Source organism: Oncorhynchus mykiss, chromosome 12 (genome assembly GCF_013265735.2).
Source record: "Oncorhynchus mykiss isolate Arlee chromosome 12, USDA_OmykA_1.1, whole genome shotgun sequence".
NCBI classification, from domain to species: Eukaryota; Metazoa; Chordata; class Actinopteri; order Salmoniformes; family Salmonidae; genus Oncorhynchus; species Oncorhynchus mykiss.
In genome coordinates this window covers 12135451-12207279 of record NC_048576.1, presented here as the reverse complement: position 1 = coordinate 12207279, position 71829 = coordinate 12135451, and the positions used below count along the sequence as shown (strand labels likewise).

Below are 71829 nucleotides of genomic sequence, written 5' to 3'. Positions count from 1 at the left end.
CATGTCAACCCTGAAGAGGAGATGGAGGAACTGAAGGGGAGACGGGCAGAGTTAAACTCAGAGATTACACTGCTGGAGAAAGAGTGCGTACAAGCGGAGAATTAGTATAATAGAGTTGACATTAGATCATGGTCATTCATTCAGATATCCTTCACTATTACTGCTCTACTGAATGGTAGGACAATATTATACTTCTATCAAAGCTGATACAGATTTTGGCAGAGTAGTTAGTGTGTGAAGACGTATGTGTGTTTTATCTGATAGTGTCCAATATTATTGATAACATTAACACTTAGTTTTCATACTGTTATCTGTTATTACCAACCATATACTTGGCAGTATAGGTGAAACCATGTGTGAGGGAAGAACTGTCTGTATGTCTATAGTGGGATCACAGTTGTTGAGTTGGAGCAGCACATTGACCTGCTGCATGAGGACAACAACGTCACAGACATCGGACAGTCACTAGTAGACAGGATAGGTAAGGCCTACGCACGCACACACACACACACACACACACACACACACACACAGGCATTCACGATACACACACAAATCCCCATCTCGCTATCTTAATCTCTCTCACGCACATACACACTAGGTACTAACTACTCTGCCGTAATCTTATCAGCTTTGGTCAAAGTATATATCATTTCCATCTAGTAGATTAGCCACAGTCCTTAAAGAGCATGTAAATTAGCCAGTGATTGGGTTCTAATTTCAAATCATTCAAATCTATTCTACTCTAGTAAGTCCCCAGTGGATCTAATTTCAAATCATTCAACTCTATGCTACTTTAGTAATTCCCATGTAGATATCATTTTAAATCATTCAAATCTATTCTACTCTAGTAAGTCCCCAGTGGATCTAATTTCAAATCATTCAACTCTATGCTACTTTAGTAATTCCCATGTAGATATCATTTTAAATCATTCAACTCTATTCTACTCTAGTAAGTCCCCAGTGGATCTAATTTCAAATCATTCAACTCTATGCTACTTTAGTAATTCCCATGTAGATATAATTTTAAATCATTCAACTCTATTCTACTCTAGTAAGTCCCCAGTGGATCTAATTTCAAATCATTTAACTCTATGCTACTTTACTTATTCCGCAGTGGAGTCTTGTCTTATTCAGGGACAAGTATTTGACTGTTAGAAACTGTCTGCTGCCACTGAGGAAGTGTGTTAAGGTTCACATGGAGGGTGTTGTCATCACAGCAGATCTGTCACATCTATCTTTGTCTCAGGTTGGTTATTAGTTCATATTGAATATTAGAAGTCAACTGTTTTTCCCCAATTGATGTTACTGGTGAAAGAAAGTCAACCGTTTATTCCTATTAGTTTATACGTAATTGCTTCTTAAAGAGTCCACTGTCTTTCTTTCCCAGCTAGCCACTGCACAGTACCCCTCAGACAGACAGTACAGCAATGTCAAGGGTGTGATAATACCATCCTTCTACACCACACTGGGAAGCAGCAGTGGTGCCGTTTCCCTCTTCACAGAGAGAGCCTTTCAGAGTGTCCTAAGCTATTCTACTCTGCTCTTTGACTGTGGGCTGAATGAGCTGTCTGGGGGTTAGTGGTAGGGGTGGCCTGTTGGAGGCAGTCGTAGAGGTCATAGCGGACAGAGTTGACAGCGGATGTCGTTCTGGCCCTGGGTCGGTCGGTCAGTCTGGCTGGGAAGACAACTATGCCTCTGTGTGTGTTGCAGACTTGGGTTCAAATACTATTCGAAATCTTTCAAATACTTCAAGCATTTTATTTTTTCCTGCCTGGATTGTCATATGACAGGGTTTACGGACTATTCTGTTTGCCAGGCAAGCTCAATCAAGCACAGATAGAGTATTTAGAGTGCCTTCAGAACGTATTCGTACCCCTTGACTTATTCCACATTTTGTTGTTACAGCCTGAATTCAAAATGTATTAAATCAACAACAAAAATCTCACCCATCTACACACACAATACCCCATGACAAAAGTGAAAACATGTATTTTTAAAATGTTACAAAATGTATTGAAAATGAAATACAGAAATATCTAATTTACATACAGTACCAGTCAAAAGTTTGGACATGCCTACTCATTCCAGGGTGCTTCTTTCTTTTTACTATTTTCTACATTGGAGAATAATAGTGAAGACATCAAAACTATGAAATAACACGCATGGAATCATGTAGTAACCAAAAAAGTGTTAAACAAATCAAAATATATTTTAGATTCTTCAAAGTTGCCACCCTTTGCCTTGATGACAGCTTTTCACACTCTTGGCATTCTCTCAACCAGCTTCATGAGGTAGTCACCTGGAATGCATTTCATTTAACAGGTGTGCCTTGTTAAAAGTTCATTTGTGGTGTTTGAACCAATCAGTTGTGTTGTGACATGGTAGTTGTGACATGGTAAAAGACCAAGTCCATATTATGGCAAGAAAAGCTCAACTAAGCAAAGAGAAATTACAGTCCATCATTACTTTAACACATGGTCGGTCAATATTGAACATTTCAAGAACCTTTAAAGTTTCTTCAAGTGCAGTCGCAAAGCCATCAAGCGCTATGATGAAACTGGCTCTCATGAGGACAGCCACAGGAAAGGAAGACGCGGAGTAACCTCAGCTGGAGAGGATTCTGCAGTATGAACTCTAAAGAGTTACCAGCCTCAGAAATTGCACCCCAAATACAGTTGAAGTCGGAAGTTTACATACACTTAGGTTGGAGTCATTAAAACTCGTTTTTCAACCACTCCACAAATTTCTTGTTAACAAAACTATAGTTTTGGCAAGTCAGTTAGGACTATTAGGTTATTTAACTTATAATTCACTGTATCACAATTCCAGTGGGTCAGAAGTTTACATACATTAAGTTGACTGTGCCTTTAAACAGCTTGGAAAATTCCAGAAAATTATGTCATGGCTTTACAAGCTTCTGTTAGGCTAATTGGCATAATTTGAGTCAATTGGAGGTGTACCTATGGATGTATTTCAAGGCCTACCTTCACACTCAGTGCCTATTCGCTTGACATCATGGGAAAATCAAAAGAAATCAGCCAAGACCTCAGAAAATAAATTGTAGACCTCCACAATTCTGGTTCATTCTTGGGAGCAATTTCCAAATGCCTGAAGGTACCACGTTCATCTGTACAAACAATAGTATGCCAGTATAAACACCATGGGACCACGCAGCCGTCATACCGCTCAGGAAGGACACTCGTTCTGTCTCCTAGAGATGAACGTACTTTGGTGCGAAAAGTACAAATCAATCCCAGAACAACAGCAAAGGACCTTGTGCCGATGCTGGAGGAAGCAGGTACAAAAGTATCTATATCCACAGTAAAACAAGTCCTATATCGACATAACCTGAAAGGCCGCTCAGCAAAGAAGAAGCCACTGCTCCAAAACTGCCATAAAAAAGCCAGACTACGGTTTGCAACTGCACATGGGGACAAAGATCGTACTTTTTGGAGAAATGTCCTCTGGTCTGATGAAACACAAATAGAATTGTTTGGCCATAATGACCATCCTTATGTTTGGAGGAAAAAGGGGGAGGCCTGCAAGCCAAAGAACACCATCCCAACCGTGAAGCACGGGGGTGGCAGCATCATGTTGTGGGGGTGCTTTGCTGCAGGAGGGACTGGTGCACTTCATAACATAGATGGCCTCATGAGGTAGGAAAATGATGTGGATATATTGAAGCAACATCTCAAGACATCAGTCAGGAAGTTAAAGCTTGGTCGCAAATGGGTCTTCCAAATGGACAATGACCCCAAGCATACTTCCAAAGTTGTGGCAAAATGGCTTAAGGACAACAAAGTCAAGGTATTGGAGTGGCCATCACAGAGCCCTGACCTCAATCCCATAGAAAATGTTTGGGGCAGAACTGAAAAAGCGTGTGCGAGCAAGGAGGCCTACAAACCTGACTCAGTTACACCAGCTCTGTCAGGAGGAATGGGCCAAAATTCACCCAACTTATTGTGGGAAGCTTGTGGAAGGTTTCCCAAAATATTTGACCCAAGTTAAACCATTTAAAGGAAATGCTACCAAATACTAATTGAGTGTATGTAAACATCTGACCCACTGGGAATGTGAATAAATACATAAAAGCTTAAATAATTATTTCTCTCTACTATTATTCTGACATTTCACATTCTTAAAATAAAGTGGTGATCCTAACTGACCTAAGACAGGGATTTTTTTACAAGGATTAAATGTCAGGAATTGTGAAAAACTGAGCTTAAATGTAGTTGTCTAAGGTGTATGTAAACTTCTGACTTCAACTGTAAATGCTTCACAGTATGCTTCACAGTAACAGACACATCTCATCATCAACTGTTCAGAGCAGACTGTGTGAATCAGGCCTTCATGGTCGAATTGCTGCAAAGAAACCACTACTAAAGGACACCGATAAGAAGAAGAGACTTGCTTGGGCCAAGAAACATGAGCAATGGACATTAGACCGGTGGAAATGTGTTCTTTGGTCAGATTTTTGGTTCCAACTGCCGTGTCTTTGTGAGACGCGGTGTGGGTGAAAAGATGATCTCTGCATGTGTATTTCTCACTGTGAAGCATGGAGGAGGAGGTGTTAGAATGTGGGGGTGGTTTACTGGTGACACTGTGTTATTTATTTATAATTCAAGGCACACTTAACCATCATGGCTACCACAGCATTCTGCAGCGATACACCATCCCATCTGGTTTGGGCTTAGTGGGACTATCATTTGTTTTTCAACAGGACAATGACCTAACACACCTCCAGGCTGTGTAAGGGCTATTTGACCAATAAGGAGAGTGATGGTTGTTTTAGCAAGGCTACTTAAAAATCAAGAACCTTGACTTGTATATACATAACAAACATGATAATTTGTTACTGCATCAGATGACCTTGTCATGTACTGTCATGTTGTGTCTTGTCTCTGTCCTTTCCCTTCACCCTGTCTCCCTCTGCTGGTCGTTGTTAGGTTACCTTTTCTCCCCCGCTTTCCCCCAGCTGTTCCTTGTCTCCTCTAACTACCCATTCACCCCGTTTCCCACCTGTTCCCTTTTTCCCTCTGATTAGGTCCCTATATCTCTCTCTGTTTCTGTTCCTGTCCTTGTCGGATTCTTGTTTGTTGTGTTTCATGCCTGAGCCAGACTATCGTCATGTTTGCTGTAACCTTGTCCTGTCCTGTCGGAATCTGCCGGTCTATCTGAGCCTACCTATGTTTGGTTATTAAAGAAGCTCTGTTTAAGTTAGTTCGCTTTTGGGTCCTCATTCACTCACCATAACAGAAGAATCCGACCAAGAATGGACCCAGCGACTTCGGATCCTCTCCACTCAGCCGTCGGGATCCAGGGAGCGATGCTAGGCAGACACGAGCAGGAAGTGTCTGCTGCTCGACATGCCGTTGAGACCCTGGCCACCCAAGTCTCCAACCTCACAGAACAGGTTCACCATCTCCGCCTCGATCCACCGGCCACTTCCAGGGCTTTCGAATCTCCGGAGCCCAGAATCAATAACCCGCCGTGTTACTCTGGGGAGCCCACTGAATGCCGCTCGTTCCTCACCCAGTGTGATATTGTGTTTTCTCTCCAGCCCAACACTTACTCCAGGAGCACTGCTCGTGTCGCCTACGTCATATCTCTCCTTATTGGACGGGCTCGTGAGTGGGGCACGGCAATCTGGGAGGCAAGGGCTGAGTGTACTAACCAGTATCAAGACTTTAAGGAGGAGATGATACGGGTTTTTGATCGATCTGTTTTTGGGGAGGAGGCTTCCAGGGCCCTGTCTTCCCTATGTCAAGGCAATCGATCCATAACAGACTACTCTATTGAGTTTCGCACTCTTGCTGTCTCCAGTGGCTGGAACGAGCCGGCCTTGCTCGCTCGTCTTCTGGAGGGTTTCCGCGCAGAGGTAAAGGATGAGATTCTCTCCCGGGAGGTTCCTTCCAGCGTGGATTCCTTGATTGAACTCGCTATTCGCATTGAGCGACGGGTTGATCTTCGTCACCGAGCTCGTGGAAAGGAGCTCGCGCTCTCCGTCGCCTCCCTCTCCGCATCACTACCATCTTCCTCTGCCGGCTCGGGTGCTGAGCCCATGCAGCTGGGAGGTATCCGCATCTCGACTAAGGAGAGGGAACGGAGAATCACCAACCGCCTCTGTCTCTATTGCGGTTCAGCTGGTCATTTTGTCACTTCATGTCCAGTAAAAGGCCAGAGCTCGTCAGTAAGCGGAGGGCTACTGGTGAGCGCTACTACTCCTGTCTCTCCTTCAAGATCCTGCACTACCTTGTCGGTCCATCTACGCTGGACCGGTTCGTCAGCTTCCTGCAGTGCCTTAATAGACTCTGGGGCGGAGGGCTGTTTTATGGACGAGACCTGGGCTCGGGAACATGACATTCCTCTCAGACAGTTAAAGGAGCCCACGGCCTTGTTCGCTCTGGATGGTAGTCCTCTCCACAGGATTCAGCGTGAGACGCTACCTTTAACCCTCACTGTTTCTGGTAATCACAGTGAAACCATTTCTTTTTTAATTTTTCGTTCACCTTTTACACCTGTTGTTTTGGGCCATCCCTGGCTAGTTTGTCATAATCCTTCCATTAATTGGTCTAGTAATTCTATCCTCTCCTGGAACGTCTCTTGTCATGTGAAATGTTTAATGTCTGCTATCCCTCCTGTTTCCTCTGTCTCTTCTTCACAGGAGGAGCCTGGTGATTTGACAGGGGTGCCGGAGGAATATCACAATCTGCGCACGGTGTTCAGTCGGTCCAGGGCCACCTCTCTTCCTCCACACCGGTCGTATGATTGTAGTATTGATCTCCTTCCGGGAACCACCCCCCCCCCCCGGGGTAGACTATACTCTCTGTCGGCTCCCGAACGTAAGGCTCTCGAAGATTATTTGTCTGTAGCTCTTGACGCCGGTACCATAGTCCCCTCCTCCTCTCCCGCCGGAGCGGGGTTTTTTTTTGTCAAGAAGAAGGACGGGTCTCTGCGCCCCTGCATAGATTATCGAGGGCTGAATGACATAACAGTGAAGAATCGTTATCCGCTTCCTCTTATGTCTTCAGCCTTCGAGATCCTGCAGGGAGCCAGGTTTTTCACTAAGTTGGACCTTCGTAACGCTTACCATCTCGTGCGCATCAGGGAGGGGGACGAGTGGAAGACGGCGTTTAACACTCCGTTAGGGCACTTTGAATACCGGGTTCTTCCTTTCGGCCTCGCTAACGCTCCAGCTGTCTTTCAGGCATTAGTCAATGATGTCCTGAGAGACATGCTGAACATCTTTGTTTTCGTTTACCTTGACGATATCCTGATTTTTTCACCGTCACTCCAGATTCATGTTCAGCACGTTCGACGTGTCCTCCAGCGCCTTTTAGAGAATTGTCTTTTTGTGAAGGCTGAGAAGTGCACTTTTCATGCCTCCTCCGTCACATTTCTCGGTTCTGTTATTTCCGCTGAAGGCATTAAGATGGATCCCGCTAAGGTCCAAGCTGTCATTGATTGGCCCGTCCCTAAGTCACGCGTCGAGCTGCAGCGCTTTCTCGGCTTCGCGAACTTCTATCGTCGTTTCATCCGTAATTTCGGTCAGGTGGCAGCTCCTCTCACAGCCCTTACTTCTGTCAAGACGTGCTTTAAGTGGTCCGTTTCCGCCCAGGGAGCTTTTGATCTCCTCAAGAATCGTTTTACATCCGCTCCTATCCTTGTTACACCTGACGTCTCTAGACAGTTCGTTGTCGAGGTTGACGCGTCAGAGGTGGGCGTGGGAGCCATCCTTTCTCAGCGCTCCCTCTCTGACGACAAGGTCCACCCATGCGCGTATTTTTCTCATCGCCTGTCGCCGTCGGAACGTAACTATGATGTGGGTAACCGCGAACTGCTCGCCATCCGGTTAGCCCTAGGCGAATGGCGACAGTGGTTGGAGGGGGCGACCGTTCCTTTTGTCGTTTGGACTGACCATAGGAACCTTGAGTACATCCGTTCTGCCAAACGACTTAATGCGCGTCAGGCGCGTTGGGCGCTGTTTTTCGCTCGTTTCGAGTTCGTGATTTCTTATCGTCCGGGCTCTAAGAACACCAAGCCTGATGCTTTGTCTCGTCTCTTCAGTTCTTCAGTAGCCTCCACTGACCCCGAGGGGATTCTCCCTGAGGGGCGTGTTGTCGGGTTGACTGTCTGGGGAATTGAGAGGCAGGTAAAACAAGCGCTCACTCACACTCCGTCGCCGCGCGCTTGTCCTAGGAACCTTCTTTTCGTTCCCGTTCCTACTCGTCTGGCCGTTCTTCAGTGGGCTCACTCTGCCAAGTTAGCCGGCCACCCTGGCGTTCGGGGTACACTTGCTTCCATTCGCCAGCGTTTTTGGTGGCCCACCCGGGAGCATGACACGCGTCGTTTCGTGGCTGCTTGTTCGGTCTGCGCGCAGACTAAGTCCGGTAACTCTCCTCCTGCCGGCCGTCTCAGGCCGCTTCCTATTCCCTCTCGACCGTGGTCTCACATCGCCTTAGATTTTGTCACCGGACTGCCTTCGTCAGCGGGGAAGACTGTTATTCTTACGGTTGTCGATAGGTTCTCTAAGGCGGCTCATTTCATTCCCCTTGCTAAGCTTCCTTCTGCTAAAGAGACGGCACAAATCATCATCGAGAATGTTTTCAGAATTCATGGCCTTCCGTCGGACGTCGTTTCGGACAGAGGTCCGCAGTTCACGTCTCAATTTTGGAGGGAGTTTTGCCGTTTGATTGGGGCTTCCGTCAGTCTCTCTTCCGGCTTTCACCCCCAGTCTAACGGTCAAGCAGAACGGGCCAATCAGACTATTGGTCGCATCTTGCGCAGTCTTTCTTTTCGTAGCCCTGCGTCTTGGTCAGAACAGCTCCCCTGGGCAGAATACGCCCACAACTCGCTTCCTTCGTCTGCGACCGGGCTATCTCCTTTTCAGAGTAGCCTCGGGTACCAGCCTCCGCTGTTCTCATCTCAGTTCGCCGAGTCCAGCGTCCCCTCCGCTCAGGCTTTTGTCCAACGTTGCGAGCGCACCTGGAAGAGGGTCAGGTCTGCACTTTGCCGTTATAGGACGCAGACTGTGAGGGCTGCTAATAAGCGTAGAACTAAGAGTCCTAGATATTGTCGCGGTCAGAGAGTTTGGCTCTCCACTCAGAACCTTCCCCTTAAGACGGCTTCTCGCAAGTTGACCCCGCGGTTCATTGGTCCGTTCCGTATTTCTCGGGTCATTAATCCTGTCGCAGTTCGACTTCTTCTTCCGCGATACCTTCGTCGCGTCCACCCGGTCTTCCATGTCTCCTGCATCAAGCCCGTCCTTCGCGCCCCCGCTCGTCTCCCCCCCCCCCCCCCCCATCCTTGTCGAGGGCGCACCCATCTACAGGGTCCGTAGAATTTTGGACATGCGTCCTCGGGGCCGTGGTCACCAGTACCTCGTAGATTGGGAGGGGTACGGTCCTGAGGAGAGGAGTTGGGTTCCCTCTCGGGACGTGCTGGACCGTGCGCTGATCGAGGATTTCCTCCGTTGCCGCCAGGTTTCCTCCTCGAGTGCGCCAGGAGGCGCTCGGTGAGTGGGGGGGTACTGTCATGTACTGTCATGTTGTGTCTTGTCTCTGTCCTTTCCCTTCACCCTGTCTCCCTCTGCTGGTCGTTGTTAGGTTACCTTTTCTCCCCCGCTTTCCCCCAGCTGTTCCTTGTCTCCTCTAACTACCCATTCACCCCGTTTCCCACCTGTTCCCTTTTTCCCTCTGATTAGGTCCCTATATCTCTCTCTGTTTCTGTTCCTGTCCTTGTCGGATTCTTGTTTGTTGTGTTTCATGCCTGAGCCAGACTATCGTCATGTTTGCTGTAACCTTGTCCTGTCCTGTCGGAATCTGCCGGTCTATCTGAGCCTACCTATGTTTGGTTATTAAAGAAGCTCTGTTTAAGTTAGTTCGCTTTTGGGTCCTCATTCACTCACCATAACAGACCTGGCCTCCACAATCCCCCAACCTCAACCAAATTGAGATGGTTTGGGCTGAGTCGGACTGCAGAGTGAAGGAAAAACAGCCAACAAATGCTCAGCATATGTGGGAACTCCTTCAAGACTGTTGGAAAAGCATTCCAGGTGAAGCTGATTGAGAGAATGCCAAGAGTGTGCAACGCTGTCACCTAGGCAAAGGGTGGCTATTTGAAGAATCTCAAATATAAAATCTATTTTGATTTGTTGCACACTTTTTTTTTTGTTATTACATTATTACATATGTGTTATTTCATAGTTTTGATGTCTTCACTATTATTATACAATGTATCAAATAGTAAAAAATTAAGAAAAACCCTTCAATGTATATATGTATATAACACGTACTTATATAAGAAACCGCACCTGCTTTATGTCAGACTGGCAGTGTCTGGAGGAAGTGTTTATGCAGAATTAAGAGAACTTAATGGAGGAATCTTTGTTTTAAACTTGCTCTCCTACATGGCACTGATATAAGAGGGTTATGCATTTAATTCCTTTGTGTTTAGGTACGCCCACATTTAGTATGTAAATATAAAAACCTGCCTCTGAAGTGCCGGTGAAAATTTAGCTCTGCTCTGTTTCCAAGTTTAGTGCTAGAAAGTTTATGGGTCCAATATAAACATAGGCCTAATACAAAACATGTAATTTTAGTATAAAACAGCTTCATAAAAACATTATTTGAGTATAAAACAGTTTTATAAAAACATAATTTGAGTATAAATGTGTTATTTTCTAATTAAGTTATTCTTGAAGATTGAAAAATACAATAAAGAGATAATACTTTTGCAGTATAAATATTCCTACATTTGTATTATCAGATGCTTTTATTTTTGTCTGCAAATTATGTCATGGGTGCGTGTACAGAGAGAAAATGATATGTCCTCTTGTCTATCTACACACTCTTAGTAAAAAGGTGATATCTAGGACTTAAAAGGGTTCTTCGGCTGTCCACATAGGATAACTCTTTAAAGAACCCTTTTGGGTTCCATGTAGAACACTTTTTTCCATAGAGGGTTCTACATGGAACCCAAAAGGGTTCTTCCTAGACCAAAAAGGGTTCTACCTAGAACCAAAGAAGTTTATCCTATGGGGGCAGCCGAAGAGCCCTTTAGAAACCCGTTTTTCTAAGAGTGCAGTGTCTTTAGAGGTTGTCTACTTTATTGCTAGTCCGCAGTCACATTAGCTCCTATTGTAGGAGAACGTTGTGAAGGTCACCGAATGAGAATGAGGCGTTTCCCGTAATCTATGTGGAAAACACTGATAACACTGTCTTGGGCACTTGGTGACTGTTAGAAGTGCTGCTGCACCTCCCAGATGATTGAATGAGTCGTAGGCTTCTTCTCTTGTTATCTGATCTTCTGCATTTCCCAAAAAGAATAGTGTCCTCTGACCCTGCACTGTCCTGGACAGGTTTATATTGTACATTTTGTCGTGCTGTAGAAACAGGATATGGCAGGCAACAGCTAGGCACCCTCATTGAATAAGAATTGTATAATACTAGTCAAAGGGGCTTTCTGTAATGATCAAATGTGATTATTTTAGCAGTCTTTTTTTTCAGTTGTCTGCAGTGACTTACTGTACTGCAATAGAAGGATGTGGTTATGGTGTAAAAAATTATGCCTTTCTGAACTCTGCACCTCGGTCCATATCCGAGCATCCAAACTGTGCCAATGCTGCGTCGTTGCGCTCTAGTGGAGGCCTGTGTTTTATTATAGGACGAATAGAACTGCCGTTATGCGCAGGTCTGGTACAGTTCCAACGTTCACCAGCGGCTCCTCGAGTGGTGGTGGTATGACTGTATACGCAAGTCTCCCCCACCCATACGATTTGTAGCTATGTGGGTTTAATACGCGTCACACAGTCCCACAGCAAGCCCGTGTCGGTGTCACAACCGGCTGGAATGAGGCGTGCACTCACTCGTCGAAAGAAGGACCGCATTTCCTTGATTGTGAAAGTTATGCTGTAGCAGGCTCCACCTCTATGGGAAGCAATTATAAACTATGGGTAATTTGATTGGTCCTAGCGCTAGTCAATCTTCGCTGCTTACACATAATACCGGTGGATACGGAGGACGGCTCAACTAAGAAAATGATAAGGTCATTCGAATTACTGTGGCGAGCGAGTTTATTGCTACAATGAAACTGAAAAAAATTGTACTGGCGATAGGAATGAACGGATGATTTCTATAGAGGCAAAGTCGAACCAAGGGGGCAGGCAAATTTGATATAAATACTCCGGAGGGGGGGGGCAATGCGCTGTTATCTGAGACCCTTGTGTCTGTCAATGTGCAAGTAGACGCCAGAGCGGTGGAAGGTTTTGCTAAACCAATCAAGGTGGAATTGTACAAAACGAGTTCCACGTCCGGTGTAATACGCACATTACTGTGTTTGTGGGGGACGTGAAACAAGGTAGGCCTCACAACACTTGTAATTTCTATATCATTCAATGGTCTGGGTTTCCGGATCCATTATTAGCCTATTTAGTAGCCTAGCCCAGTGAAGTCTGAATAGCTCAGGCTTCACCCAACTGTCCTTTATCAACCTTGCCAGTGTATACATGGAAGGAAGCCTGTGTTTGAATGGACCAGGTTTGATTCTGTTGGACCATTTATCTTCGGTTATGGAGGCCTACCCTAATGTTATACAGCGATCAGCTCCAAGAGTGCAGTTTGCGAAACACGGGATACAGTCAGCAGCGTTGACACAATACATTTAGAGGCTACAGGATAGCCACCACACCAATCTAGTGTCCCGTTCGTTGCGCTCCACTTATCATCTTATCATAAACGGACAACGGGTACGTTCGATCGAATGGAGATGTAACGGTTCTGATTAGGTTCTATTTCGTAGGCTCGCGCACATGGCGTAGCTGCTGGTGATGGGCTCGAGCTTTTTTATTTGATGTAGCAGTGAGCACGCCTCTCTCTCCCCACTACCGCAGTACCGCTGCTTCTAGAACGCTACGGTGCGTTAAACCATATAGTTTATAGATCAGGTTATTAAACATTCACCTTTTTCTGATGTTGGATGATGATGATTTATAGCCAAGTAAATAGTAATATTATTTAATCGCAGCAATGTTTCACCCTCTATTGAGGGCCATAGCCTAAACTACATGATAAATGTATGTATTGCCATGTTGGCCAGAGCATGTAATATCCCTCGTGCCGCAGAGTGAGTCTTGATGATGAGCACTTTGACGCACGCGATCATAACTAATCCTGCTCCCCCTTCGTAACGGAAATATATATCTCGTAAACAAAAATGATGTGCTCTTGTTGACACAGGTACCAACTATTGTTACCGCATGTGTCCTCGTGATCTGTGCTGGCTCTAGTCTCTGTGTCCAACAGTAAATCATCAATTTTAATGTCATCTGTGAGCCCAAGCTTGTGCTGTAAATGGACAGGATGTCCAGACAAGAACCATAATAAACAACATTTATCTCCGGTGCTGCATACCGACATGACGCTATTGGTCCAAAGCCAATTTTATAATTCCTTGATACCAACATATACATGTACCTTTGGCCTAGTTTGTACATCGATTGTGGTGCTGGCCTTGTACATGGCCAGGAAGACTTCTTTGGTCAGGACAGTCACAAACTGGACCTTGCAGAGACAGACAAGCATAGGGCCTATCCATAATTGAATGTAGTGGTCTAAATCTGGAAGTGATAAATAAATAGGAACACCTTTTAAAGGGGGGGGGGGGGGTGAAGAGGGAACCACTGTAGAGATTTGGAACAGAGGCCTCTCTCCCCTGATGGAGAAAACCCTGGATGTACAGAACTAATCTTCCACAACTAGATGTGATTCCGGCTCAGGAAAGGCTTGGAGGTAGCAAAGGTTGTGTTTTTGGTCACCCTCTGTAGCCCTTTCCTGCAGTCAATGACCAATAGCACCCTCTCTGGCCTCTTGGGTGGAAAGTTATTCATATTTTTCATAATTACTTTTTTAATGAAAATCCTGTCTTTCTATGTCAAACAGTTTTGTTATATTTCAGTGTTCTGTGATGTATATAAAGTGTATAATTGGGATGGAAACTCAAAATGGAATACATTTAAACTATATATCTGACATGGTACAAGTGCCTTTTTTTAAAGCCCACAACAATGTGTGTGAGGTGGATACTTTTGTTTCAAAGTAGATTTGTTTTAAGACGACCAAGAATGACTCTGAATGGCCCTGATTTAGCCCACTGCAGTAAAAGGTTAAATTAATTACCGTACCTGGTGGTGACACTCATCTTGTGCAAAAAGGTCAGACTGTAGGCTGATTGTAAGGGTATATTTTCTATATTAGCTAGTAATTCAGTAGGCACTCCTATCCAGAGAGCACTGAGTGCTTTCAACTTAGGAAGTAGAGAAGACCACACACCACACACCACAGGTTCACTGTGAGTGCAACCTCTGTGCTAGAACAGAAGAGAGAGGAAAAAAAGTGAACGTGTTTTGTCAAATATAATTCTAGTTTTTCAAGCTTTAGAACAGCTTGTTAACGTTTGTTTTGTGGGAGGGAACCAAGGAAGCAAGGTGTCCTTTGCAAAAGCCAAAATGACTAACTCTTTTTCAGAAATATGGAACCATTGATCGAGACACTTGTTATTCTAAATCCAGAAAATGAATGTAACATGATGACATTAACGGTGACTTGTTTTCCTTTCTCTCCAGGATGATGCGCCTGGCTTGCTGCACCGTCCTCCTCTTCCTGCTCCGTCTCTTGGTGGGCCTGCCCTGGTTCCAGGTCCTCCCCTCCATCCTCATCTTCTACCTGGGCTCTGGAGGCTGGAAGTTCGTACTCATTTTCGCCAAAACCATCAGAAGAGATTTACAGTGAGTGGAAGTATAGTGTGGGATGTTGGGCGTGTGTCAGTGTGGACCTGTCTACACCTGTCTACACCTGTCTACACCTGTCTGCAAGTCAGAAGCACGTTTACAGAAACACAGGTTTTAATGGCGTTGAACAACCAATACATTTAGACAACAGATACCTTCACCATGGTTAGGACTATAGGAGTTTAATTGTCTACAACAAGAAAAGCAGCACATTCCTGTAAGACAAGGAGGAATGTGCCACAGAGGAGACAAGAGCTCATGTGTGTTACAGAAGGGAATGTTGAGTTAGTCATGTATGGAGGAATGTTCAAGGACGAACGAGAGACTAAACGTGGTGGAGAGAGAGTAAAGACAAAGCAGACAGATGAGAGAGAGAGAGAGGGAGAGGTTCCTCTGTATTACGAGTTCACATTCAAAGCTAGCTAGTGTTGTGATCTGTTCACCATGGTGACGGGTACTTCCCCTTGCACTTCAATGTTCTGATCCGAAAGGTCTGGATTGGTGTAGTAACACTTCAATGTTCTGATCCGAAAGGTCTGGATTGGTGTAGTAACACTTCAATGTTCTGATCCGAAAGGTCTGGATTGGTGTAGTAACACTTCAATGTTCTGATCCGAAAGGTCTGGATTGGTGTAGTAACACTTCAATGTTCTGATCCGAAAGGTCTGGATTGGTGTAGTAACACTTCAATGTTCTGATCCGAAAGGTCTGGATTGGTGTAGTAACACTTCAATGTTCTGAAGTGTCTGGATTGGGGAAGGGGAATCAGTTGTTACCAAAATACCAGAAAAACCCTTACTTGGAGTGAAGTTTGGTGTGTCGACCTGATTAGTCAGACAAGTAAAGTAATGTCCTATCTCACTTTCAATTAAAAAAAAAATATTATTTCACCTTTTATTTAACCAGGTAAATCAGTTAAGAACAAATTCTTATTTACAATGACAGCCAACACTGGCCAAACCTGGAAGACGCTGGGCCAATTGTGCGCCGCCCTATGGGACTCCCAATCACTTCCGGATGTGATACAGCCTGGTTTCAAACCAGGGACTGTAGTGACACCTCTTGCATTGAGATGCAGTGTCTTCGAGCGAGTGGCGCAGTGGTCAAAGACATGATAAGGTTTATTCCATTAGGGACAATTGTGTCGGCCACACGGGTTTCATCAGTGTCATAGATGACTCCCATAATAAACCAACCTATAAATGAATTAATTTATTATGTGATTCATCTATGGCCATGATGAAACCAATGTGGCCGACAAGGTTTATTCCATTAGGGGCTACTTTCAACTACTTGCACATTCATCTTCAGCACATCTATCACTCCAGTGTTTAATTCCTAAATTGTAATTATTTCACCACTACGGCCTATTTATTGCCTTACCTCCCTAATCTTACTACATTTACACACACTGTATATACACTTTTCTACTGTATTATTTACTATATGTTTGTTTATCCCATGTGTAACTCTGTGTTGTTGTTTGTGTCGAACTGCTTTGCTTTATCTTGGCCAGATCGCAGTTGTAAATGAGAACTTGTTCTCAACTGGCCTATCTGGTTAAATAAAAGGGTTCTGTTACCCTAGTCTGGTCAGCCGTCCACCATAGTGGCTGGAACCAGGCAGGATAGGACAATGAAAATCAAATATTTGAGCCAGCACAGTGCAGTTTGGATTCGCATGATAGTGTTAAAAGAGTAGTAGTGGTGATTGGCTGTTATTGTGAGACTCATGTGAGGGGCTCTGTTTCCCTTTACCCTACTGTACAGTTTAGTAATAAAACTAAAGAGGAACTAGTCACTGGTTGGAGAGACGCCTCGTACCCCTTGAGTGACACACCCCAAAGGAATGGTTTCAGTTAAACCTGCCCGTTCAGAGGGACAACCTTGATGGACCTGTATAGCTTATGAATAGAAAGAATACAACGGGTATAACGTTTAGATACGGTAAAATACAAAGAGTACTACTCCCACTCAAATCATACAGAACAATACTTGCAGGAGGCATGTATAGCTTTCTGAAAATGTCATCTATAGCCGATCCTCATGAATAGGATGTTTTTATTGCTTATTTAGACTTTGTCCTGGAGAGCGAAACAAACCTTGGTGTTACAATATTTTACAACTGAAAGACGCTGTTTCACTAACTAATGAGTCTTTAAATGGACACTGTCTGTTTGCTCAAGAATTGCCACAGTTATAAAATTATTATAAAAGTTATAAAGTTACACGCTACAGTTTTATCAGCGTATTTGTTTCTCAATGTAAATTGGAAGCCTTTTCTGGATTTGAACTTTGATCCCGGAAACAAAACATGTATTGATAGATCGCTTAATGTAGTTTATTGCTTCCTCAGTGTACTTCACAACAGCTGCTATTTAGTCAGGAAAACCATGCAGAACAACGTCAGGGTTGTGTTCATTAGGGCATGCAAGTCCGGCTAGTTTACCACCATGTCTCTACATTCAGATTAACGTTATGTTCTCTTTCGGCTCTTAGTTCTCTGAGTTGTTGTTTCTCAGCCCCTCTTTAACCTCCCTCTCCTCCACAGTGCGGCAGGCGTCCTCCTCAAGGTGAAGTCAAACGTCAATCGTCACCTGAAGGAACGAAACACCCTCCCTAAGATCTTCGCCGAGACGGTGCGTCGCCATGGGGACAAGACTGCGCTCATTTTCGAGGGCACAGGCGAGAAGTGGTCCTTCCGGCAGCTGGATGAGTACTCCAACCGTGTAGCCAACCTGCTGCTCCAGAGGGGCTTCGTGGAAGGGGATGTGGTGGCTCTCTTCATGGAGAACCGGTCCCAGTACGTGGGCCTCTGGCTGGGCATGGCCAAGATAGGAGTGGAGGCTGCTCTGATCAACTTTAACCTGCGGCTGGAGGCCCTGGTGCACTGCGTCACCATCTCAAACGCTAAGGCTGTGGTGTTCGGCAGCGAGCTGACCGAGGGTGAGGACCAGGGGAGTTAGTGGAAGGATGGGGGGAGGATGTGGGATGGAGGGAGGATGTGGGATGGAGGGAGGGAGGATGTGGGATAATTTATTATTATTTTTTTTGTACCTTTGTTTAACCAGGCAAGTCAGTTAAGAACAAATTCTTATTTTCAATGACAGCCTAGGAACAGTGGGTTAACTGCCTGTTCAGGGGCAGAACGACAGATTTGTACCTTGTCAGCTCGGGGGTTTGAACGTGCAACTTTCCGGTTACTAGTCCAACACTCTAACCACTAGGCTACCCTGGCTGAGTGACAGGTGGCTGGAGGGAGGGAGGGGGGGGCGGGAGGGAGTGGCTGAGTGACAGGTGGCTGGAGGGATTGTTTGAATGACGGATGGAGGGAGGAAGTGGATGGAGGGATGGACAGGGGGCTGTAAATCTTTATTTAAGTAAATTGTACATGCTAAAGGCCCATTCCTGGACATACTGTAGATTTGGACTAGTGCTGGACTACATTATTTTTAGTCTAGGACCAGGCTTAGTCTAGGACCAGGCTTAGTCTAGGACCAGGCTTAGTCTGAGTCTGGGAAACCAAGGGTTTTATTTGATTCTCTGTTTCTGTGACATTAACTTTAAGATTACTTTCCTGTCTTGTCTCGCTCTCCATCTCTCTCCCTATCGCCCCCTTTCTTTCTCTCTCTACCTCCCACTCCCTTTCTCTCCCTTGCTCTCTCTCTTCCCCGTCCTCCCTCCCTCTATCCTAAAGCTGTGTGTGAGGTCCACAGTTCCATGGGGAAGACAGTACAGATGCTGTGTTCAGGGGACTGGGACCCCAAACGTGTCCCTGCAGGGACAGAGTGCCTGGAGCCTCTACTGGATGCCGCCCCGACCCACCTGCCCATCCGCCCAGACCGCTGCTTCACTGGTCAGTCAATCAATCTGTCCAATCACACTCAGTCAGTTTATAAGGAGCCAAACCTGGACTTGGTTAGTATTTTTCTTTCCAAAATGTTTTAGTGTTTGATTGAACCTGTCTAAAGTGCAGTGTTTGATTGAACCTGTCTAAAGTGCAGTGTTTGATTGAACCTGTCTAAAGTGCAGTGTTTGATTGAACCTGTCTAAAGTGCAGTGTTTGATTGAACCTGTCTAAAGTGCAGTGTTTGATTGAACCTGTCTAAAGTGCAGTGTTTGATTGAACCTGTCTAAAGTGCAGTGTTTGATTGAACCTGTCTAAAGTGCAGTGTTTGATTGAACCTGTCTAAAGTGCAGTGTTTGATTGAACCTGTCTAAAGTGCAGTGTTTGATTGAACCTGTCTAAAGTGCAGTGTTTGATTGAACCTGTCTAAAGTGCAGTGTTTGATTGAACCTGTCTAAAGTGCAGTGTTTGATTGAACCTGTCTAAAGTGCAGTGTTTGATTGAACCTGTCTAAAGTGCAGTGTTTGATTGAACCTGTCTAAAGTGCAGTGTTTGATTGAACCTGTCTAAAGTGCAGTGTTTGATTGAACCTGTCTAAAGTGCAGTGTTTGATTGGACCTGTCTAAAGTGCAGTGTTTGATTGAACCTGTCTAAAGTGCAGTGTTTGATTGAACCTGTCTAAAGTGCAGTGTTTGATTGAACCTGTCTAAAGTGCAGTGTTTGATTGAACCTGTCTAAAGTGCAGTGTTTGATTGAACCTGTCTAAAGTGCAGTGTTTGATTGAACCTGTCTAAAGTGCAGTGTTTGATTGAACCTGTCTAAAGTGCAGCGTTTGATTGAACCTGTCTAAAGTGCAGCGTTTGATTGAACCTGTCTAAAGTGCAGCGTTTGATTGAACCTGTCTAAAGTGCAGCGTTTGATTGAACCTGTCTAAAGTGCAGCGTTTGATTGAACCTGTCTAAAGTGCAGCGTTTGATTGAACCTGTCTAAAGTGCAGTGTTTGATTGAACCTGTCTAAAGTGCAGTGTTTGATTGAACCTGTCTAAAGTGCAGTGTTTGATTGAACCTGTCTAAAGTGCAGTGTTTGATTGAACCTGTCTAAAGTGCAGTGTTTGATTGAACCTGTCTAAAGTGCAGTGTTTGATTGAACCTGTCTAAAGTGCAGTGTTTGATTGAACCTGTCTAAAGTGCAGTGTTTGATTGAACCTGTCTAAAGTGCAGTGTTTGATTGAACCTGTCTAAAGTGCAGTGTTTGATTGAACCTGTCTAAAGTGCAGTGTTTGATTGAACCTGTCTAAAGTGCAGTGTTTGATTGAACCTGTCTAAAGTGCAGTGTTTGATTGAACCTGTCTAAAGTGCAGTGTTTGATTGAACCTGTCTAAAGTGCAGTGTTTGATTGAACCTGTCTAAAGTGCAGTGTTTGATTGAACCTGTCTAAAGTGCAGTGTTTGATTGAACCTGTCTAAAGTGCAGTGTTTGATTGAACCTGTCTAAAGTGCAGTGTTTGATTGAACCTGTCTAAAGTGCAGTGTTTGATTGAACCTGTCTAAAGTGCAGTGTTTGATTGAACCTGTCTAAAGTGCAGTGTTTGATTGAACCTGTCTAAAGTGCAGCGTTTGATTGAACCTGTCTAAAGTGCAGCGTTTGATTGAACCTGTCTAAAGTGCAGCGTTTGATTGAACCTGTCTAAAGTGCAGCGTTTGATTGAACCTGTCTAAAGTGCAGCGTTTGATTGAACCTGTCTAAAGTGCAGCGTTTGATTGAACCTGTCTAAAGTGCAGCGTTTGATTGAACCTGTCTAAAGTGCAGTGTTTGATTGAACCTGTCTAAAGTGCAGTGTTTGATTGAACCTGTCTAAAGTGCAGTGTTTGATTGAACCTGTCTAAAGTGCAGTGTTTGATTGAACCTGTCTAAAGTGCAGTGTTTGATTGAACCTGTCTAAAGTGCAGTGTTTGATTGAACCTGTCTAAAGTGCAGTGTTTGATTGAACCTGTCTAAAGTGCAGTGTTTGATTGAACCTGTCTAAAGTGCAGTGTTTGATTGAACCTGTCTAAAGTGCAGTGTTTGATTGAACCTGTCTAAAGTGCAGTGTTTGATTGAACCTGTCTAAAGTGCAGTGTTTGATTGAACCTGTCTAAAGTGCAGTGTTTGATTGAACCTGTCTAAAGTGCAGTGTTTGATTGAACCTGTCTAAAGTGCAGTGTTTGATTGAACCTGTCTAAAGTGCAGTGTTTGATTGAACCTGTCTAAAGTGCAGCGTTTGATTGAACCTGTCTAAAGTGCAGCGTTTGATTGAACCTGTCTAAAGTGCAGCGTTTGATTGAACCTGTCTAAAGTGCAGCGTTTGATTGAACCTGTCTAAAGTGCAGCGTTTGATTGAACCTGTCTAAAGTGCAGCGTTTGATTGAACCTGTCTAAAGTGCAGCGTTTGATTGAACCTGTCTAAAGTGCAGCGTTTGATTGAACCTGTCTAAAGTGCAGCGTTTGATTGAACCTGTCTAAAGTGCAGCGTTTGATTGAACCTGTCTAAAGTGCAGCGTTTGATTGAACCTGTCTAAAGTGCAGCGTTTGATTGAACCTGTCTAAAGTGCAGCGTTTGATTGAACCTGTCTAAAGTGCAGCGTTTGATTGAACCTGTCTAAAGTGCAGCGTTTGATTGAACCTGTCTAAAGTGCAGCGTTTGATTGAACCTGTCTAAAGTGCAGTGTTTGATTGAACCTGTCTAAAGTGCAGTGTTTGATTGAACCTGTCTAAAGTGCAGTGTTTGATTGAACCTGTCTAAAGTGCAGTGTTTGATTGAACCTGTCTAAAGTGCAGTGTTTGATTGAACCTGTCTAAAGTGCAGTGTTTGATTGAACCTGTCTAAAGTGCAGTGTTTGATTGAACCTGTCTAAAGTGCAGTGTTTGATTGAACCTGTCTAAAGTGCAGTGTTTGATTGAACCTGTCTAAAGTGCAGTGTTTGATTGAACCTGTCTAAAGTGCAGTGTTTGATTGAACCTGTCTAAAGTGCAGTGTTTGATTGAACCTGTCTAAAGTGCAGTGTTTGATTGAACCTGTCTAAAGTGCAGTGTTTGATTGAACCTGTCTAAAGTGCAGTGTTTGATTGAACCTGTCTAAAGTGCAGCGTTTGATTGAACCTGTCTAAAGTGCAGCGTTTGATTGAACCTGTCTAAAGTGCAGCGTTTGATTGAACCTGTCTAAAGTGCAGCGTTTGATTGAACCTGTCTAAAGTGCAGCGTTTGATTGAACCTGTCTAAAGTGCAGCGTTTGATTGAACCTGTCTAAAGTGCAGCGTTTGATTGAACCTGTCTAAAGTGCAGCGTTTGATTGAACCTGTCTAAAGTGCAGCGTTTGATTGAACCTGTCTAAAGTGCAGCGTTTGATTGAACCTGTCTAAAGTGCAGCGTTTGATTGAACCTGTCTAAAGTGCAGCGTTTGATTGAACCTGTCTAAAGTGCAGTGTTTGATTGAACCTGTCTAAAGTGCAGTGTTTGATTGAACCTGTCTAAAGTGCAGTGTTTGATTGAACCTGTCTAAAGTGCAGTGTTTGATTGAACCTGTCTAAAGTGCAGTGTTTGATTGAACCTGTCTAAAGTGCAGTGTTTGATTGAACCTGTCTAAAGTGCAGTGTTTGATTGAACCTGTCTAAAGTGCAGTGTTTGATTGAACCTGTCTAAAGTGCAGTGTTTGCATTTTCTGGAGTATTCCAGGCAAGATCAATCAAGCCCCTAGTTTTACTGCTTTCTCCACTGTTTTCTATTGTAGTTCTGTTGTATGTTTTTATTGATTTCTCCCCATATGTCGGTCTTCCAGATCGTCTGTTCTACATCTACACATCTGGGACCACCGGGATGCCCAAAGCTGCCATCGTGGTGCACAGCAGGTAGGCACTCTGGATCTTATATATATATATCTCTCTCTCTGTATCTCTCTCTCTGTATCTCTCTCTCTGTATCTCTCTCTCTGTATCTCTCTCTCTGTATCTCTCTCTCTCTGTATCTCTCTCTCTGTATCTCTCTCTCTGTATCTCTCTCTCTGTATCTCTCTCTCTGTATCTCTCTCTCTCTGTATCTCTCTCTCTGTATCTCTCTCTCTGTATCTCTCTCTCTCTGTATCTCTCTCTCTCTGTATCTCTCTCTCTCTGTATCTCTCTCTCTGTATCTCTCGCTCTCTCGCTCTCTCTGTGTGTGTGTGTCTCGCTCTCTCTGTGTGTGTGTCTCGCTCGCTCTCTCTCGCTCTCTCTCTCTGTGTGTGGCTCGCTCGCTCTCTCTCGCTCTCTCTCTCTGTGTGTGTGTGTCTCGCTCGCTCTCTCTCGCTCTCTCTCTGTGTGTGTGTGTCTCGCTCGCTCTCTCTCTCTGTGTGTGTCTCACTCGCTCTCTCTCGCTCTCTCTCTCTGTGTGTGTGTCTCGCTCGCTCGCTCTCTCTCTCTCTCTCTCTCTGTGGAGCTTGCTCTCGCTCTCTCTGAGGAGCTCACAGAGGTGGTGCTCGCGCTCTCTGTGGCGCACGCTCTCTCGCTCTCTGTGGCGCTCGCTCTTTCTCGCTCTCTGTGGCGCTCGCTCTCTGTGGCGCACGCTCTCTCTTGCTCTCTGTGGCTCTCGCTCTCTGTGGCGCACGCTCTCTCTCTCGCTCTCTGTGGCGCGCTCTGTGGCTCTCTGTGGCGCTCTCTGTGGCGCACGCTCTCTCGCTCTCTGTGGCGCACGCGCTCTCGCTCTCTGTGTGTGTGTGTCTCGCTCGCTCTCTCTCGCTCTCTCGCTCTCTCTCTCTGTGTGTGTGTCTCGCTCGCTCTCTCTCTCTCTGTGGAGCTTGCTCTCGCTCCAGACCTCTCTCTCGCTCTCTGTGGCGCACGCTCTCTCTCTCGCTCTCTGTGGCGCACGCTCTCTCTCTCGCTCTCTGTGGCGCACGCTCTCTCTCTCGCTCTCTGTGGCGCACGCTCTCTCTCTCGCTCTCTGTGGCGCACGCTCTCTCGCTCTCTGTGGCGCTCGCTCTTTCTCGCTCTCTGTGGCGCTCGCTCTTTCTCGCTCTCTGTGGCGCTCGCTCTCTGTGGCGCACGCTCTCTCTTGCTCTCGCTCTCTCTGTGTGTGTGTCTCGCTCGCTCTCTCTCTCTCTCCCTGTGGAGCTTGCTCTCGCTCCAGACCTCTCTCTCGCTCTCTGTGGCGCACGCTCTCTCTCTAGCTCTCTGTGGCGCACGCTCTCTCTCTCGCTCTCTGTGGCGCACGCTCTCTCTCTCGCTCTCTGTGGCGCACGCTCTCTCTCTCGCTCTCTGTGGCGCACGCTCTCTCTCTCGCTCTCTGTGACGCACGCTCTCTCTCTCGCTCTCTGTGGCGCACGCTCTCTCTCTCGCTCTCTGTGGCGCACGCTCTCTCTCTCGCTCTCTGTGGCGCACGCTCTCTCTGTGGCGCATGCTCTCTCTCTCTCGCTCTCTGTGGCGCACGCTCTCTCTCTCGCTCTCTGTGGCGCACGCTCTCTCTCTCGCTCTCTGTGGCGCACGCTCTCTCTCTCGCTCTCTGTGGCGCACGCTCTCTCTCTCGCTCTCTGTGGCGCACGCTCTCTCTCTCGCTCTCTGTGGCGCACGCTCTCTCGCGCTCTCGCTCTCTGTGTGTGTCTCGCTCGCTCTCTCTCGCTCTCTGTGTGTGTGTCTCGCTCGCTCTCTCTCGCTCTCTCTCTCTGTGTGTGTCTCGCTCGCTCTCTCTCTCTCTCTGTGGAGCTTGCTCTCGCTCCTCTCTCTCTCGCTCTCTGTGGCGCACGCTCTCTCTCTCGCTCTCTGTGGCGCACGCTCTCTCTCTCGCTCTCTGTGGCGCACGCTCTCTCTCTCTCGCTCTCTGTGGCGCACGCTCTCTCTCTCGCTCTCTGTGGCGCACGCTCTCTCTCTCGCTCTCTGTGGCGCACGCTCTCTCTCTCGCTCTCTGTGGCGCACGCTCTCTCTCTCGCTCTCTGTGGCGCACGCTCTCTCTCTCGCTCTCTGTGGCGCACGCTCTCTCTCTCGCTCTCTGTGGCGCACGCTCTCTCTCTCTCGCTCTCTGTGGCGCACGCTCTCTCTCTCTCGCTCTCTGTGGCGCACGCTCTCTCTCTCGCTCTCTGTGGCGCACACTCTCTCTCTCGCTCTCTGTGGCGCACGCGCTCTCTGTGGCGCACGCTCTCTCTCTCGCTCTCTGTGGCGCACGCTCTCTCTCTCGCTCTCTGTGGCGCACGCTCTCTCTCTCGCTCTCTGTGGCGCACGCTCTCTCTCTCTCTCGCTCTCTGTGGCGCACGCTCTCTCTCTCTCTCGCTCTCTGTGGCGCACGCTCTCTCTCTCTCTCGCTCTCTGTGGCGCACGCTCTCTCTCTCTCTCTCTCGCTCTCTGTGGCGCACGCTCTCTCTCTCTCTCGCTCTCTGTGGCGCACGCTCTCTCTCTCTCTCTCGCTCTCTGTGGCGCACGCTCTCTCTCTCTCTCTCGCTCTCTGTGGCGCACGCTCTCTCTCTCTCTCGCTCTCTGTGGCGCACGCTCTCTCTCTCTCTCGCTGTCTGTGGCGCACGCTCTCTCTCTCTCTCGCTCTCTGTGGCGCACGCTCTCTCTCTCTCTCGCTCTCTGTGGCGCACGCTCTCGCTCTCTCGCTCTCGCTCTCACTCTCTCTCTCGCTCTCTCTGGAGCTCTCGCTCTCTCTGGAGCTGGAGCTCTCGCTCGCTCTGGAGCTCTCGCTCTCTCTCTCTGGAGCTCTCTCTCTCTCTCTCTCTGGAGCTCTCTCTCTCTCTCTGGAGCTCTCTCTCTCTCTCTCTCTCTCTCTCTCTCTCTCTCTCTCTCTGGAGCTCTCTCTCTCTCTGGAGCTCTCTCTGGAGCTCTCTCTCTCTCTGGAGCTCTCTCTCTCTCGCTCTCTCTCTCGCTCTCTCGCTCTCTCTGGAGCTCTCTCGCTCTCTCTCTCTCTGGAGCTCTCTCTCTCTCTCTAGAGCTCTCTCTCTCTCTCTCTCTCTCTCTCTCTCTCTCTCTCTCTCTCTCTGGAGCTCTCTGGAGCTCTCTGGAGCTCTCTCTCTTTCTGGAGCTCTCTGGAGCTCTCGCTCTCTCTCTCTCTCTCTCTCTCATCTTCTAATTCACTCTTTCTCTCACCTGTGTTTGACAGGTACTACCGCATGGCAGCCTTGGTATACTACGGTTTCGGTATGACGTCTGATGATGTGTTGTACGATTGCCTTCCACTCTACCACTCCGCAGGTAACGTGCGTGTGCGTGTGTGTGCGTGCATGTGTGTGTGTGTGGTCCGTCCATTGTAATTGTTTCTGAAACACGTGTGCATGTCTTCTCCAGGAAACATTGTTGGCGTGGGGCAGTGCCTGATCCACGGCATGACAGTGGTCATCAAGAAGAAGTTCTCTGCCTCCCGGTTCTGGGACGACTGTGCCAAGTACAACTGCACGGTGAGACAGAGACACGCTGCTAGCTGACTCCCAGCAGCTCAGAGACTGCATGACACATATGTACAGAATAGGAGACCAGTAGAGAGAAGATGCATGTTTTGGGTTACTGCTCTGTTCAACTGTGTTGATGTTTATCTACAGCGATAGCTCAAGGATATTCAGATTTACCATTAGGGTTCAGGGAAAGATCTGTTCAGGTGGTCAAAGTAGTAAAATGTAAATAAGCAGGAAGTCATGTGGGTAGACAGCATTATAAGACTACAGAAGTACCCAAAGACAACAAACTCAGAAGATTTGGGGAATAATAAAATAATATTTAGATCTGTAGATTGGTGTGGGTTCTTCACTTATCTGCACTCGTCTCATTGTGCTGGTGACTGACTGTTCGTCTCTCTGATCCCCAGATTGTCCAGTACATCGGGGAGATATGCCGGTACCTGTTGAACCAGCCGGTAAAGGACATAGAGGGTAAACACAAGGTCCGTATGGCGCTCGGTAACGGCCTGCGCCAGTCCATCTGGGAAGAGTTCACCTCTCGCTTCAACGTACCACAGATAGCAGAGTTCTACGGAGCCACAGAGTGCAACTGTAGCCTGGGAAACTTCGACAACATGGTGAGGCGCTAGGAGGACATTTTGGATCTCACAGCAAAGAGCTGGAAGCAAATGATGATGCTCTCATAGTTTATTTTATGGTATTGTCAGACATTTTGGCTCTGAAGGCCTGCTTTTTCTATAGTGTGTGGTCCCAGGGAATGAACATCTTCTGTGTGTTGATCTTTATTATGGCTCTCACTTCACATCTCAAAGCACATAAAAACAGGTATGGTATTTCATCCTCAAAGTAAAGATGAGGGTATTAGTGGTCAGTGATGGCCTCTGTCACTTTGTATTGAATTTGGACTGCATGTTGTCGGTCTCCATTCTCCCATTGATTTGCTGAATCATAGCTATGGTGTGTCGCAGTTGCTGTAAAGCTGAACAGAGTTTCAGTGGTTTTAGATGGGTTGACGTTAACAGTATGGCATTGTCTCTGTTACAGACAGGAGCATGTGGCTTCAACAGCCAGATCCTCCCCTTCATCTACCCCATCAGACTGGTGAAGGTAGATGAGGAGACCATGGAGCTCATCAGAGGCCCCGATGGCGTCTGCATCCCCTGTGGGCCTGGTACGTCACTACTAGTATAGCTATAGTATTACTCTCTCAGGCCTGGTTGGTTTTAGTATAGTATACCTTAACCCTGACATTCTGAATGCTGTGCAAGCCTGGTATGGGTGAGATGGGCAACTTTGATGGGGGTGGGGGCCGCCCCAAAACATCTGAACTCATCATGAGGGTCCGCAGTTTCTTGTGGGTCTGCCTACCCACATGCCTACCCACATGCCTACCCACATGCCTACCCACATGCCTACCCACCAGCCTACCCACCAGCCTACCCACCAGCCTACCCACCAGCCTACCCACCAGCCTACCCACCAGCCTACCCACATGCCTACCCACATGCCTACCCACATGCCTACCCACATCCCTACCCACATCCGTACCCACATGCCTACCCACAGCTGTACCCACATGCCTACCCACATCCGTACCCACATTCGTACCCACCAGCCTACCCACATCCGTACCCACACATGCAGTCAGAGCCGGGCCCAGTCTTTGGGGGCTCTAAGAAACATGTATGAACTCCAGGCTGAACTACAGGAGATCTCTGAGCAGTTGTGGGCCCCAGAGACGAGGTGTGCCGGCCCACCCTGGCACCCGTCAACCACTACCCCACCTATGGGTTAATTAACCCATAAGGCACAAGGGGGTGTGGTATATGGCCAATATACCATGGCTAAGGGCTGTTCTTAGGCACGACGCAAAGCGGCGTGCTTGGACCACAGGAAGAGTAGCTGCTGCTTTTAAAACAGCTAATGGGGATCATAATAAAATACACAAACTGCCTTGCTGTCCAGGGAACTGAGCAGATGTGAGATCAACATAGCAGCTCTGAGTGAAACGAGGTTAGCTGATGATGGCACCATCATTGAACCAGTAGGTGGCTATAGGTGGAAAGGGAAACAAACGACGAGGACAGAGTACATGGGGTAGACCAACCTTCACGCATCTGCATGACACCTTCTGGCAGAAATGAGCCTTGTGAAAATCAGGATTCCTCTCAACAAGACCAGGCATGCCACAATAATTAGTGCCTACGCACCTACATAACCAAGCCCTGACAATAACCAAGCCCTGACAATAACCAAGCCCTGACAATAACCAAGCCCTGACAATAACCAAGCCCTGACAATAACCAAGCCCTGACAATAACCAAGCCCTGACAATAACCAAGCCCTGACAATAACCAAGCCCTGACAATAACCAAGCCCTGACAATAACCAAGCCCTGACAATAACCAAGCCCTGACAATGTGAAAGAGCAGTTCTACTCAGAGCTAGACGACTAGTCATTCCTTGAGACTTCAATGCTAGGGTTTGATTAATGAATTCTTTAACATTTAAATACAGACATAAGGGCTCCAGCTGGTGTCGCCTCCACATACAATTTAAGACAGTCATCAAGGATAACAAAATAAATCTTAAAAGGTTATTTCCATTGTGGGCAAAGATGGAGTGGGACACTTAAAAAAATAAACAGTTTTTAGACTGTTTCTCCATGTAACCCACATACAAATGAGCATAGTTAGGAGCCATGGGGGATCCCATAGAAGTACCCTTTGTCTGAATAAAGAAAGCATTTAGAAACATGAAGTAGTTGTGTGCGAGTACTATTTCAGCCAATGTTATGCATGCACTGGAAGGTAGTTCATTAGGGTCACGTTGCAGAAGAAAATGTTCCATGGCTTCAATACCGCCCTCTTGTGGAATATTTGTGTATAACAACTCAACATCAAAAGTAACTAATAAAGTATTTTCGGGGAGAGGATCAAGAGATTCAATAATGGGGATAGTTTAAAGACCCTTGCTCCCTTCGGTCTCAACGTAGACGTTGATCTGAAGCCATTCTTGTGATGACTGTGATTGTGCCGTTGTAAATGTTTGTAGGCTTATGTGGCCTAATTGTATCTATGATCGTACGCTATCCGTTTTGTTTTTGAATGCTATTTTAATATGAGACCAATGACATTGTGTATATAGGTCTCATATATGTGATTTTCTGGATTATTGTTTTAGATTCCGTCTCACAGTTGAAGTGTACCTATGATAAAAATGTACAGACCTCTACATGCTTTGTAAGTAGGAAACTGACGATTTTGCAGGTTAATAAATACTTGTTCTCCCCACTGTAAGTAGCACACAGGAGGACATTTTTCTCTGTTAAGACCATTTCCTTTTGCATTTCTAGCCAAACATAAAATGTTCCTGTTTTGATTAATTTAATGGAGTGAGTTAGGTCTGCTCTATACTAAATTAGCATACCCCCTGAGTCCCTTCCCTGTTTCACACCTGGTAGTTTGGTGGATGAGACTACCAGGTCTCTGTAACCTAGAGGGCAACCAGTGGGTCCATCTCCTCTATACCATGTTTCTTGTAGGGTGACAATGTCTGTATTTCTGAGTTCTTTGGTGAAGTCCAGGCTCTTGCTCTTTAGGCCAAAGGCAGATGACCTCAGGCCTTGGATATTCCAGGATGAGATGGAAGGCTTTGTGTTCCATAAAGTGCCCAATGTTAATTGTGTGGTTTGGCCTCAGACCAGTAAGTGTGAGTATGTCTGATGAGTCTGATGAGCATCTGGTACATGCTAGTGTAAGAGTGGGCCTGTTTGCCTGCTCATGGCCTGGGCGTATGTGTGACTTTTCATATTGAGGCCCTCTTTGCGGGAGTGGGGGGTATGGGGTGGGCAAGTGGGGGCGTAGGTCTGATCTGAAGGGGCCTATATGGGGTGGGGGCATGGTTGTTTTTTTTTTTTTTTTTTTGGGGGGGGGGGGGGGGTATTGATTGGATGTGGTGCTGTGGCCTGGATTTAGGTCCTCTATATGTAGGTCCCGCAGGTCTGGGAGAGTGTCTCGCTGGTCTTGGCAGGTGGTCTGTTGATCTGTGGCTCCTGTGTGAGGTGTTGGGGCTGCGGTTGAGGGCAATGTCCTTTAGACTCCGTGCTAAGGTGGGCACTGCTGCCTTGTATATGTGGACCTGGTCATAAAGGCTGTTCAAGTCCAGGGGGGAGTGGTGGGCCAGGGGGGAGTGGTGGGCCAGGGTGGAGTGGTGGGCTAGGTAAACATTTGGTTTTGAGGCACAGTCATGGGAAATACTTGTGTTTGCCCGCCCTAATGTAGCAGGGTGGAGATAACCACTTGTGCATTGGGAAAAGTATAAGCTTTTTCAATCACTCCCTTGAGTGCTGTGGCCACCCTTTCCTGCTGGGCCCTCGGGTTGTTTGTGCATGTGTGTATTATGTGGCTGGGTGACCCTAGTTGGTCCTCAGACAGAAGGTCTAGTGCATGCTGGGTGTTTGGACACCACAGTTTATTTTCTTGTATATATTTCCCATTCGAGTCCATAAGGAACACAAGCCACAGAGTGTGTGTGTGTGTGTGTGTGTGTGTGTGTGTGTGTGTGTGTGTGTGTGTGTGTGTGTGCTTCTTCATTTGTCTATCCTGCTGTGATGTTGAGGCTATGGTCAGGGTCTGAGGTGGGCTGTTCTGCTGACTTCTCTGTGGGGGTGGCCTGTCTCTAATGGGTTGTTCTGTCACACGTCATCGTTCTCACCTTCTCCTCTAGTGTTCTGCTCTTTCTCCAGTTAATGTTGTCTCTCTGTTCTGGTTGAGGGGATGTTGTTGAGCTGGACAATTTTTTTTGGTGTTGGCTGGAGTGTTTTCACCTGCTGTTCCAGCTCCACCTGCTTTACTTCCAGCTGGGTGAATTTTATCCTTCATTTCAATGAGGGACTAGTGCTCTGTGCTGGGAGGTTGACTTTCCTCTTGGGGTTACTCATCTGTGGGGTTGAGTAAGGAAGAGGTCTGACACGCTCGGTATCTTTCTCAGGAGAGAGCTTCTCCTGCTGTGCTCCCTCTATGATTATGAGAAAGTCCAGCTGAAACTGTTTTGGGATTGCCCTGTACCAATACTGTTCCAGACTTGTACAGGTTGACATTGGCTGACTCGGTCATTGTTGAATATTATCCTGAGTTTCTACCCTTTGTGAACACCCCCCCCCTGTTAACAGAGGGGTAGTGTGTTAATATAGCTCTGTGCCATGCCAGGGGATGGTCTGTGTGGAAAATTAAGTTGCTTCAGGTCGGGGGACCATTTTTATAGCAGTCAGCAAAAGTGTATTTTTATTTTCCATAAGGAGCTTATTTTGTCCTCTTTCCATGGCTTCTCATTTTTTACATCCAGGGGGTACTGTATTGTAATGACCTCTGCACAGAGGGAGGGGGCGTCAAAGGCCTCTGCAATTGGGTGGGTGAAGCTGTGAAGCTTTGACACCTCTCACAAACCTCAGTGCTAATTGAAGTTGCAGACGGATCTGTTCAACTCCACATGACATCAACATGGTAGCAGCATAAAACATGGACAAACATTATTGGGCTAACAACAGTAGATGGGCCAATGTGTACATGCACATTTCCAGATATCATCAGCAGTAATACAGTTAGGGCACGGTAGAGGACCGGGAGCGCTCAAATTAAATACATATTTTTGTAATGTCTAGGCTTTAAAAGTAGCTTCAGACTAAAAATTAGTCACTCAGTTCCAGGTTGGATGGTGTTTTCAGGTTTCCGTTGTGCTTCTTTTCCTGGTTGTTGGGTTTTCAAGAGCACTTGCTGTATAGTCCTTGGGAATAAGAATCTTTGGTAGTAGGAATCCTTCCATGTAATTTTGTCCAAAATCATGTTGTAGGTTTGGAGTTTTGATTTGGAGTGAAAGTTGTGGAGGGGGTAGTATCCTGTATATGTCCTTGTGGAAAAATCCAAGTTTATCGATCTCTCTCGCTCTCTCTCTAGGTGAGCCCGGCCAGTTGGTAGGCAGGATCAATCAGAAAGACCCCCTGAGAAGGTTTGACGGCTACGTGAACGAAGGAGCCAACAGCAAGAAGACTGCTAACAGTGTCTTCAAGAAGGGAGACACTGCCTATCTCTCAGGTGAGAAGCTATTTAACTTTATAGACTGAGAGAGACTTTATTTGTCTGTCTTTCTCTCCCTCACACATTCTGACAGTGAGGTGTTGAGGTATCTACTACGGCGCTTTACCTTGGCCCAGTCAAAGATGACTGCATTTCACAAGTCTCTGTCTGGATAACAGTGGTATTTGTTACTGAGTGGACTGTCCTGGCTAAATAAAAATGGTGGTCCTCATCATGGACCCATATGGTGACATGTACTTTTACAAACGCACAGCTTTGTTACTGATCTGTTTGCTTTCTCTCTCCAGGCGACGTCCTAGTCATGGACCAGTATGGTTACATGTACTTTAAGGATCGTACAGGGGACACGTTCCGTTGGAAGGGAGAGAACGTGTCGACCACAGAGGTGGAGGGAACACTGAGCCGTCTGCTGGACATGATGGACGTGGTAGTCTACGGAGTGGAGGTGCCAGGTACAGTAACCACTCCAAACCACCACACAGCTCTTTTTTTCACCATTGTCTGTATTGATTTTCAATTTACAACAATGGGGACATTGTCTTTGTTATCCTGACACCAAAACCAATCATACAACTGGGCCTCCACTGCCCAAACTGGTACAACAGTTCTCATACACAGAGTATTATAGTTTCCCCAAAGAAAGGTTCTTAGCTAGCCTGTCACCTACTTTCTGTCTGACAACTCCGCTCCGACCATTGATGTTTCTTCTGTGTGAACAAGCGAAATGCGCAAAGTGAAGCGCTTTGCTGTTCTACGAGTGGTGTGGGACGGCGTGGTCGAGAGATAAAGTACCCTGTTAGCTACAAAGCTTAAGGGAAACTCACCCCAGATCCCCAGTTTTGGTGAAAGGAGGAGAAGAAAGTGCCTAAGAAGAACTATCCCACTGGGCACAAACGTCTATTCAACATCTGTTCCATGTTGGTTCAACATAATTTCATTGAAAGGACGTGAAAACAACGTTGATTCAACCAGTGTGTGTCCAGTGGGATAGTGCTCTGAATTTCAATGGATTATCAAGGGGGTGTGCTTTGCTTGCACTTTCTATTTGAAGGATGTTAACTGTGTAGCCTGCTGGTCGTAATGTGAAGAGCACTAAAGCAGCAGCGAACTGGGTTTGGGCTGTGTGGCCCATGACGTCATCACTACAGCATGTTTTCAAGGCAATTCCAACTGTCTCCTTGGTTCTTACAGCAGTTGTGAAATACTTGATGATGTAGATGCAGATGCCTGTTAGCATCAATTAATTGTCAGTGATAAAAAAAAAATCATCAGAAATAATCTTAACATGTTTTATAGTGCTGATGGGACTATACCACCTTCTTACACTGAACAAAAATATAAACGCAACATGTAAAGTGTTGGTCCCATGTTTCATGATCTGAAATAAAAGATCGCAGAAATTGTCCATATGCACAAAAAGCTTACTTCTCTCAAATTTTGTGCACACATTTGTTTACACCCCTGTTAGTGAGCATTTATTCTTTGCCAAGATAATCCATCCACCTGACAGGTGTGGCATATCAAGAAGCTAATTAAACACCATGATCATTACACAAGTGCACCTTGTGCTGGGGACAATAAAAGGCCACTCTAAAATGTGCAGTTTTGTCACACAACACAATGTCAAAGATGTCTCAAGTTGAGGGAGCCTGCAATTTGCATACCGACTGCAGCAATGTCAATCAGAGCTGTTGCCAGATCTTTTCATGTTAATTTGACTCTACCATAAAGCCATAAGTGATTTTAAAACAGAGTTTAATTGCTGTGATAGGAGATAACTGAGGATGGATCAACAACATTGTAGTTACTCTACAATGCTAACATAAATAACAGTGAAAAGAAAGCTTGTACAGAATACAAAATATTCCAAAACATGTGTCCTGTTGACAACAAGGCACTAAAGTAATACTGCAAAAAATGTGGCAAAGAAATAAACTTTTTGTTCTGAATACAACGCGTTATGTTTGGGGCAAACGCATCACTGAGTACCACTCTTCATATTTTCAAGCATGGTGGTGGTTGCATCATGTTATGGGTATGCTTGCCATCGGCAAGGAGTAGGGAGTTTAGGATAAAAAAATAAATGGAATAGAGCAAAGCACAGGCAAAATCCTATAGGTAAATCTGGTTCAGTCTGCTTTCCAATAGACACTGGGAGACCTTCACCTTTCAGTAGGACAATTACCTAAAACACAAGGCAAAATATACACTGAAGTTGCTTACCAAGATGACATTGAATGTTCCGGAGTGGCCTTGTTATAGTTTTCACTTAAATTGGCTTGAAAATCTATGGCAAGTCTGTTTAGCAATGATCAAAAACCAACTTGACAGAGCTTGAATATTTGGACCATCTACAGTGGGGAGAACAAGTATTTGATACACTGCCGATTTTGCAGGTTTTCCTACTTACAAAGCATGTAGAGGTCTGTCATTTTTATCATAGGTACACTTCAACTGTGAGAGATGGAATCTAAAACAAAAATCCAGAAAATCACATTGTATGATTTTTAAGTAATTCATTTGCATTTTATTGCATGACAAGTATTTGATCACCTACCAACCAGTAAGAATTCCGGCTCTCACAGACCTGTTAGTTTTACTTTAAGAAGCCCTCCTGTTCTCCACTCATTACCTGTATTAACTGCACCTGTTTGAACTCGTTACCTGTATAAAAGACACCTCTCCACACACTCAATCAAACAGACTCCAACCTCTCCACAATGGCCAAGATCAGAGCTGTGTAAGGACATCATGGATAAAATTGTAGACCTGCACAAGGCTGGGATGGGCTACAGGACAATAGGCAAGCAGCTTGGTGAGAAGGCAACAACTGTTGGTGCAATTATTAGAAAATGGAAGAAGTTCAAGCTGGATACTTATCTCCCTCACTAACTATAAGCATCAGCTGTCAGAGCAGCACTGCACCTGTACACAGCCCATCTGTAAATAGCCCACCCAACTACCTCATCCCCATATTGTTATTTTTTTTCTCTTTTGCACACCAGTATTTCTACTTGCACATCATCTGCACATCTATCACTCCAGTGTTTAATTGCTAAATTGTAATTATTTAGCCACTGTGGCCTATTTATCGCCTTAACTCCCTAATCTCACTACTTTTATACACACTGTATATAGATTTTTCTATTATGTTATTGACTGTGAGTTTGTTTATCCCATGTGTAACTGTGTTTTTGTCATTTTGCTTTATCTTGGCCAGGTCGCAGTTGTAAATGACAACTTGTTCTCAGCTGGCCTACCTGGTTAAATAAAGAGAGAGGACTAAATGTGTAAAAAGTTGGTGTGAATACTTTCTGAAATCACTGTTTTCTGATGCGTGTGTCTGGGGCAGAGGGGACTGTGTGACTTAACTCGAACCCCTGTAGCAAGCTGAGGGCTTTATACAATCATAAATGTTTCCTTTGCATGTCTCAGGGGCTGAGGGGAAGGCTGGGATGGCCGCCGTAGCAGATCCAGAGAGATCTACAGACCTGGAGAAGTTTGGGAAGGATCTAGAGAAAGCTCTGCCACCCTACGCACGACCCGTCTTCCTACGCTTCCTCAAAGAGGTCAACAAGACAGGTGGGTGCAGTTGGTCATGTATACAGTATCTGTTACTTATGTTATACACTGAGTATACAAAACATTCCGGAACACCTTCCTAATATTGAGTTGCACCCCCTCTTTTGCTCTCAGAAGAGCCTCAATTCGTCAGGTCATGGACTCTACAACGTGTTGAAAGCGTTCCACAGGGAAGCTGGCCCATGTTGACTCCAATGCTTCCCCCAGTTGTCAAGTTGGCTGGATGTCCTTTGGGTGGTGGACCGTCCTTAATACACAGGGGAAACTGTTGAACATGAGAAACCCAGCAGCGTTGTAGTTCTTGACACAAACCAGTGCGCCTGGTACCTACTACCATACCCTGTTAAAAGGCACTTAAATCATTTGTCTTGCCCATTCACCCTCAATGGCACACATACACAATCCATGTCTCAAGGCTTAAAAGTCCTTCTTTAACCTGTCTCCTCCCCTTCATCTACACTGATTTGAAGTGGATTTAACAAGTGACATCAATAAGGGATTATAGGGGGCCTCCCAAGTGGTGCAGCGGTCGCCATGCTAGAGGCATCACTACAGACCCGGGTTCGATCCCAGGCCGGGGTAGGGAAGGGTTTGGCCGGCCGGGATGTCCTTGTCCCATCGGGCTCTAGCGACTCCTGTGGCGCATGCAGGCTGACTACGGTCGCCAGTTGTACGGTGTTTCCTCCGTCACGTTGGTACGGCTGGCTTCCGGGTTAAGTGAGCAGTGTGGCTTGGCAGGGCCGTGTTTCAGAGGAGTTAAATTGGGGGTAAAAAAAAGTATAAATAATAAGGGATCATCGCTTTCACCTGGATTCACCTAGTCAGTTTGTCATGGAAAGAACAGGTGTTCCTAATGTTTTGTACACTCAGTGTATATTGTATCCTCTCCTCAGGGGGAGGTCAGGGACTGTATTCAAGAAGTGATGAAGTAGGACTGTGGATCTAGGATCAGGTCCCTTCTGTCCATATAATCTTATTCATATTGAACTAAAAATACAAAACTGATCCTGTATTAGCTGTTCTACTTGAGTCTAATTCAACCCCCCTCTTGCTCCTCCTCCAGGCACCTATAAGTTCCAGAAGACAGACATGCGGCAGGACGGTTTTGACCCCAGCATGGTATCAGACAAACTGTACTTCCTGGACCCCACCAGGGGGCGCTATGTAGAGCTGCATCAGGAGCTCTACAGCAGCATCATCTCAGGGAAGCAGAAACTGTAACTGTGAGATCTGATCACTCTTACCACCCCCCCCCAAAAAAAGAATTATCACCCCCATCCACCCACACACACACACACACACACACACACACACACACACACACACACACACACACACACCCTATTCCTGAAGTCACTCTCCCAACCCCAGAGAAACTCTTAACTCTTACAACCCACCTCTCTGCTCTCTCTAAGCCCACACCCCTCGTTACTTCAGTGACCACAGTGAGGGGCAGCTGGCTCATCCAGGTCACATGACAAGCCAATCTGACACCATATCCCACGATAGACCTAGAGCGACCTTTGACCTCTAAAGGCACCCAAGAGCTTGACCTTGAACTTGACCTGCCCTGGAGCTATAGGAACGCTCGCTGGAAGGACACAGCTCGCTGGCTGAGAGGGGTGTGTGGCATGTCCAGAATGCAAAAACATAGTAACTTACTCCAAATGTAAGAGTCCTAGCTATAGGAACTTGACACAGTGAAAGAACTTGAATTGATTGAAGGAAACAGTCCTGTTGGTCTGTCGGTTTGTCCGTCTCATGTTGAGGTCATTCCCTCATAGGTCCAACCTGCACACTGCCCAGTCAGTGACCAGTGGCTTCTGTTGTGACACAAAATGGCCGATTTTGGTTTTAGTGGTGTTGACTCGGCACATCCATGTTAGACATACAGTACAGCTAACCTGAAACTGATGGATTTAAGTGCAATAGGGCTCCAGCAGTGGCAGTTTACAGCTGTGAAGAAGCTCTCTATTATATTAAATGTCTGCATTATACCAAATATATTTAATTTGTAGAATAGTCTTTACACGTTTTAAAACAAAAGGATGATTGTATGTTCAAGTTCCTGATAATATTCAAATTCTAATCATGTTTTGCTATATCCACAATTGTGCTCGGCTTTCTCCTGACCTCACCCACTAGGGGTGCTCCTCCTAGTCTTCAACTATAGAATCTACAGACCAACTCCCAGCTGCTGGAGCACCAATAACTCTTACAGTTTCAAACCTGGTTCTGAATGTTCTGATTCTGGGTAGAAGATTCAGATTCTGAATGTTCTGATTCTGGGTAAATTCGTTTTTTTTTTGTCTGTGTCAACATTGTGCAGGTTGGGCCCAATGGATTGGCTTCGTCTTGTATGGCACAGTAGACATTTTAAAGCTTGCCGAAGAGCGTGCTGAAGTGAAAAGCACTAACCTCCTCTGTCTCTGAGGTGTTGTTGAGGATAATACTCTGGTGCTACTGACAGAAGGAGACTCTGACTCTGGTGCAGCAAGCCAAATGATCTAAACCAGGCCTTTCCAACCCTGTTCCTGGAGAGTTACCATCCTGTAGGGTTTCACTCCAACCATAATCTAGCACACCTGATTCTAATAATTGATAAGCTGAATCAGGTCAGTTAAAACTGGGGTTGGAACAAAAACCTACAGGAGGGTAGCTCTCCAGGAACAGGGTTGGAGAGATCTAATTTAAAGATGGTCCTTGCTCGAAGGGGGAAGAGGAGAGGAAAAGAGAAGAGAGAGAGAATATTATTTTTGTTATTGTTTGTTCTTCTACTTTCTTGTTTCATCTTCTCAGCAGCATGAATGATCAACATAGAGTACTGTGCCTTTACTGTGAGTTTACCCTCTCAGATTCACAGACCCTGTTCCCATCACCCCCTACCCTAACACTTCACTCCCTACAGTCCCCATCACCCCCTACCCTAACACTTCACTCCCTACAGTCCCTACCCTAACACTTCACTCCCTACAGTCCCATCACCCCCTACTGTCCCATAGCACCCTACTCCCTCACTCTCCTCACCCCCTACTGTCCCATAGCACCCTACTCCCTCACTCTCCTATCACTCCCTTGTCTGTCCTCTGTCCCTATCATCAGGTACTAACCCACATTTCCCATTCACTTTTATTCAGCACCCCAATTCTGTTGTACCCTAACCCATGATCACTCCTGTTAGGCATGTCTCCCAACCTCTCACCCAGTCTCCCAACCTCTCATCCAGTCTCTCACCCAGTCCCTCAAACGCTCACCCTTCCCAGGCACCTCTGTTTGATCCTTGCTTCTCTTGTTATGGCTAGACATTCCTCTCGGTCTGTCATGATGTTATTCCCTCAGCTCCGAGGACATGACGTGTGATTAACGACAGTCACCTCCCCAGCTCTCGTACCGTCGGCAGTACTCTACGTGATGGGTCACCATGTCCTCTCAAAACAAACAAATTATGAGCCGGTTTCGTCAACCAAATATCCTGTCTGTGTGAAATCGAAGGTGGAGACCGAGGCACAATGATTCTCCTTGTCTTCTGTCTGGTGTGTCTCTTGTCGTGTTACACGGGCACACCTCGCTGATGAGGAAGAGGAAGTGACAACATAGTTCTCCAGCTCCACCCATCAGTATCAGTGTATTTATTACTAGTGATGATCGTTTCATTTGTCAAATGTTTGAGGAAGAAAAATGTTTAATTAAGGGGGGGGGGGGGGGGGGGGGGTAAATGTTGGCAAAGAAGAGTATATACATTTTGGGGTTATATGAGAATGCTGCTTTGACTCTAGTGATCCTGGGGTGTCAAATGGTAGTATGACCACGAGGTGGCGCCTGACTGGGCAGCCCCAGAGGAGTCCAAATGGGCATTGGGCAATATTCTGAAGTGGCTTCCTTTCCTTGTCTCCTTTCCTCCATCTGCACTGATCTGAAAGGAGTGGAGGTGAAAAATAGCCATATTGTTTACACCTATGCTGTTGAAGCAGAGGAGACGAGGAGAGGAATCTGTTTTAGACTATTGAGATTCACCTCCTCTCTACCCTAGATGTTTCCATTCCCACTTTTTCTCATTTTAAATTATTATTTTATAAAGTATTAGTCATTCTTGATCTGATTGTGCATTGACTGTGTCGCGGCTATGCATTGCATTTGTTAGTTATTTTCTGTGTGTGAAATCAAAGCTTTGATGTCTCAGGGTTCTGGAAGTGAGTGAAGGGTTTCCGTTGGTTTATATGTCTACCTGTTTGACTGTAACCAGAACCCAAACCTATGACGGCACCAGCCCACTGTCTTATGACACTGAGTAGAGACAGACTGTCGTCTGTCACAGGCTCTTTGAGGTTATGTGTCTTTGGGACGGTTTCCTGGACACAGATTAAGCCTAGTCCTGGACTGAAACATGTCTCCATTGAATATGCTTTTTAGGGAAACCAACCCCCTATGTCTGTCAAACCAATGGGAGCTATAGTAGTGTGAGAGAGTGACAGGGTGTTGGTCACATCTTTAACCAGAGGGAGGCTGTGTTTCCCACAAAAATCCTCTTTGCTGCTGCCTACTGCTACCCATAGAGATGGATAAAGGACTCATCTTTGTATCTGCGCCATTATAATGCCTATGGCAGCATGGAGTAGTCTCCATTAGGAAGTAGTCAATTTTCTTATTCACGATTGGCCGATCCCTCCTGATGACCCGGTTGGACATGACTCCAACAGGGTCTCCAGGATGGCTCAGTCAATAAAGTTGGAAGTCCCACCCAGTTGACTACATTCAAATTGTGGAAGCCTTCAATGGCGCTGCCCATGCTAACATGGCCTTTTGGCCACTAGAGGCCTCTATCATTCTCTAGTACAGTGGTCACCAACCTTTTCTGAGTCAAGATCACTTTCTGATTCAAAATGCAAGCTGAGATTTACCACTCATATTTATTTTTTAAATGTAAGCCTATGCAACATTAACCAATTAAAAACTGTTCTGTAGTAATGAGGTTTGCAGTAGGTTATGGGCCGAAGACACTATCACTGTATATTGGCTACGCTTGACTTACCCTGCCAATGTTGTTCTTCTCAGACCATTTTGAAATTCTATATTTTTTAAATGTGGTATATGATAATTGGTCATTTGTAATTGTTGTATTCATTGTGAGGCACAGCTCAGGCTCATGGCCTGCATCTGATGGTCAGTCTGAGGTGAGAGTGACACAGTCCAGCTGAAACTCAAGTAGCACTGCATTATTTCTGTCTCATGCACCAATTTATGTTGTTACTCCTATGACCAGAGAAAGTGAAATATTCCTTGATATTAAAAAAGACAAGCTGCTAATAATAACAACGCAAGCTTATTGAAACACTTTGCTATGCTCATTCATTACAGCTGCAGTACAGCTGCATGTTTTGAAATCTCACAGATGGCTCAGATCACTGTGCAGTCATGGTGATCTCAGCTATCTGATTGGCCAGTGGTTGGCCTATAGGTGCCCTTGATTTGCTCTCTGGGCTGGCCGGGTAGGCGGAGTATTACCTTCAGACACATGAAATGGTTAAAAACACTTGGCCTTCCCAGCGCTAGGGCTGCTGAATCAAGTGCACCTCCCGCCAACAGCACTAAATAAAACCAAACAATAGGAACGCAAGGCTTTATCGTTGTTTTTTTTTAACCGAAATATTTGGTGATCGACTAGGAATGCCTTGGAGATCGAATTGTCCATCACGATCGACCGGTTGGTGACCACTGCTCTAGTGCTACCATACCAGTGAACCTTCATTCCATAAGAGTAACCATTATGTCCCTAAGTGTATTAAAGAATGTCTGATGTATTTATAAAATCAATGCATTGCTCTTCTATAGTACTGGGATTATGGCTAATGAATAAAACAGATTGATGAATGGAAACAGTCTGTTATCCACTGTGTTGTATTAAACAGTCTCAAAGGGCCATTAAGTAATGGGCTATACCATGCTTTTTCATCATCCTTCACATCAGTTATATGGTATGCTTGAGCCAATCGTGAGGCCTGATGCTATGAGAAACAGGAAGTAAGATATAGCACTAGAAGCCTGCATTGAATATATTTGTTTTTGTTTTTTTGTTTTTTTTTACACCTTTTTCTCAATGCACTCTAGCCCCTTGATCTGTCAAGAAAACTGCATCAGACACCTAAACCTATCATGGGGTAGTGTGCATTGTGTGGGCAACAAAACATCTTTCTCCTAACTGATGATTGATTGGGCCATAATTCTGTATCTCTGGTCAGAAAGAATCACTCCAGTTCAGAAATAATAATACCCTGTTCTTCTCACTGACCTGGCCTCATGATGCACATTTAATTTGTCTTGTTTTTCTGTTCTGTTGTGGTACTCAGGAACAATGAGCAATGGCAGAGAAGGGAAGGTGTGTGTTACTTTGTTGGACAGGCTGCCATGCTTAGTATGTCATACTGTGTGTGAGGTGTGTGTTGTCTGCAACACACTGACGTCATCTTGTATCTAAAAGACTAGCTGGCTGTAAATCATGCATTTAAAAAAAACATTGCCAACAGCAAATCCATATTAATAAAAAGTATTTAAATTGTTTGATTGTTAATTGTTGTATTGTTGAAGGCAGAAGGTTGAGAGACCAGACTCATACATGTCATCATGCCGCTTTCTCCATTCTTTCATCTGCTTGCTTTCATTACCCAGGGTGCATCAGTGAAGGGCCTGCTCTGCTTCAACAAGGCATTTCACATCACACCATCTGGGTAACTCCATCAGTGTGAACTCATCTTTGAGGGGAAACGATTAACTTCATTTTAAGAGGGCAATAGGGAACCCTCTTTGCCTGCCAGTCAGTCTGTTGTCAGCAGGTGGCGTGTAACTTTGACGGGGAACAGCAACCGCTGATTTGGCCTCATTTTTTTGGCTTGCTCCTCAAGAATTGCTGGTGACCATGACAGAAGCAAAACATGAGTTGGGTTGGGGGTGTGGTTTGATGTGGGTGTTTCTTGGGTATGTCCTTGCCACCACCAAGACACACCCATCTGTCAGAACCTTGTCTGCAGCTGTCCCCCTCACATACAACAGGGGTTCCCTGATCCTGGTGCAGAATACACAGGGTTTTCCCTCCTCATTTTGACTGATAACATTCAATTCAATAATACAAATAGACAATACAAGTCAAATTTGTGTCTAGTAACATTTTAATGCCGAGTACCAGGTCTCTCTCCATTCAGAGACGTCAGTATCAAGCCCGTCTGTCTCCATGTGCTGGCTCTATACATGTTTCTGTGAATGCATACACACAGAGTCACTGTTCTATTACCAAAGGCAGTTAGGATAGGTCATATCTGAAACACAAACAGGTACTATGTTGAAGTATGAACAAGTCAGATAAAACCTACCCTATTATGGTCTGCCCATCAAGTGACTGAGGACGCCGGCTGGCAAAACCATCTCTAGTCCATCTGTAAAAATAGGCAGAGTTCATCAGTGACACATGGAATCAAAAGGGACTCTGCATCTGTAGAAACACACACAGTCACTGTTCTATTACCAATGGCAGTAATGGATAGGTGATATCGGACAAACAAACAGGTACTACGTTGAGGTTTGAACAGGTCAGACTAAACCTACCTAATTCTGTTGTCATCGACGACCATCGGTGAGTAGGCTGGAGGTGAGGTCTTTGCCAGAGCCCCATTGATGAGAATAGCAGCATAGATCAGCTCCTGGCCCCTCATCAAAGATACTGGTTGGTCACACACACAGAGCACTGATTACATTATCAATGGTGGTTATGATTAGCCTGGTGAAACCAACCTGATCGCTGTGTTCACCTGTCAAAGGAATTTAACAATTCCTATGGAATTTAACAATTCCTATATATATATTCATTAACCAATTAAATTTAAATAACTTAAACTTTAAATAACTGTTTCTAAGAATTTGTTAGATCCTCATTTGCATAAAATAGACAGAGACCAGTCTATCAAGATAAGCCAATAGCATTATATGGTGAACACAGGGCTCAGGTTGGTTCCACCTGGTTAGGTAATGACCTGGACATTATATGGTGAACACAGGACTCAGGTTGGTTCCACCTGGTTAGGTTATGACCTGGACATTATATGGTGAACACAGGGCTCAGGTTGGTTCCACCTGGTTAGGTTATGACCTGGACATTATATGGTGAACACAGGGCTCAGGTTGGTTCCACCTGGTTAGGTAATGACCTGGACATTATATGGTGAACACAGGGCTCAGGTTGGTTCCACCTGGTTAGGTAATGACCTGGACATTATATGGTGAACACAGGGCTCAGGTTGGTTCCACCTGGTTAGGTAATGACCTGGACATTATATGGTGAACACAGGGCTCAGGTTGGTTCCACCTGGTTAGGTTATGACCTGGACATTATATGGTGAACACAGGGCTCAGGTTGGTTCCACCTGGTTAGGTTATGACCTGGACATTATATGGTGAACACAGGGCTCAGGTTGGTTCCACCTGGTTAGGTTATGACCTGGACATTATATGGTGAACACAGGGCTCAGGTTGGTTCCACCTGGTTAGGTAATGACCTGGACATTATATGGTGAACACAGGGCTCAGGTTGGTTCCACCTGGTTAGGTTATGACCTGGACATTATATGGTGAACACAGGGCTCAGGTTGGTTCCACCTGGTTAGGTTATGACCTGGACATTATATGGTGAACACAGGGCTCAGGTTGGTTCCACCTGGTTAGGTAATGACCTGGACATTATATGGTGAACACAGGGCTCAGGTTGGTTCCACCTGGTTAGGTAATGACCTGGACATTATATGGTGAACACAGGGCTCAGGTTGGTTCCACCTGGTTAGGTTATGACCTGGACATTATATGGTGAACACAGGGCTCAGGTTGGTTCCACCTGGTTAGGTAATGACCTGGACATTATATGGTGAACACAGGGCTCAGGTTGGTTCCACCTGGTTAGGTAATGACCTGGACATTATATGGTGAACACAGGGCTCAGGTTGGTTCCACCTGGTTAGGTAATGACCTGGACATTATATGGTGAACACAGGGCTCAGGTTGGTTCCACCTGGTTAGGTAATGACCTGGACATTATATGGTGAACACAGGGCTCAGGTTGGTTCCACCTGGTTAGGTTATGACCTGGACATTATATGGTGAACACAGGGCTCAGGTTGGTTCCACCTGGTTAGGTAATGACCTGGACATTATATGGTGAACACAGGGCTCAGGTTGGTTCCACCTGGTTAGGTAATGACCTGGACATTATATGGTGAACACAGGGCTCAGGTTGGTTCCACCTGGTTAGGTAATGACCTGGACATTATATGGTGAACACAGGGCTCAGGTTGGTTCCACCTGGTTAGGTAATGACCTGGACATTATATGGTGAACACAGGGCTCAGGTTGGTTCCACCTGGTTAGGTAATGACCTGGACATTATATGGTGAACACAGGGCTCAGGTTGGTTCCACCTGGTTAGGTTATGACCTGGACATTATATGGTGAACACAGGGCTCAGGTTGGTTCCACCTGGTTAGGTAATGACCTGGACATTATATGGTGAACACAGGGCTCAGGTTGGTTCCACCTGGTTAGGTAATGACCTGGACATTATATGGTGAACACAGGGCTCAGGTTGGTTCCACCTGGTTAGGTAATGACCTGGACATTATATGGTGAACACAGGGCTCAGGTTGGTTCCACCTGGTTAGGTTATGACCTGGACATTATATGGTGAACACAGGGCTCAGGTTGGTTCCACCTGGTTAGGTAATGACCTGGACATTATATGGTGAACACAGGGCTCAGGTTGGTTCCACCTGGTTAGGTTATGACCTGGACATTATATGGTGAACACAGGGCTCAGGTTGGTTCCACCTGGTTAGGTAATGACCTGGACATTATATGGTGAACACAGGGCTCAGGTTGGTTCCACCTGGTTAGGTAATGACCTGGACATTATATGGTGAACACAGGGCTCAGGTTGGTTCCACCTGGTTAGGTAATGACCTGGACATTATATGGTGAACACAGGGCTCAGGTTGGTTCCACCTGGTTAGGTTATGACCTGGACATTATATGGTGAACACAGGGCTCAGGTTGGTTCCACCTGGTTAGGTAATGACCTGGACATTATATGGTGAACACAGGGCTCAGGTTGGTTCCACCTGGTTAGGTAATGACCTGGACATTATATGGTGAACACAGGGCTCAGGTTGGTTCCACCTGGTTAGGTAATGACCTGGACATTATATGGTGAACACAGGGCTCAGGTTGGTTCCACCTGGTTAGGTAATGACCTGGACATTATATGGTGAACACAGGACTCAGGTTGGTTCCACCTGGTTAGGTTATGACCTGGACATTATATGGTGAACACAGGACTCAGGTTGGTTCCACCTGGTTAGGTAATGACCTGGACATTATATGGTGAACACAGGGCTCAGGTTGGTTCCACCTGGTTAGGTAATGACCTGGACATTATATGGTGAACACAGGGCTCAGGTTGGTTCCACCTGGTTAGGTAATGACCTGGACATTATATGGTGAACACAGGGCTCAGGTTGGTTCCACCTGGTTAGGTAATGACCTGGACATTATATGGTGAACACAGGGCTCAGGTTGGTTCCACCTGGTTAGGTAATGACCTGGACATTATATGGTGAACACAGGGCTCAGGTTGGTTCCACCTGGTTAGGTTATGACCTGGACATTATACGCATCTAAGAAGTAGAAAACAACAAATAATGCCAGTTTATATACATTATGTTTCATTACTGGGGTTTCAAATGTATCAAAGTAATGAAGTGGGTTACCTTCTGTATTTGTACAAAATGATGAGCCTGTGAAAGCTGTTGTCGATGACAGGTTTGTCTAACCGGATACTTGCCAACAGCTGGCTGACTGATCCGTTCATTGTTATGCTCACAGTGAAGTCTTCACTATGCTGCATGTTCTGCTGCCATCTGTACATCTCTCCAACAACTGCAACATGCAATCTGATGAGGTGGTGTTGGCTGGGAGGGCCTGTGACAGGGTGATATAATAGACAGCCAAGTGGTAAATTGCATTTTGTTCTAAATAAAGGACAAAGCTTTTCGCTAATGCACTTCACACCCAAAATAACTATGTTAAAGGCATCTTCTTGGCTGGGGAATTAGTCTACTAGCTAGTTTATCAAGCCGGGTTTTTTTTAATACAACTTTTCACATTACACACATTACCTGTTCGTTGTTGACAAAGCCGTCTGTCATCAGGGCAGTAACTCTGGTCACTATGAGAGGCTTCATGATGTCCTTTTCATAGGAGTCGAGGGAGACTCTGGCATCAACGGAGGAGGTGCCACAAGGGTATTTGTGTTGCATGACACACTTTTACTCTGAGATCCTGCCTGACAAGCTGCGAAAATAGTTGGCGAACAGTGAATTAAATTATTTTTAGAGGTCGCTAAACCATAGCTATCACATGTTATGTGATGATACCCACCTTTGCTAGTTCTGGTAAGTTCCGGCATTCTGTTCATAACCAGGGGATCTGTCTGGCACCAAACTGTACATTTTGTCTAATCGAGTCAACGATTGTCATCATCCCTAAAATAGCTTAAGAAATAACGTAATCACGTTTTGAAGTTATTTCTATGCTTTACAGATGTAGACTGACTGGCTCAGGATTGGATTCAAGCCGGTGACGCCGTTACACTGTACAACCAACTGTGACATGTTACGCTATGGCCCTGGGTTGGTTAAGTTTGTTGCTGCTAGTGAGTACACTTTTGTAGTCAGACACGAGTTAGCTACAGTAGAGGTGTATCCAATATTTATTTGTGCCCTAGACATGGGTTGCACCTCCTAGGCTAACATGACTGTTTCGTCAAAATTACTTAGTAACATTGCCTAAGTAGTCAAATAATTAGTAGAAAACACCTTTTCCATTTTATGATTTTGTTAAATGTAAACACCCACCTAATTATGATAACATTTGAAAAAAATGATAATATGGAAAAGGTGTTTCACACAAGTACATGTGAATTGGACATTTGTTTTTTGAACATCCCACTCCCCCCGAGAGACCCTCAGAGAGTGGGGTCATGGCCAGGGATCAGCCATTTCTGACAGCGACCCTGGAACAATTAGGGTTAAGTGCCTTGCTCAAGGGCACATAGACAGATTTTTCACCTAGTCAGCTCGGGCATTTGAACCTGTAACCTTTCAATTACTGGCCCAACGTTCTTAACCGCTAGGCTGCCAACCACCTTTTCTGCTCAATAGTGTCCTTCAGGAAGGCCACGTAAACCACGGTTGTTGGCTGTGCAACGTGCTGGAAGCATGTATTTCATGGTCCGTCTCAAATGGCCGTGATCCTTTGACCGCATTGGGGGCGATGAAACAACGGAGGCCAATTCAATGAAGGAAAGCGAAGTGGACAGAGGGGGGATTTGCACGTGGAGCTTGGCATAGAGGGGGTATGATTTGTTGACATAATTGTAATCCAAACCCAACCTACTCGCTGTGATGCACTGAGCTTGAAAACTCTGTTTTAGACAAGACTGACTTTATGGCCAAAATTATCCTATTTACATTTTGTAGTACATTTTGTAGTACATTTTGTAGTACATTTTGTAGTACATTTTGTAGTACATTTTGTAGTACATTTTGAATAAATATTTTGAATAAATGCTTCTGACTCATATCAAAACACAAGCAGTTTTCCAAGGAATTAGTTGGTCACTTTGACCTCTAGTCTGTGAGTCTTTTATTTAAATAAGTTCTTAGTAATCGACATGTTACCCTACCCCACATGTTCAGTACTCTGTTTGTTATTGGCTGTCTGATAGGGAAGGGAATGGTGTGTCCCAGTGGTGGTGGGGACAGGGTAGCATTAGGACAGAGGCTGAGGCTGAACCCAAAGCAAACAGTGCTAGGGGTCAAAGGGTTGCAACACTGACAGGATGACTAGCGATGCACGCCAAGTTCCCTCCGCCCATGGGGGAGACACACTGGACAACCACGGACATACAACTGCCTTATGAGATACATGTCTTGCTGCCAGATTTACAGACTCTTCCTGTTGTTGACGCTGTTGAAAGAGTCAAATTGCTGATTTGATCTTTAATTAAACCCAAGGACGATACTGGTGTAGGTTTGACTCTCTATGTGTAGTCTACTGTCTGCATGTTATGTTCAGCTTGCAGGGAAGAGGCTGGGGTATGACTGGCTAGAATGTAAGGTTACTCTGGTAGGCTTAATTGAGTCCCTCTGTGTGTATGCAGGGAAATGGTACATTGTGGGCCTGGTGTACGACTCCCCAGTCTTCGCCCCCTACAAAGACAAGCTTAGAGTATCCATGGGCATCCTGACTCCACAGACCAACGCTAACATCCTGATTCCACAAGCCAATGGCAACGTCAACATCCTGACTCCACAGACCAACAAGCAACGTCAATCTCCTGACTCCACAGACCAACGTCAGTGTCAACCTCCTGACTCCACAAACCAATGACAACATCAATCTCCTGACTCCACAGACCAACGTCAATGTCAACCTCACCAAGTCGGCCCAGAGGATAACAGAATGATATACAACACTAGAATGGGAATTGGCATCCAGGCAACCTAACTAAAGGACAGCCACCTGGGTTAGGGTATTGAGGATGTACTAAGATGGATGCATATTCCTACTGTATCATTATGTTCTTTCTCCTTGTGTGAAGATCGTCATGATGCCGCAGTAAGCTCTACGCATACGAAAAGACAGTGATACATGGTGAATTTGTCCAATGGCCTTATTTCTATTACAGCATATTGGATGACTGTTATTCATATTCCATTCACCCATACTTGAATTTTTCCTTTTTCTCTAAATCTGTAAACTTTCATTCATTGGCTAGGTTGTCTAGCCTCTGCCTGCAATTTATCTGTTTCATTCCGTTTTCTTACCCTTAAGAAATGTTTTCACCAGAATCGACGGAATGAATGCACCCCTGATCACACATAGATGGACCCCTGATCACACACTGATAAAGATGGTCCTCATAGGAGCCACATAAAAACAACATGATCACTTTTCTCATTGTATAATTCCTTCTCGCATTTACGCGATCTCCTCCTCTCACATCTTCCCTTCACTTGTCGACTTCAGTGCACATTAGCTGTCTGTGACCAGGCAAAAAACCTTTCCAAGCCAAACCTTGATTTCATAACCGTTAAGCGCTACACAGAGCCTACATCATTTTCCCCATATTCGCTAACGTCAGTCAACATAGTTACTAGAACTAACGTGTAAACCCACTGCAATCATGCAGTACAGTGTACAGTCAGCAGGCAGTTTAGCAGTTACACCGGCAGCCAAGGTGGCAATAAATTAATAAAACCAAAAGCTTACCTTGACTTGGAAGAGTTCCAGTGTTGGATAGCCATAGCTGGCTAGCTAACATAGCATCCCTCTCTGTTTGAGCCTGGTGTTTGAGTAGGCTAAACTAGCAAGCTGCATTTGCTAGCTAAGTAAAAGTTCAAGTGAAAATTAATACAACAAAATATAGCAAGCTCGCTTTCTCTCAGTTTTATAATAAATTCAATGTACCAAGAGGAGGACGGAAACTAGCTGTCCTCCGGCTACACCATGGTGCTACCCTACAGAGTGCTACTGAGGCTACTGTAGACTATTGCAAAACAGTGTTTTTTAATCATTTATTTGATGATGTGAATATACTGTATTTAGTGTAGTTTTATCTAAAAAGTTTCATAAAAAATAACTATTTCACCTTCTCCACTGATAAAGATGGTACTCCACTTCCTCCTCTGAGGATCTTCCACTGCTCTAGTCCTCTGCCTGCCGTTACAAGAGAAGTCCTCTGCCTGCCCTTACAATATAAGTCCTCTGCTTGCCCTAACAAGAGAAGTCCTCTGCTTGCCCCTACAAGAGAAGTCCTCTGCTGGCCCCTACAAGAGAAATCCTCTGCTTGCCCTTACAAGAGAAGTCCTCTGCCTGCCCTAACAAGAGAAGTCCTCTGCCTGCCCTAACAAGAGAAGTCCTCTGCTTGCCCCTACAAGAGAAGTCCTCTGCTTGCCCCTACAAGAGAAGTCCTCTGCTTGCCCTTACAAGAGAAGTCCTCTGCCTGCCCTTACAAGAGAAGTCCTCTGCTTGCCCCTACAAGAGAAGTCCTCTGCCTGCCCTAACAAGAGAAGTCCTCTGCCTGCCCTTACAAGAGAAGTCCTCTGCCTGCCCTTACAAGAGAAGTCCTCTGCTTGCCCTTACAAGAGAAGTCCTCTGCCTGCCCTTACAAGAGAAGTCCTCTGCCTGCCCTTACAAGAGAGGTCCTCTGCCTGCCCTTACAAGAGAAGTCCTCTGCTTTCCCTTACAAGATAAGTCCTCTGCTTGCCTTAACAAGATAAGTCCTCTGCTTGCCTTAACAAGATAAGTCCTCTGCTTGCCCTTACAAGAGAGGTCCTCTGCCTGCCCTTACAAGAGAAGTCCTCTGCTTGCCCTGACGAGAGAAGGCCTCTGCTTGCCCTGACGAGAGAAGGCCACTGCTTGCCCTAACGAGAGAAGGCCTCTGCTTGCCTTAACAAGAGAAATCCTCTGCTTGCCTTAACAAGAGAAATCCTCTGCTTGCCTTAACAAGAGAAATCCTCTGCTTGCCTTAACAAGAGAAATCCTCTGCTTGCCCTAACGAGAGAAGTCCTCTGCTTGCCCTGACGAGAGAAGGCCTCTGCTTGCCCTGACGAGAGAAGGCCACTGCTTGCCCTAACGAGAGAAGGCCTCTGCTTGCCTTAACAAGAGAAATCCTCTGCTTGCCTTAACAAGATAAATCCTCTGCTTGCCCTAACAAGATAAGTCCTCTGCTTGCCCTAACAAGATAAGTCCTCTGCTTGCCCTAACAAGATAAGTCCTCTGCTTGCCCTAACAAGATAAGTCCTCTGCTTGCCCTAACAAGATAAGTCCTCTGCTTGCCTGAACAAGACATGGTCTCTGCTTGCCCTTACAACAGAAATCCTCTGCTTGCCCTAACGAGAGAAAGCGTCTGTTTGCCCTAACGAGATAAGTCCTCTGCTTGCCCTAACAAGATAAGTCCTCTGCTTGCCCTAACAAGATAAGTCCTCTGCTTGCCCTAACAAGATAAGTCCTCTGCTTGCCCTAACAAGATAAGTCCTCTGCTTGCCTTAACAAGAGAAATCCTCTGCTTGCCTGAACAAGATAAGTCCTCTGCTTGCCCTAACAAGATAAGTCCTCTGCTTGCCTGAACAAGAGAAGGTCTCTGCTTGCCCTAACAAGATAAGTCCTCTGCTTGCCCTAACAAGATAAGTCCTCTGCTTGCCTTAACAAGATAAGTCCTCTGCTTGCCTTAACAAGATAAATCCTCTGCTTGCCCTAACGAGAGAAAGCGTCTGTTTGACCTAACAAGATACAGTGCCTTGCGAAAGTATTCGGCCCCCTTGAACTTTGCGACCTTTTGCCACATTTCAGGCTTCAAACATAAAGATATAATACTGTATTTTTTTGTGAAGAATCAACAATAAGTGGGACACAATCATGAAGTGGAAGGACATTTATTGGATATTTCAAACTTTTTTAAGAAATCAAAAACTGAAAAATTGGGCGTGCAAAATTATTCAGCCCCTTTACTTTCAGTGCAGCAAACTCTCTCCAGAAGTTCAGTGAGGATCTCTGAATGATCCAATGTTGACCTAAATGACTAATGATGATAAATACAATCCACCTGTGTGTAATCAAGTCTCCGTATAAATGCACCTGCACTGTGATAGTCTCAGAGGTCCGTTAAAAGCGCAGAGAGCATCATGAAGCACAAGGAACACACCAGGCAGGTCCGAGATACTGTTGTGAAGAAGTTTAAAGCCGGATTTGGATACAAAAAGATTTCCCAAGCTTTAAACATCCCAAGGAGCACTGTGCAAGCGATAATATTGAAATGGAAGGAGTATCAGACCACTGCAAATCTAGCAAGACCTGGCCGTCCCTCTAAACTTTCAGCTCATACAAGGAGAAGACTGATCAGAGATGCAGCCAAGAGGCCCATGATCACTCTGGATGAACTGCAGAGATCTACAGCTGGGGTGGGAGACTCTGTCCATAGGACAACAATCAGTCGTATATTGCACAAATCTGGCCTTTATGGAAGAGTGGCAAGAAGAAAGCCATTTCTTAAAGATATCCATAAAAAGTGTTGTTTAAAGTTTGCCACAAGCCACCTGGGAGACACACCAAACATGGAAGAAGGTGCTCTGGTCAGATGAAACCAAAATTGAACTTTTTGGCAACAATGCAAAACGTTATGTTTGGCGTAAAAGCAACACAGCTGAACACACCATCCCCACTGTCAAACATGGTGGTGGCAGCATCATGGTTTGGGCCTGCTTTTCTTCAGCAGGGACAGGGAAGATGGTTAAAATTGATGGGAAGATGGATGGAGCCAAATACAGGACCATTCTGGAAGAAAACCTGATGGAGTCTGCAAAAGACCTGAGACTGGGACGGAGAATTGTCTTCCAACAAGACAATGATCCAAAACATAAAGCAAAATCTACAATGGAATGGTTCAAAAATAAACATATCCAGGTGTTAGAATGGCCAAGTCAAAGTCCAGACCTGAATCCAATCGAGAATCTGTGGAAAGAACTGAAAACTGCTGTTCACAAATGCTCTCCATCCAACCTCACTGAGCTCGAGCTGTTTTGCAAGGAGGAATGGGAAAAAATGTCAGTCTCTCGATGTGCAAAACTGATAGAGACATACCCCAAGCGACTTACAGCTGTAATCGCAGCAAAAGGTGGCGCTACAAAGTATTAACTTAAGGGGGCTGAATAATTTTGCACGCCCAATTTTTCAGTTTTTGATTTGTTAAAAAAGTTTGAAATATCCAATAAATGTAATTCCACTTCATGATTGTGTCCCACTTGTTGTTGATTCTTCACAAAAAAATACAGTTTTATATCTTTATGTTTGAAGCCTGAAATGTGGCAAAAGGTAGCAAAGTTCAAGGGGGCCGGATACTTTCGCAAGGCACTGTAAGTCCTCTGCTTGCCCTAACAAGATAAGTCCTCTGCTTGCCCTAACAAGATAAGTCCTCTGCTTGCCTTAACAAGAGAAATCCTCTGCTTGCCCTAACAACAGAAATCCTCTGCTTGCCCTAACAACAGAAATCATCTCCTTGCCCTAACGAGAGAAGGCTTCTGCTTGCCCTAACGAGAGAAGGCCTCTGTTTGCCCTAACGAGAGAAGGCTTCTGCTTGCCCTAACAACAGAAATCATCTCCTTGCCCTAACGAGAGAAGGCTTCTGCTTGCCCTAACGAGAGAAGGCTTCTGCTTGCCCTAATGAGAGAAGGCCTCTGTTTGCCCTAACGAGAGAAGGCTTCTGCTTGCCCTAACAACAGAAATCATCTCCTTGCCCTAACGAGAGAAGGCTTCTGCTTGCCCTAATGAGAGAAGGCTTCTGCTTGCCCTAACAACAGAAATAATCTCCTTGCCCTAATGAGAGAAGGCTTCTGCTTGCCCTAACGAGAGAAGTCCTCTGCTTTCCCTAACAGAAATCCTCTGCTTGCCTTAACAAGAGAAGTCCTCTGCTTGTTCTAACAAGATAAGTCATATGCTTTATGCTTGCCCTAACAAGAGAAGAGCCTTCTCTCAGCATCTTCATAACAAACCAGCATATCTGTTCAAAGTTGGTGATCTTGGTTTCATCTGGGAACTGTTGTGATTCTAAACATAGTGAAAGAGAGAGAGAAATCCCCAACACTGGACAATTGAGGAGTGGAAAAACATGGCCTGGAACATGACCTCAACCCAATAGAGCATCTTTGGGATGAGCTAAAACAGGCTGTTCCCAGCATGAATGTACTGCCGTCCAATCTGCAGCAACTGCATGATGCCATCACGTCAGCATGGTCCAACATGTAGAATGCCCTGAAGAATTCAGGCTGTTCTGGAGGCAAAGGGGGGTTCGACCCAGTAATAGAATGGTGTACCTAATAAACTGGCCGGTGAGTGTATGTGACCATATACAAACATAAGCAAAGTTTGAGATTATTATGTTTTAGTGAATTATTATATCTGTTTGGGCTTCTTGCGGTCGATTTGTAGTCTACAAATTATTTGTCATTATGTTCCGGCCCCCTGACCATCCACTCATTAAAAAATTGTCCTATGGCTGAATCTAGTTGATAATCAAAGGATTACAATATTAAAAGTCCTTTGAACATCATCGTTCTTTCCAGACTATAACCAGGTGAAGGACATTACGGTAGAGGCGACCAACCAACTACAATGAATATGCAGTGGTCCTGAAGCACAAGAAGATGGACGGAGAGTACACACTGGGGGTTTAATATTTTCCCAGTATTTTACAAATGTTCCATCCCGAGAATAAATCCATTTTCTCCCAGGTAACCCGGTATGCCCCACCAAAACCCGAAGTCTCATTCAAAAGCATGATAAAGCTTATAAATAGGCCTATGTATAGATTTGATTAGAGCTTGATTAAAAACATTAAAACCTGATGCTACCTGAGTGTCACGTTCTGACCCTAGTTCTTGTGTTATTTGTTTGTTTTAGTTGGTCAGGACGTGAGTTGGGTGGGCATTCTATGTTTTGTGTTTCTAGGTTGGTTTTCCGTGTTCGGCCTAGTATGGTTCTCAATCAGAGGCAGGTGTCGTTAGTTGTCTCTGATTGAGAATCATACTTAGGCAGCCTGGGTTTCACTGTTGTTTTGTGGGTGATTGTTTCCGTGTCTGTGTTTGTTCGCCACACGGTACTGTTTCGGTTTTGTTCACGTTTATTGTTTTGTATTTCATTGAGTGTTCAGTTTATGTTTTAAATAAACAACCATGGACACTTACCACGCCGCATCTTGGTCCGATCCTTGCTACACCTCCTCTTCAGACAAAGAGGAGGAAAACCCTTACACTGAGCCTGATGAGGCATACATTAAAGACATTTAATGAGACCAAGCCCAAAAGATTGTGCCGTTATCCAATACATACTGTACAGTGCATTCAGAAAGTATTCAGGCCCCTTCACTTTTTCCACATTTTGTTAAGTTACAGCTTTATTCCTCATCAATCTACACACAACAACACATAACGACAAAGCAAAAACAGGTTTTTAGAAATGTTAGCAAAATTATTACAAATGAAATACTGAAATATCACATTTACATAAGTATTCAGACCATTTTGCACAGTACTTTGTTGAAGCACCTTTGACAGCGATTACAGCCTCAAGTCTTCTTGGGTATGATGCTACAAACTTTGCACACCTGTATTTGGGGAGTTTCTCCCATTCTTCTCTTAAGATCCTCTCAAGCTCTGTCAGGTTGGATGGGAAACATCGCTGCACAGCTATTTTCAGGTCTCTCTAGAGATATTTGATCGGGTTCAAGTCCGGGCTCTGGCTGGGTCACTCAAGGACATTCAGAGACTTGTCCCGACGCTACTTCTGTGTTGTCTTGGCTGTGTGCTTAGGGATGTTGTCCTGTTGGATTGTGAACCTTTGCCCCAGGTCCTGAGTGCTCTGGAGCAGGTTTTCATCAAGGATCTCTCTGTACTTTGCTCTGTTCATCTTTGCCTCGATCCTGACTAGTCTCCCAGTCCCTGCTGCTGGAAACAGCCCCACAGCATGATGCTGCCACCACCATGCTTCACCGTATGGATGGTGCCAGGTTTTTTCCAGACGTGATGCTTGGCATTCCGGCCAAAGAGTTCAGTCTTGGTAACATCAAATCAGAGAATCTTGTTTCTCAAGGTCAGAGTTGCTTATGTGCCTCTTGGCAAACTCCAAGAGGGCTATCGTGCCTTTTACTGAGGAGTGGCTTCTGTCCAGCCACTCTACCATAAAGGCCTGATAGGTGGAGTGTTGCAGAGATGGTTGTCCTTCTGGAAGGTTCTCCCATCTCCACAGAGGAACTCTGGAGCTCTGTCAGAGTGACCATTGGGTTCTTGGTCACCTCCCTGACAAAGGCCCTTCTCCCCCGATTGCTCAGTTTGGTCAAGCGGCCAACTCTAAGAAGAGTCTTGGTGGTTCCAAACTTCTTCCATTTAAGAATGATGGAGGCCACTGTGTTCTTGGGGACCTTCAATGGAGCGGAAATGTTTTTGTACCCTTCCCCAGATCTGTGCCTCGACACAATCCTGTCTCTGAGCTCTACGCACCATTCTTTGACCTCATGGCTTGGTTTTTGCTCTGACAGACATTGTCAACTGTGGGATCTTATCTTATCAATTTAATATACCACAGGTATACCACAGGTGGACTCCAATCAAGTTGTAGAAACATCATGATCAATTATCAAATAGGATTCACCTGAGCTCAATTTCGAGTCTCATAGCAAAGGGTCTGAATAATTATGTAAATAAGTTATTTCCGTTTTTTTGTTTTTATAAATTGGCAGAAATATCTAAAAACCAGTTTTCACTTCGTCATTACAGGCTATTGTGTGTAGATTGATGAGGGCCAAAAAATATTGTAACGTAACAAAATGTGGAAAACGTCACGGGGTCTGAAAACCTTCTGAATGCACTGTATATGATATAGGCTACTGCACATTACTCACAACATGAAAGCCCATAGATGTAGCTAGCTATATGCTCTCTTGGGTAAAACGAAGAAACTAGCTCCAGTAGGCTAATCTTTTTGAGTTGAACTGTATTACTGTTCTTTGTTGTATTATACTGTATTATATGGACTGAAATTACGCACATTGTTCAAACCATTATAAAGCAGGGAGAGCTCATGCGATTCTGTTGCACCTACAAAGTTACAAGTATAGGCTAGCTATTTTTATTTTAATTTTGAAATATAATAGCTCTTATATCTCTTTCACTCTCTATTGTTGCTTCATTCCTTCCTTGCTTTCAACAGTTGAATGAAATACGTTTCGTTGTCCTCTTCTTAGATGCAGAAGGCTTTCACTTCTCTTCACGAAGATTGAAAAGGTATGGGTCTAACCTGCCATAGCCTACCGCCATTGCGCGTTCGCACTTCTTTCAAACTACCCATGATTTCTATTGGCTGCTTTTTTTAAAAATTCAGCAAACAAGAGCTTGTGTACCTCTTCGAATAGTCTATTGGTATAAGAAATGTCGTTGGGCCAATATTGTTTTAGCTATGCATGCTACTGCTCGGTTGTGCTTAAATTTGAGATATTTTTTCCTATTAAATTTAACTTAGAAGTCCAATGTTACGGAGACAAACAGAGAGATAAGGAGAACTTTGCTCTGTTTGCGGTTTGTTTTATGCTGGAGTTTGAGGGGGTACAGGAAGGGGTAGACACACATGGTCATTGGCCATTGGCTTGCTAGCCTATTCCAGTGGAGGGTGTTGAGGTTGAGGGTTGGAGGGGTAAAGGTTGGAGGGGTGGAGAGATTAGCTCTCCCAGCAGTTCCAAGAGCTCAGGGTAAGCCTCAGTCAGAGGTTGGTATCAGAGACAGGAAGACAGAATGCAGCAGGTTGTCGTACTCGCGCTCCTTCTGGGCCTCGTTTGCCTCCTCCATGGAGTGCCCTTGCTTCCCGAACCTCTCTTCCCCACACAGGAGAACTTCGACCTGACTAAGGTCAGAGTGTCTTCTGTTTCTCAGACCATGGATCTGTCTCTCGCCTTATCTGATCTATTAGTCATAATCAGTAGAGTAATTGGTTTGAAAATTCTTCGTAACGTTACTTGATGGCCAAATGGCCAATAGACTGATTTGGTTGAGTTGTCAAGCTATGCATATTTTGTGATTTTAGTGTGTTTATACGCCTCAGATGTCTAAATACTTGCTGTTCCCAGTACAGTATTACAGGTTGTTAAAACCTTTCCATCTGTCTCTCTATTGGTCAGTTCATGGGGAAGTGGCATGATATTGCGGTAGCGTCCACCTGGCCCTGGATGCAGCGCCACAAGGGAGATGCAGCCATCGGAATCCTGGAGCTGCAGGCCAGCGGCACCGAAGACAAAGTCAGCATGACAAGGAGCATGAATAAGTGAGGTTACACACACACACACACACACACACACACACATTGATATTCGTGTCTCTGAACTGTACCTAATAATGGAACTGGATTCACCATAGCTTTAAAGACCCAATGCAGTCAAACTTCTGTTTGAGACGAACGCTGTAAAAGTGAGATTCTTTTGTAAAAAAATCAGTGTTATTACATAGTTGTTGGTTAAATAAAATGCAATTACACAGGACGTTCTAATCAGCAGGTTTTGTATGGGTGGAGTTTAGGCTTGCCTGGTGACATCACCAGGCAGTATAAGTTATTAGACCAATAACAAAGAGTTCCAAATCTCTGCCAATAACAGCTAGTTTTCAGGTTACATATCCCTCCAATTAGGCCCCTCACTCAGACCACTCCCAGACAGTCCTACCTAATTATTGTTTGAAGAATAGTTTTTTAGATTTGAATTAAAAACAGTAAGGTACTTAATTGTTAAGCAGATATTGAGATTAAAACATCTGCATTGGCCTTTAATTCAATATATGCTGTGTGTGTGTGCGTGTGTGTGTGCATGTGTGTGTGTGTGTGCATGTGTGTGTGCGCGTGCATGTGTGTGCGTGCATGTGTGTGTGTGTGTGTGCGTGTGTGTGTGTGTGTGTGCGTGCACGTGCAGGCACGGGACATGTCAGCAGATCTCTGGTGATTACAAGCTGACCGACACACCTGGAAGATTCACCTACCACATCGCCAGTAAGTCTGTTTGTCACTTCCTCTCCTCAACCATGTCTGAAAACTTGACCTTCCCTGTCCTTGTTTTCTTAAGTCCTTTCAAAGCTAATTGGAGGAGAATGTTCAAGGGAGGTACCTTGGATCCTCTCCTACAATGCACTTTGAGAGGAATTAAGGAAACAAGGACAGCTAGTAACGGAGGAAGCAAGGATGTGACAGCTAGTAATGTTTCCATACGCAGCCTGTGTATTTTTGTAATCGATGAGAGGTCAACGGTGAGAGGTAATGGGCATTGTGTACTATATTTATGCTCGTACTCTCCTACCATATAAGTCCATGTTTCCTTCATGCAGAGTGGGGGGCTGATGTTGATGCCTATGTGGTTGACACTAACTATGATGAGTACGCCATCGTCATGATCAGTAAACAAAAAACAGAAGGCGAGAAGACAAAGTCTGCCAAGCTATACAGTGAGTGTCACTCCAGTGTCCTTTATTTAACCTCACACCACTGAGACAGTAGCCTGGTACCAGATCTGTTTGTGCTGTCTTGCCAACTCCTTTGGTTGTAATTATGATTGTCACGACAACGGCCATATGATTTGGCTATACAGTCAATCAAAACCAATTGATTTGGCTATAGAGCAGCACAAACACAAATATGATTATGACTATAGGAGTTGGCAGGTCCACAAACAGATCTGAGACCAGGCCTCTCAGACACAGCTATAGTGTTGTTATATTCAGCAGCAGAAGATCTGATCTGAGACCAGGCCACTCAGAAACAGCTATAGTGTTAATTATATTAAGCAGTAAAAGTCAATTAGAATGCTGCCTCCTTCAGGTCGCACCATGGAACTGTCACCCGCTATCCTGGAGGACTTCAGGAGGCTGGTGAGGGAGCAGGGCATGGATGACAACACAATCATCATCAAACAGAACAAAGGTAGAGGCACACACACAGGGGCGGACTGGGACCAGAAATCGGCCTTGGCATTTCTAAATCGGCCTTGGCATTTTCCTTCAGGCCCCCATTATTAGCCGAATATTTATAATTTTGCACAAAAAAACAAAGTTAAACAGGCCCACTGGGCAAAATATGGACCAGCCAGTCCACCCCTGCACACACATGCACAAATACATCCACTATGTGTCTGGACATTGTTTGACCTTTGAACTCCTCTCTCTGTCCACAGGGGAGTGTGTACCAGGAACAGAGCCTGTAGCATCAGAGCCTCAGCCTGAGATCACAGCACCGGTACTTCCTGTATTAAATTATTCAATGTTGAAGTTGTACCGCGTGACAGAGTCTGGGATTATATCGAAAAGTGGCTTTGGTTAAAGGCATTACAGAAAGTAAATCAACATTTTCCTCAATGAAAAGCATTGAAGATAATTGGAATTGGAATTTCAGTATACTTCCTGAATTGATTGGAATGAAAATGAAATTTACACCAACCCTGCTGAGTACTCATCTGTCTGTCTGTCCCCAGAGAGCCAAGAGGAACATAGTCCTCCCTGAGTTGCTTGCTGAGGAGGGTTCTGGTGCCGGAATCATGAAGTTCAGGAGTGAAGGTGAGAGTGCATGGTGGGCCTCTATTTTCATATCATCCGTGTGCATTGGCACTTGGATTGAAACCAGTGCTTGGTCAGATGACATGAAAATATAGTTATTTGGCCATGCACACCAGTGTTGGGTGCCATTATCCTCGCTAGGTGAGGTATTGAAAGGGGTGTCAATTTTGACCGCTACATTTTTGAGAAAATAATTATTACTTATTATTAGTAAATCTCTTTCTCTGAGCAATTGTATTATGTATAAAATAATATAATTTCCCAAAGAAATGTAGCATACAGTATAGCTCGGTATTTTAATTATTTATTTTATACAGTTATTTTTGCTCATCTTTATCAAGGGTGTCAATCATTTCAGACCCCACTGTATGTCTATGGCTAAAACACACAATACACCGCTTTACATCTCTCTACAGAGTCCTGTAACGCCGAGCCGGACGCAGGTCCCTGTTTCGGGATGGTGCAGAGGTACTTCTACAACTCTACCAGTATGGCCTGTCAGCTGTTCACCTACGGAGGCTGCATGGGCAACCAGAACAACTTTGTGACCGAGAGGGAGTGTCTCCAGAGCTGTCGCAATGAGGGTGAGTGGATAGAGTGTAACAGTGGTGGTTTTTCTGCTGGTGAACCACACTCGTGTTACGGGTCATCTTGTCTAAGAGCTTGAAACTTACGTTAGCTCCACAGAGCTAATGCCTTCACTTTAGCTCAGTGGGCTTATACAGTCCTGTAGGAGACACAGGCTTGACTTCTAACCTAGTTGATGATGTGATAATGCTCAACACACTTCAAGAACCAATATGATGTTCATGCCCATAGACTACGTGTGAGACAAGATTGTCCCTCATGTCTTTCCTCCTGTCTGGTGTGTGTGTCTCTCTACAGCTGCCTGTAGACTGCCCATGGATTCTCGGCCCTGCACTGGACAGCCCAAGATCTGGGTCTTCCACTCAAACTCTGGTCTCTGTCTGGATAATAAAAAGGACTATTGCCAGGTCAACAGTAACAAGTTCTACTCCAAGATGGAGTGTGAGGAGTACTGTGGGGTGATGAAGGATCCAGGTAAGAGACACACACATATTGTCTGTTATAACAAGGTTGTTTCCCTAGGCCTAGGGAACACTGCCATGTCATTCTGATATCTTTTGGGATTACATGGTCAAGTTGTACTGATTGTGAAATTAAGTTTTTCAACATATTTTTAGTGACACAAAAAGGGCATTATTTACCTGGTTTTAGTCTGCTTATCTGATGTGAATGTGCCTTTGTATTACAGGAGAAGGGGAGTTCCTCAAAACAAACTAAAGGAGATGAGAACACAGAACGTACAGCACAGATCAACCAAAGATCAACCACAGAACGTACAGCACAGATCAACCACAGAATGTACAGCACAGATCAGATCAATATGTTGATCAACAGTAACACACTATGGATATCATACATTACCATAGAGCACAATAAAATGATGGATGAACCTGCTTGGCATCATGTCTTATGTAAACTTGATCTTGACTTTGTGCTGTTGAGTTTATAGTATGTTTGGTTAACTGCCACCAACTGAATGCAGATGATACACCCATTCATAGATGTAATATAAAGGTATATATTAGGGAAAGTTATTGTTCAGCCAAATATATACAATATACTGTATTTCTTGAAATGTGTATTATGGTGGGATCTGATGACCAGTGAATGAGTAACCAGCAGAGGGCGATGTTGCTCCATTTACAGTGACAGCCGTCTCCTAAATCTCTCCTCCCCGTCTAGTGCTGCTCTGCTTGGTCCAACCAAGGAACGACTGGATCGGTGCTAGCTTCCTGCTCCTGTTCCCAGAGTTCCCGGCTGCTCTCTGCGCTGCGTTCCGCTGGCCGTAGAATGCTGAGAATATCCGGAGAGGAAAAGGGAACTGACAGCATGGAGGGACCATCTGTACAAGAGCACACCACCTGGTCGGACGGAGAGAGATGGCAAACAAATACACCACTGGGCCAGCTAGGGACTTTAGCACAGACAACTCTCACACAAATAGTAGCACATGGCTCAGTAGACCATACAGTTGAACTTTCAGACAGAAATAAAATACAATACACATTCCCTCTTAGAGTCAGACACAATATATTCACCAAAAAGTGATCGGCCGGTGAGTTTCCTAGAATGTTTCACTTTCTCACGCAAGCATGCATTCAGTGTACGTGAACGCACACACACATGCACAGAGAGAGACAGAGAGAGACAGAGAGAGGCAGAGAGAGAGAGAGATAGAGAGAGACTGACCAAATATGCTGCTGAGATCTACTCACACAGAGCACACATACTAAACATATACTGAACAAAAAATATAAACGCAACATGCAAAATGTTTACTGAGTTACAGTTCATATGAGGAAATCAGTCAATTGAATAAATTCATCATAGATCTATGGATCTCACATGACTGGGAATACAGATATGCATCTGTTGGTCACAGATACCTTAAAATAAATGGGTCTCACAAAGGGCCTCAGGATATCGTCACGGTATTTCTGTGCATTCAAATTGCCATCGATAAAATGCTATTGTGTTGGTTGTCCGTAGCTTATGCCTGCCAATACCATTCCCCAACACTACAATGGGGCACTGTTCACAACATTGACATCAGCAAATCGCTCGCCCACATGACGCTATAAATGTACGTGGTCTGCGGCTGTGAGGCCAGTTGGATGTACTGCCAAATTCTATAAAATAATGTTGTAGGTGGCTTATGGCAGAGAAATGAACATTCAATTATCTGGCAGCTTTGGTGGACATTCCTGCAGTCAGCATGACAATTGCACGTTCCCTCAAAACTTGAGACATCTGTGGCATTGAGTTGTGTGACAAAACTGCACATTTTAGAGTGCCCTTTTATTGTCCCCAGCACAAGGTGCACCTGTGTAATGATCATGCTGTTAAATCAGCATCTTAATATGCCACACCTGTCAGGCGAATGGATTATCTTGGCAAAAGAGAAATAATCATTAAAAGGGATGTAAACAAATTTGTGCACAAAATTTGAGATAAATAATATGTTTTGTGCATATGGAACATTTCTGAGATGTTTTTATTTCAGCTCATGAAACATGGAACCAACACTTTCCATGTTGCATTTATATTTTTGTTCAGTGTACATAGTGAGCAAACATAGACCTGCAGCCTTTTCAAGCGGGAGTTAATGCACCGACCCCCTTTACGTGTGAGGAAATGAAAACAATCCCTCAATGCTGATATATGCCTCCTTTAGAACAATATTTCAGTGTTAGCTATTGTAGTTGAAGTTTCAGTGTAGTTGGCATTGAAGTTGGCTATTTAATTGTAGTTTGCCCTGTTTTTTTTAAACACTGTTTCAGTATAGTCTTTCAAATGAAAAGGAAGTGCAATATCCCTTTCTGTTACAGCAGACTGTTACTAATGAGAGACTGACACACACACACACACACACACACACACACACACACACACACACACACACACACACACACACACACACACACACACACACACACACACACACACACACACACACACACACACAAAGTGGCAGAAAAAGATGTCAACTGTGACTGTCCGACAGACATGCTCACAGTATTTGCTGTTTGACCAACAAAAAAAAGAAGAGTTCCCATGAAAATCCTCAGGATGTTTTCTATCAGCTTTGGCAAGTGGACCAGTGGAAAGCAAAGACACATGAAACTGTGAGACTTTTGGCAGAAAGTGCACCTCTTGCTTTCTCACAGAGGCTTAAGAGTCTGACAGTCTGAGCTGAGTGAATCACATAAGTGTTGTCGGTTAAGTCCAGCAGGTTTGGGTTTGTTGGAGCTCTACTCTATATGCAGTGACCCAAGTCATAGACTGTTATCTCTGCTACCGCACGATATGCGGTACCGGAGTGCCAAGTTCAGGACCAAAAGGCTCCTTAACAGCTTCTATCCCCAAGCCAAAAGACTGCTACCACCCGGACTAATTTCATTGACCCCCCCCCCCCCCCCCCCCTCCATTTGTTTTTAAAATTGCTGCTACTCGCTGATTATTATCTATGTATAGGCACTTTACCCCTACCTACATGTATAAATTATCTCAACTAACCTGTACCCCAGCACAGTGACTCGGTACCGGTAACCCCTGTATATAGCCTCGCTATTGTTATTTTATTGTGTCACTTTTAATTATTTTTTACTTTAGTTTGTTTGGTAAATATTTTCTTAAACTCTTTCTTGAACTGCATTGTTGGTTAAGAGCTCGTAAGTAAACATTTCACGGTAAGGTCTACACCTATTGTATTCAGCATTTCACAGTAAGGTCTACACCTATTGTATTCAGCATTTCACTGTTGTATTCGGCGCATGTGACTAATAAAGTTTGATTTGATGCAGTTTGGGAACTGGAAGGAAACTGCAGTCAAATAGTAGACGACTATTCACAACTGTGTTGATATGTTTGGACCATGATAGATCCTTAGTGATGTGGATTCCGAAGAACTCAAAACTCTCGACCCGCTCCACTTCAGCCCCATCGATGTGAATGGGGGCGTGCTCGGCCCTCCGTTTCCTGTAAACCACAATCAGCTCCTTTGTCTTGCTGACGTTGAAGGAGATGTTGTTGTCCTGGCACCACTCCGCCAGGGCCCTCACCTCCTCCCTGTAAGCTGTTTCATCGTTGATGGTAATCAGGCCGAGCACTGTTGTGTCATCAGCAAACTTGATGATGGTGTTGGAGTTGTACAGGAGGGGGCTGAGCACGCAGACTTGTGGGGCCCCCATGTTGAGGATCAGCATGACGGAGGTGTTGCTGCCTACCTTCTCCACCTGGGGGTCGGCCCGTCAGGAAGTTCAGGACCCAGTTGCACAGGGCAGGGTTCATAACCAGTGCCCCGAGCTTAGTGATGAGCTTGGAGGGTACTATGGTGTTAAAAGCTGAGCTATAGTCAATGAACAGCATTCTTACATAGGTAATCCTCTTGTCCAGATGGGATAGGGTAGTGTGCAGTGCAATGGTGATTGCATCTTCCATGGATCTGTTGGGGCTGTATGCAAATTGTAGTTGGTCTAGGGTATCAGGTAAGGTGGAAGTGACATTATCCTTTAACTAGCCTCTCAAAGCACTACCTTCTCTTTCTTGGGTACAGGAACAATGGTGGACATCTTGAAGCAAGTGGGGACAACAGACTGGGATAGGGAGAGATTGAATATGTCCGTAAACACTCCAGCCAGCTGCTCTGCATATGCTCTGAGGACGCAGCTTGGGATGCCGTCTGGGCCGGCGGCCTTGCGAGGGCTTAAATGTCTCTCACATCGGCCACGGAGAATGAGAGCTCACAGTCCTTGTAAGCGGAAGTGGCCCACGTCGGCGGCTCTCTACCTTATTATATGACTAACTATCAGTTTATATGAATAAATAACTACGAGATGCTTTACCTCTGATTCCTTCTCCCATTTCTCCTAACTACCAGTTTATATGGCTAACTAACTACCAGATCATATGGCAAACTAACTACCAGTTTATATGGCTAACTAACTACCAGATCATATGGCAAACTAACTACCAGTTTATATGGCTAACTAACTACCAGATCATATGGCAAACTAACTACCAGTTTATATGGCTAACTAACTACCAGATCATATGATTAACTATCTGATTATATGGTTAACTACCAGACCTCTTTTATTCTCTCCCCTCTCCCATTTCTCCTCCCCTCCTCCCCTTTTCTCAGAGCTCTACATCTCAACTGTGTGTGTGTGTGTGTGCTTGCGTGTGAACACGCTCTTTGACACTAGTAGTTGTGAAAGAACAACACAATGGTCTGCCCAGTCCCAGCAGCAAGCCACATCTCTCACATCTCCTCAGAGATATCCCTGGTGTGGGGTACTCTAATCAGTGGCAAATCATTTAGCCTGTGCTGGTTTTGTGTCCTATTATAGGCTATACAGCCCCATTACCCCACTGTGTCCTGTTGTTCTTTCTTGTTGAGTTTCATATAGTGGTGTTGAGGATGTCTGACAGGTCTGATGATTTAACTCTCCCACACACACACACACGCACACACATGCACACACGCACGCACGCACACACACACACGCACGCACGCACACACACATGCACACACACGCATGCACACACACACGCACGCACACGCACGCACACACACACACACGCACACACACACACACAATAGTTGAACTGCGAGAGCTGCAGGGCGGCCTGGGAGACACTGGATATTGCTTGAGAAAAAACAGATGCAGCGTCACTTCTTAAACCCTAACTTACTTCATTGTGAATTGTGTCTGGGGTTTACCAGGGGGAAACACAGGCTGAGGGCAGAGTTACAGTCAGTCTTTATTGCTCTCTGTGGTCTCTGTAAAACCGTCTGTGAAACCATGGACACTAGATCTGCATTCAAACTAATACATTTTGTGACACAATTATTTTACTGTATGTTTACATGGCTTTTATCATACGTAAATGCGTTAGAGGTCCATGTATATAACAATCACAGAAAACAACTGGGGAATATAAGGGTTGATGTCCTTCATGTTGAAGGAAAATGAGTTGGCCTAAACATATATGCGGAATCATTAAGGCAAGGGAGATTGGGAAGGAGGAGATGGGGAGGGTGAGGATGGGGAGGGAGGAGGAGATGGGGAGGGTGAGGATGGGGAGGGAGGAGGAGATGGAGAGGGTGGAGATGGGGAGGGAGGATATGGAGAGGGAGAGAGAGGATGGGGTGGGAGGAGATGAGGAGATGGGGAGGGAGAAGATGCGGATGGAGGGAGGAGATGGGGAGGGAGGAGATGGGGAGAGAGGAGGAGATGGGGAGGGAGGAGATGGGAAATAGGGAGGGAGGAGATGGGCAGGGAGGGAGGAGATGGGGAGGGAGAGAGGAGATGGGGAGGGATGGAGAAGATGGGGGGGAGGAGATGGGGTGGGAGGAGATGAGGAGATGGGGAGGGAGAAGAGGCGGATGGAGGGAGGAGATGGGAAAGAGGGAGGGAGGAGATGGGCAGGGAGGGAGGAGATGGGGAGAGAGGAGGAGATAGGGAGGAGAAGGGGAGGGAGGAGATGGGAAAGAGGGAGGAGATGGGAAAGAGGGAGGGAGGAGATGGGCAGGGAGGGAGGAGATGGGGAGAGAAGAGGAGATAGGGAGGAGAAGGGGAGGGAGAAGATGGGAAAGAGGGAGGGAGGAGATGGGAAAGAGGGAGGGAGGAGATGGGCAGGGAGGGAGGAGATGGGGAGGGATGGAGAAGATGGGGAGGGAGAGAGGAGATGGGGAGGCTACTTCTCACCCCTCTTCCCCCTCTATCCTCTCTTGGATCCTCATTCTTCTCCTTCTCCACACTTCCCCCAATCCTCTCATTAAGCCTCTCTGTCCCTCCCTCTTCCCCTCTCTTTTCCTTCGGGCTTCCCCTCCTACCCCCCCCCCCCAGCAGTGTTAAGGGGGAGGGGGGCCAGAGGGACTGAGGGGGGATGACAATGGGGATAATGGAGCTTGAAGTAAGAGGGCCTGGTGAATAGGGCTATTCAGTGTGGCCAGCCAAACAGAAAACATCTCCCCTCTCACTTCAAACCCAGTTTCACTCTGTACAACTAGCTCTTTATATTCTGTGATTACTCTCCAACACACACACAGGCGTGCACATACACACACGCACGCACGCACACACACACACACACACATAAAGAAGTGCAAGAATGGTGAGACGCATACCAACACAATGGGTAGCCTAGTAGTATGCAATATCTGTCTGTAATTATAACTGTAATCTGTATTTAATACCTAGTGTTTATGACTATGTCATAAGCTACACAGTACAAAATATCATCCACATTATTCATTATTATTTCAACTCTATATGATAGCTATATATGTACATGCAATATATACTGAGAGTGCCTTAGACCGCTGTGCCACTTGGGAGCCCTTTGTATTTATTAGGGATCCCCATTAGCCGTTGCCAAGGCAACAGCTTCTCTTCCTGGTTTCCAAACACATTAAGGCACTTACATTACATACAGTAATGAACAAAATATACAACAATACGTTATATAACATTATTACACCACTAGATATCTACAATACAAAATGTATAATACCACCATACAACAATATTACAAAATATGACTATCTGACGATCCACATTTAATTGAATAGTGTGTGCATTAGTTTACGAAGTAGACGACAACACAGTACCGTCCATATTATTCATCAGTGTTGTAGCAAGCGGTCCATTTAAACTCTACGGATCTCGTTAACCTACATTGAGATCTTTCTTGTAGGCTGCTGCCTAAAGCTGATGTGTTGTGGTGGGGCAGCAGTCATTGTGTACGCTTACGAAGTACACAGAAAGAATCAGTGTTTCGCTGTATTATACATGCATAGTTATTGGTAGGCTGTGAATGTCACGCAACGCAGGAAAGGCGGGCCTAGATTGTGGTTCAATATATCGCAGTTAGATACAAGGGTGTAGAAAAATTGCATACTTTTATGTTGTTTATGTTGTATCCTGGCATCCAGCATCGGTCTAATACATGTTATACCTAATCCTGGCATCCAGCATCGGTCTAATACATGTTATACCTAATCCTGGCATCCAGCATCGGTCTAATACATGTTATACCTAATCCTGCCATCCAGCATCGGGACTAATACATGTTATACCTAATCCTGGCACCAGGTCTTGGAACACAGTCTGAAACGAGAGACTATCTCATGAAGAAACTCCAAACTGTGTTGATGTTGTGTTGTTGCCGAGCTGAGTGTCCTTGGGTTCAGCAGCCCATATTTCATGCATCCAAGCACACACGCACACACACACACAGATCCAGGGTGTCCAGCTGGGCCAGGTCAGGAGACAGAAACCCCCACAGACCCCAGAACATGTGTAGGGAGAGGGGGGTTTGACCCTTCACTGGGACGGAGCTCTACAGCCCCATACCATCAGGCTCTCTCCAACCCCCCCCCCCCCCACACACACACACACACACACACACACTGCCTGGGCTGGGCGCCATATCATCAGGCCCTAGCCCCCTCCAACCTCCAGCCCTTCAGCCTGCTGCGGTATTCCCTTCACAGGCTGGGAGATCAGGGGTGGAGGCCCGGAGGGGGTTGGGTTTGGAGGGATGGATGGAGAGAGAGAGGGAAGAGGGGTGTCTGATGTTATGGCCCTGCCCTGCTGCAGCCTGTTGCATGGATGCACCCCAGATCAGACGCTCTGTTCTCTGCATGAAGCACACACACACACTCCTTCATGAGCGCACACACATGCAAACACACCAAACACACACACGTACGTACGCACACACACACAAACACCAAACGCATGCACGCATGCACACAAACACCCCTCCCTCAATCTCCAAAAGGGTCTGTAGGAATGAGCCAGACAGTGGCAACACAAAGGGACAAAAGATGCAGCAGGAGAGTACAGCGATGTGACGTGGGGGGGGGGGGGGGGGGCTGGGAGAGAGGGATGGAGGGAGGGAGGTTTGATGCTCCATATGGGAGCTCCCTTACCCTTACTCGCCATCTCTGTGCAAACAGGCAGATGTCACATTGGTTGGCCCCGCCCTGTGGGCCAGCGGGTCAGGGAGGGATGGAGGGAGGGAGGTTTGATGCTCCATATGGGAGCTCCCCTAGCAGGCAGATGTCACATTGGCCGGCCCCGCCCTGTGGGCCAGCGGGTCACAACATGACGGGGTAAATAACAGAGCAGGAGGACAGGAGAGAGAGGCCCAGCCCAGCTGCCTGCCAGAACAGCAACACCACAATACACACAAACATGGTCATGCTCATACACACAGGCTCATTTAAATACACACACTCATGTTAATACATACAGGCATACACACACACACACACAAACACACACACACACACACACAAATATATACAGTGTATTCGGAAAGTATTCAGACCCCTTCACATTTTCCACAATTTGTTATGTTAAGCCTTATTCTAAAATTGATAAAATATTTTTTTCCCCCTCATCAATCTACACACAATGCCTCATTATGACAAAGCGAAAACAGGTTTTAAGACATTTTTTCAAATGTATTGAAAAGAAAAAACAGAAATAACTTATTTATGTTTTATGTTTCAGACCCTTTGCTAGGAGACTGGAAAATGAGCTCAGGTGCATTCTGCTCCCATTGATCATCCTTGAGATGTTTATATAATTTGATTGGAGTCCACCTGTGGAACATTCAATTGATTGGACATCATTTGGAAAGGCACACCTGTCTATATAAGGTCCCAGAGTTGGCAGTGCATGTCAGAGCAAAAACCAAATCATGAGGTCGAAGGAATGTCCTTAGAGCTCAGAGACAGGATTGTGTCGAGGCACAGATCTGAGGAAGGGTACAAAAACATTTCTGCAGCATTGAAGGTCCCCAAGAACACAGTGGCCTCCATCAATCTTAAATGGAAGAAGTTTGGAACCACCAAGACTCTTCCTAGAGCTGGCCGCCCGGCCAAACCTGAGCAATGGGGGGAGAAGGTTTTCCAAGATGGCGTAGCAGTGAAGACGTGTTTTGTTCGTCCTCTCGTGTACTTTTGTATTTTTCGTATTTTTTGTATATATATCAATTTTATTTTCTATATCTTCTACATTTTAGTTCAATTATACCTTCTTGTAACCTGCCTCGCCCAATGTGATACGGAACCGCTATGATTTTAATTTTTTTTATCTGTCGACCCAAGCCGCGAACTCAGGCCCTGTGTGTAGTTAACCGACCCTCTCTGCCCATTCATCGCCATTTTACCTGTTGTTGTTTTAGCTGATTGTTGTTGTCTCACCCGTTGTTGTCTTAGCTAGCTCTCCTAATCAATACGTGATTACTTTATGCCTCGCTGCATGTCTCTCTAAAATATCAATATGCCTTGTATACTGTTGTTTA

General features: G+C 45.4%; 2 protein-coding genes and 1 long non-coding RNA gene across 4 annotated transcripts; 2 read left to right on the top strand and 1 right to left on the bottom strand.

Annotated features, from left to right (window-relative positions):
• The first annotated feature begins 11826 nt into the window (after positions 1 to 11826).
• On the top strand, positions 11827 to 41565 carry LOC110536982 (long-chain fatty acid transport protein 4-like). 2 transcript variants are annotated; one of them, XM_036936936.1, is made up of 14 exons: positions 11827 to 12360; positions 14624 to 14785; positions 17339 to 17733; positions 18485 to 18643; positions 22449 to 22518; positions 25727 to 25818; positions 25912 to 26021; positions 26426 to 26635; positions 27063 to 27189; positions 31973 to 32110; positions 32401 to 32565; positions 35549 to 35695; positions 36759 to 36978; positions 37019 to 41565. In XM_036936936.1, the coding sequence occupies exons 2-13, from the start codon at positions 14625 to 14627 to the stop codon at positions 36914 to 36916; spliced, it is 1932 nt and encodes a 643-aa protein (XP_036792831.1). In that variant the 5' UTR covers positions 11827 to 12360; position 14624; the 3' UTR covers positions 36917 to 36978; positions 37019 to 41565. The 2 variants fall into 2 exon arrangements, with proteins under 2 accessions (XP_036792831.1, XP_036792832.1); XM_036936937.1 differs by lacking the exon at positions 11827 to 12360 and having other exon boundaries at positions 14625 to 14785; positions 37011 to 41565.
• A 201-nt stretch (positions 41566 to 41766) lies between these two features.
• LOC110536981 lies at positions 41767 to 50067 on the bottom strand. The gene is made up of 4 exons (XR_002475546.2): positions 46900 to 50067; positions 43289 to 46702; positions 43057 to 43119; positions 41767 to 42940 (listed from the first exon to the last, which is right to left on the bottom strand). It is a non-coding gene; the product is annotated as an uncharacterized LOC110536981 (long non-coding RNA).
• Positions 50068 to 58078: 8011 nt separating this feature from the next.
• On the top strand, positions 58079 to 62394 carry ambp (alpha-1-microglobulin/bikunin precursor). Its single transcript, NM_001124386.1, is given in 10 exon segments — positions 58079 to 58236; positions 58506 to 58648; positions 59286 to 59362; positions 59695 to 59811; positions 60185 to 60286; positions 60537 to 60598; positions 60834 to 60915; positions 61332 to 61499; positions 61801 to 61977; positions 62192 to 62394. Coding segments are annotated over 10 exon segments (1071 nt in total). The 5' UTR covers positions 58079 to 58122; the 3' UTR covers positions 62221 to 62394.
• The last annotated feature ends 9435 nt before the right edge of the window (positions 62395 to 71829 follow it).

Coding starts and splice junctions, on each gene's coding strand:
- LOC110536982 (XM_036936936.1), top strand. CDS start 14,625: ATGATGCGCCTGGCTTGCTGCACCGTCCTCCTCTTCCTGCTCCGTCTC. Junction 17,734..18,484: donor CGGCAGCGAGCTGACCGAGG/GTGAGGACCAGG, acceptor TCTATCCTAAAG/CTGTGTGTGAGGTCCACAGT. Junction 18,644..22,448: donor CCCAGACCGCTGCTTCACTG/GTCAGTCAATCA, acceptor TCGGTCTTCCAG/ATCGTCTGTTCTACATCTAC.